The following is a 69298-nucleotide window of genomic DNA, read 5'->3' as shown; positions in this document are numbered from 1 at the left end:
AATAAAAAATAAAGCAATCATATTGATCCTAAAACATATGTTTTTAATGTTGAATAACTTCACAAATTAACAATAAAAACTAGGCATAGAAAGCTGTAGTTGTACCAAAACATAATCCAAATTTTAGGACATTATTACCCTTTTTCTTAAAACAATTTACCCAGAACATCCCAACCACCTTCTGACGACTGTCGACTACCTCCTTTGCCGTCATCGGAATGACGCATGACTAGCCAGATCTGGCCAGTCGTGCATCGATGTGACCGTTTTCGACCAAAATTTGGTCATCGTTAACAACTAAATAGATTTGGCCGTTTCCGACCAGATCGGCGCATGACCAGTTAAATTCAGTCAGTCGTATGCCATTCCAATGACTGTCGACCGATGGTGGTGGTCAACGGTCGGTTGTCCTCTTAGGCGGTTAGGGTGTTTTTGTTAATTTTCAAACTTTTGTTGTGAGGGTGTTTTAGCTAAATTCTCAAATATATAGAGTTAAAAAAATAATCTAAATAATAATAAGATTAAAAAAGAAGGGCAATTCAGTAAACTATATAACATACCCACCAATTTCTTCCTTCAAACCAAACATATCAATATTAGAGGTGAAAAATTAACCCACCTGGCCAGACCCGTGGTTGGTTAGGCCTGCCTCTTTGGCCAAAAGGGTTAGCCCAGACCGGCCTGCCAACCCTAATCCAACGGGTTTTTATGTGGGTCGGCTCGAAATTTTTTATATTTTTTTTTCTTTTGTGTAATTTTTTTAGCTAACTTTTCAAATATGAATTCAATTAAATTAATTTTTTTTTTAATTAACATTTCAAATATTAATTCAATTTTAATACAATTAAATTGTAATATAAGAAAAATTAGATTTATTCATTTATCAAAAACTAAAATAAGAAATAAGAAATTACAACAATTATTGCCTCGTTAAAAATCTTACCAAGAAAAACTCAATTGGGATAAAAACTTGGTGAGAAATAAAGAGTGCAATAATTGACAGTTAATTTACAAATTACAAAGTTACAATTTACAAAACAACTAATTTGAGGGTTGACTAGGACCTCCCTCATCTGTATCATCTAAATTACAAAATTGAAATGATTCTATTAAAGGTATCGTCGACAACCTCGTATTGATCCTGATGGCGCGATCGTTCCCAATCTCGAAGACATGTGAGGACTTCAATCAATTTTGGTGAAAGTTTAGTCCTCTTTTTCATTTAAAATTCTTTCACTTGCACTAAATGTTTGTTTGGATAAGACGGTTGAGACAAGAACAGAGAAAACATCTAAGACAAGTCTTGATCATACCGGAAAAATACATTTTCTGGTTTTCCAATATTCTAAGACATCAAAGCTAGCTTTTTGTTGTGGATCTACTGATAGCAAGTCAAGGGTTCCCAAATATTGGTGAAGCTCATTACTCTACAACTGCATGAAGGACATTATATTCGTTGTTGATGCTTCTAAAGAAGAGGTTGTGCTTCGGGTTCGAGTCTTCTTCCGCCTATTAAATGCATTCCAAGAGTCAAAGCCTTCATTTGTGTCTTCCGCTGCTACTTCCTCGGGTATTGCGCTTCTTTGCTGGTTCTCATACCTGCTTTCATATTGCAAATATACCTCTCCAAGACACTATTTTATCTCTCCTAATTGATTAGCATACGCTTCTTTTTGTAAATTTTCACTTAATGTGTCTAAGCCATTTTCTAAACCCGCTAATTTAATCCTAAGATAAAATATGACAACTAGACCAAAAAGAAAAGGAATGAATTTCCAATATTTTTTAAATTTTAATACTTCTATTGGTCTCGCTAAAATTTCATTGTTTCTGTTTCGAGTAAATAAATATGAAATTGTTATAATTGTATGTATTACCAATAGACTAATAAGATAATACACACCAGAAAGTTTTAAAGTGGCAAGATAAAAGGTTTTAAGAAAATAATGAAAATTTTGAGCTATATGTCAATCACTCTCTGTCAAATAATGAGGACCCCTGTGATTTACTACAAAATAACTAATTAAATTTGCATAAGGTAAACATGAATCAAGCATTAAATAATTACTATTCCACCTAACAGACATGTCTAATGCAAAAGTTCTAGGAGACAAATTTGATTTTTTACAAGCATCTTGAAACTCAACATTTTTTCTATTACTACTAGTAATCTAAGCTAAAGAGCCCCTAATTCCATCAATATTATTTCTAATTATTTTCATACCACTTTTTATAATTAAATTAATAATATGACATGCACAATGTTGGTGAAAAAACTTCAAATTGTTATAAAAAGGAAAATTTATTTTAAAAAAATATATAGCTTTACTGTTAGCACTTGCATTATCTAAAGTAAAACTTATCACTTTGTGAACAATATTATAATCTTCTAAAACTTCAACAATTTTATTATAAATTTGTTGACCACTATGATCCACATCCATTAATTTAAATCCCAATAAAAAAATTATTTAATTTACATTCGTTATTAAAATAATGACTAGTCATACAAATATAAACTTGTTTAGCTCTACTACTCCAAATATCGGCGGTTAGAGTCACACTAACCTGACAACTATGTATTTCATTTCTTAATTCTAATTTCATTTTCTTAAATAACTTTATTAAATCATTCCGAGTTGCAGTTTTAGAATAAGTTTTAAATTTTGGTAAAAATGAATTTTTAATAAATCTTTTAAAATATTTATCTTCAGCCATATTAATAGGTTGATCAGTTGCAGCAATATATAAAACTAATTGTTCTCCTATATACACAAGTATTACCTATACTAGTTACTTGACTTTGATTGATTTCTCTATTTCCATGATGATTTATATGTTTACTAGCATGCATTTTTAAAGTACTAATATCATTACTTGCATCAGCTTTATAAATATATCCATAATACTTGCATCTTACTTTCTTCACATGAACTCTAATTTTGATCTCGTAAAACTTTTCGAAATGCACCCAAATGTCTAATGTGTGCCTGTCGTCAGTTCCAATAGCTACAGTTGGACGAGGACAACGATTACAAGAACGACCTTTAGAACCATTGGGAGCTGTAATAACATGGGGAGAAGGGGAGTATATTATGAGGTGTATCGAATTCTGAGAATGGGAAAGCGGGACTGTTTAAATCTACTATGTTTATGTTAGTAAATTCAAAGGGATTAGGATAATTTTCTTCATCATTGAAATTGATGGTGGGATGGAAATATCTATCCATTCTAGTTTTTAAAAAAAAAATGGATATAAAAGAATTAAAGAAGGAGAATTGGAATTTGGGAATATGAGTTGAAAATTACAAAAACTAATAAAAATTAAAATGAGAGCAAATTGACAACAAAGAGATTTGAGAGATTTTTATAGAAAGAATTTGGGATGTAAGGAAATATAAGAAGTTTAGATCCTATTTATAGAGAAAAATAGGAAAAGAAAATTCCTAAAAAAACTCCTCCAACTGCTATAAAACGACTATATTTGAAGGGTAAAGTGGGTTTTTACACAAAAAAAAAAAAAAAATTAATTTTTTTTATGCCCAACGGCCAACCCATCAAGTTGACCTACGGTTGACTGTCCTTGCAGGTTGGACAGGTTATTCAAAAAAAAAAAAAAAACCCGGCTGGGTTTGTCCCGGATTAGCCATTAAGGCCCAGCCCTCCAACGGGGGATACTTGGGCCGGTCATGCCCGGGTTGATGCCTTCGGGTAGGTTAACCCGCCTAAGCTGAACCCATTTGTTCACCTCTAATCAATATACATGCCTACCAATTTATTTCAATCTCACCAACATATTTTATATAACATTCCCCGATAATTTTTAAAGTAATTTATCTTCCCATTAAGTTTAAACATTTCTCGTATATATATTCCGGAAACCAAATGTTCCCTAAAGAGCCGTTTGGACAGGGTATATACAACGGGTTCTCTTCGTTTATTTTACAAGAGTTCTTGTGTTTGGTTTGAAAATAATAAAAATTACGGTATTCTTTTATTGTAAATAGTGTTTACTGTTGGTAATTGGAGGATAATCTTTTACCTTGCTATAGGGGATATTATAAACTTACTGGGGTAATCTGATTTTTTCTACCCATTTTGCCCTTAATTAAAAAATATTGTTATACAATTTCCCTCAAATGTCTACCAATAATGAATTATCCAGCCCCATACTTTGAGAAATTAGCTAAAACACCTAGCCCAAAAGTTTAAACGTTACAAAATACCCAGCCACCCAAGACTATCGCCGATCGTGACTTAATCCACCCTGTCGTCCGGTGGCGTCATTCCGTATAGGTACATGATCGGTGGAATCTGGTCGTTGTTGCCAGTAAGGGCCTTTTCCCAGCCATAATCATAAATTCATGTGGAAATGACCAGATCTAGCGTTTCTAGTGGTCGTTTCATGGCAAAAAGCATGTGTCCGTGAATGGCCATTGATCTGGCCGTTTTTTCGCCATGGTTTTGTGAATCCAGGACCATTTTCGCGCATTGTCGATGCATGACTGCCATAGACGACCAGTCATGCGCCATTTTTTGACTGCGGCGACGGCCGCCCTGGTGGGTTGGCTGCGGGCATTGGCTTGGTGGTGAGGGTGATTTTGCTACAAATTAAAGTTTTTAGCCTGTGGTGTTTTAGCAAAATTTTAATGTAGGGGTTAAGAAATGTTCAAATAATAATATAATACTATTATATTAATATTTAAAAAGAAGGGCAATTTGATACCTATAGAACATACCCACTCATTTATCTTCCAACCAAATTATTATTCACCAATTATTTAACCCAATCAACTCATTTTTAAATATTCACAATATCTTTAAGGTAATCTTTCTTTTCGTTAATATAAAATACTCCTAATAAATATTTTAGTCCAAACGCCTCTAAGTTATATTTAATAACTACTAAGCATAACATTACTTAAAAGATAAAAAATAGAGAGTTTACTCTCCGATAAAGATTGGCTAGTGACTCAATCATGCGTACTTTGAATCTTTGATACTTTCTTGATATTACTTTTTTTTTTTTTTTTTTTAATGATATTAAATATACAAAATGCTATCAAATTCTTGTATTTAGAGTGTATGATAGAAAGTAAATATAGAAGTTAACTCAATAACTTTTAATAATGAGAAATACCCCTACATCCAATAATTTATACCATTAGGCATTATGTTAATAACCAATATATTACGTTAGATGGATAAAAAAAAAGATGGAAAAAAGAGAATTCACTTTTCATTCAACTTATGGCCAATGGATCTCAATGATGAGAATTCAAGTGTTGTGAGGGTAATTGGACACTTAAACCTCGATAAATAATATTAGAATATTATAACCTCGATTAATTATATTTTTGATTGATCTAACTTAGACTAATGTGATAAATTAATCATTCGCTAAATTTATAAGATAATTTTTAAAAAAAAACACATAGTAATACTGGATATATAAATAATAAGTCGTTTATCATCAAAATTATAAGTATACATGAAATTATATGAATAATATTACAGATACTCATTCTCATGCAACATTATGGCAAGATATGATTGGATAAAAGTTTATTTTTAACTTTAAATACCAATCTATCTTAACCACATAATGTTGTATGAGAAATTATATGAGAATTATGTATATGTATATTACTCAAATTATATATATACATGACGTATTAAGAGACCTTTGTAAAATTGACTTCAATGTTACTTGTTTTCTTCTAAATTGATGTCCTTCTTATCCTTAATCTCTAATTGAACTTGAACTTGAACTTGAAAAATTTTGATAGAAGATTTTGAAAGGGATTGTGACTTAGCTTGAGTGCCAGAAAAAAACACTCATATATTATAATATTAAAAAAATAAGAATATTTTACAAATAGAAAACAATTTTCTATAGATCAAGAATAAGAAGAGGATAGTTACAAGGAGAAAATACATTTTCTAATAACTAATTCTATGCCACTTAAGTTATTTCTATTTGCTATTGTTATACCATATTAATTTATAAATATTATTTGCATTAATTTAATTTTTTTAGAAAAAGAAAATAAAGAACATCCCGATAGATTATATAATATGCCGATTAATTAATAATAAGTTTTCATACCCAAGGTATTAATTTATTGAAGTTTACCTGGACATGTTTTGGAGTGGAGCGGATAGCGGATACGAATTAATATCATGGCACGACGTTACAGCTACTTACTGATTCCCTCCTCTCTCTCTCTTTAAACACTTCTCATCTTCATATTTTCCGGTTTTGCAAAAAGGTTAGTGGTCGTACCGGAGCTGACATTATTTCTTTTCTGTTACGCAAAGGTTGCATTTTGCTTAGTCTCACAAACATCCCCGTCTTCTCCTCTCGTCCTTTTGCCACGGGCCATTCTTTTCGTCTTTTCCACGGACTGCTACGCTGAAGACCAAAAACTACCATCAAATCACTTCCCACTACTCTTAAGGAAAAAAGCCTAGTTTTTTTTTTCCGGTCTCGCATAGCGAAGTAGGGACTTGTCTCTTGAATTTTAGTGCAAAAATCCAACCTGGTCAAGAGTGGTGGTGGGGAAGGAAGGAAACACAAAATATATGGTTCTCCTTATAATCTACTATGCTTATATCTCTATATTCATTATTCTTTAATCAATATATATGTAAGAGAACCTTTTTCTGTAAATCTTTTCCCTGCGGGTTATATCCCTCCATGAACTCAGAACACAACCAAGGGAATCGGAGATGACCGAAGATTGTAATCTCCGACTATATATTTTTCATATATGTTCAATCTTCCTCGATTCAAAAGACATGATAGAAATATTGAGCTATATGTAATAATGATGCATGGACCTTAAAAAATGCATGAGGACAAACAGAGTATTTGGATTATCTTGACAAATCCTGACTGTTCATAAACACTATTTTCTTTTTTCAGTTTATTTTGTGTTTTGAAGTGGAAGCTCTTTTTGTCCAATTAGGAGCTTAAGACTAGCAATGGTTATGATCTCCTCTATATCATACATATTAAGGCAAATATGTAGTGTTGAGCTATTTCAACGTTCAGCATATGAAATATACTCGCTCTTTATGATCTTTGCTTTGCCAGCTATAACAATATTCAATATCATTAGAGAAGGAGGAAAACTGTGGCTTCTGTGGGTACGGTGTTAACCGCGAGGATGCTTTGACTGCTATGGATAAGTGTGGTATGCCTACAGTACTACGGTTTCTGTGATCTTTTGAAAAGAAATATGTTTCTATAATATGTTTATTAATGTTTTTTTGGTCTAGTACATTTGAGAATAAACATTAAGCTAATTGAGAAGCAGGGTCTAAATCAGAATCTTATGCTTCTAGATTTTGGCTGCCTACCCAACTTTAACTGCATTTTCTAGATTCTTAATCTTACATATTTTACCCAATTATCAAAAAGAGGAGGATGTTAATGTGTTGCTGTTGCTCATATCAAGTGTCTAATCTTACTTATTTTAGGATGCTTCCACTCCCACTTATCTCGAAGCAATATGATCTCATTTTCACAAGGAAAAGATGTTGTAGTAAAAACACTATCTCAATACATATACCATTTTCTTTTCCACTTCAAAATTCCCTGCATGAGTTGATGATCACTATGTAAGAGAAGTACAAAAAAGTATGTTATATTTCCTGAGCAGATTAATAGATTTTCTGCTTTTACCCTTATGATATTTGGTAAATATACTGGTAACTTGCATATAAAACATGTATAAACAAAGAGATCGTATTAACCATTTACCCTTAAAAAAATCGCAGTCCAAATACCCAAATACTGAACTGACAGATTTCTATATGCTGCTGAACTGGAAAAGGAATTGGTGGCTGCACTGAGAATACCTGATGGGGATGAGAAGTCATACTCAACATGTAATGTTTAAAACGCTTTCCTCAGTTGTTTTGTGAAGCTACGATGTGCATGTTTATTGTTTATACATGAACTAATTTTTTTCTTTGACGGCATTCGGCAGCCAAGAACCTTGAATTTCTCAGTAACAAAGAGGAACTTTACAAAGTGAAAAACAGGAAGCAGAGATCTCTGGCGAAGTTCGAAGAAGCAAGAGTGTGAAACCGAGGGGAGGATATACTTCCTAACCCAAGGATAGGATTTTGTGATCCTGATGAATGTTGCCTATAGTTTAGAAAGCTTCCGGAGCAGCTATAAGACCTCCCATTTGTATTTGAAAACGTTGGCTCTTACTCCCCAGGGAGTTTGGAGTAAAATATCTCGATTTTTGTATTCCATTGACACCAGAATTTGTTGATTCTGTCTACTTTTGTGCTTGTCAAGAAAAAGAGGTTACATTCATAACCTCCCAATTCACACCCGCTTTCCTCTTACGCCAAGACCCCGCGCACTATACAGGAAGCTATAACCGGACAAAAAAATGGTGGCCTTCTTTGGGACGGAAGAACAACACTTAATTGCATTCATACCAAGAGTGGAGTGCCAAACTCGCAGAAAGGATAAGGCAAGGCGCTTGAGGATACGATGGTGAACCGGAACCTCCTCGCCATGTCAACGTATGTGCTGCAGATGCAAAAATGATTTGGTTTGGGTTGGAAGAAACAGTTGCACCTATTGAACCTAATGAAATGGAGATGTTATGGATTCCCAAGGAACCATACAAGGGGTGGTGGAATGTAATGGAGATCGATACACAGCTCTGGGAAACTCCTTTCGGTAATTGGAACTTTTTGCCTTTCATTTGGGATAATTAAGCAGTTATATATTGACTTCCTGATGTAAATCAAAATTGATTTCAGGTTGACACAGTTGCCCTACCACCTTTTCGCCTTGAAGGAAAGTTTCCAAATGGGATTAATGTCTTCTTTCTCTTTTCTTCTGGCATTGGTGGAGCGGAGGTTGCATTGCATCGCGTGGGATTCCTTGAAGAATGTGGTGTCGTAGAGATTTCTTAGGTGACAAAAATTGTACGGGCTGGTGGAAAGAGACAACCAGTGTGGAAATCTAATGGAAATTGCAGATGTCCAAGAAGTCACCTGGGACAAGTTGGAGCAGTATGTGAGCTTATTTGGAGGATTTGTTTTGATCTTCTATTGGTGGAAGTCCATCAATAACCTCAGTGGCCCGCAACAGAGTGAGCAGAGTTGGGCTGGAAGGTGAGATTCATCTCTATTCTACGAGTATTTCGCATCCTCGACCTTGTTAAATGTATAATGGGATAAGCTCAATGAACCTACATACTTGATTCTCTATTTTTGTGGAGTCTTATTTTTGGTAAGCTTCTGTGCAAATGTGCCATTGACCACTATATTCTGTATGTCGTTACATTATCTATAATTTTCATTGGTTTTATGTTATTTGATTTGAAGGAATATTCATATACTAGTCATTTATCGCAAACGTTGCGCGAAGAAGTGTAATGTCCGAAATTGATAAGATTCTTTATTGTCCCTTCATTATAATAGAATACACAGATATGAAATTGATGGAGATTACAAAGTGTGAAGTAAATACAAAATGTTAAACCCCCCGGGATTGGTTTGAAGGTCAAAGAGGTTGCTCTCTTCCTTAAGTTTCGGTTCAAACCTTGAACATCTATCACATAACATATGGCTTTATCTAATCTTTTGGTTTTAGAGTATTCAATGGACCCCGAATAATTGATATCCGCATAAACTGGCCCTGAAATCTCAGTTACCAAAAAAAAAAAATTACAGAATGTATACAAGGCTAAGTATAGTTAATTTGGCTTGTTGGTGTAGTAAACTGAAATTGTCCATTCTCTTCACTTTGTACCCCTTTTTTTAAGGATCTGGTCATGGTGGTGTACTTGTATTTTAGGTTTTGGAAGCTATGACTAGGGGTGTTTGTTTGAGTTTATGAAAATTAGCTTATAAGTAATAGTGCTTATAACTAATTTTACCTTATAATTTTGAAATTTTAACGCATTACGTGTTTGGTAAATGTGTCTTATAAGTCCATTTATTATTAAAATGCCTAAAAAGGGTACTACATAAACAAGAGTATACTATAGAATTTTAAAATTAATAAGGATATGTGAATAATATACTTAGTCAAACTGCTTTAAAGCAAGTTTTTATAAGCAAAAAAGAAAAAAAGGTATCTCCCTCCCAACCTCTTTTTTTTTTTTTTTTTTTTTTTTTTTTTTTTCCTATTAGCTCAAAAAATTATAAACAAACAGATCAGTTTAATTTTGAAGCTTATAAACTAGTTTGACCATTTTACAACACCTTTGTTTTGGGGCTCAATAGTGCATTTACTTTATCAGAAGGCATGTTTATAAGCAGTGCTTTTTATTTTGTTATTCCTATTTTCCCCATTCTTAGGGAAGTTGGTTTTAACTGAAATTCATATGGTTTTGGCTCTTTGACTTTTTTTCCTCGATCCCCCTTATTTTGATGGGCTGATACTATTGCTTTAATTTCTTGTTTTAACCTTAGAAAGAATAAATATTACGTACACTAACAAAAACCATACAATCTAGTATTACTTGTTGTAAATAAAACCCAATATACATTGAATCGTGCAATGTCCAGTTTAGGAATCAAATCTAACAATCATAAATAATAAGATAAAGCAGTAAAGAAAATAGACAATAAGACACCAATTTATAGTGGTTCGGTAATCTGAAAGATTACTACATCCACTCTTCAAAGGCAACCAGAAAAGGATTTTACTATGATTTTGAAAACCTTACAGAAGAATCGGCTCACCCCTTTTACACCAAGGCATCAACCCGCACAAACCCTCTGTTTACACACCCTATACCCAGATGCGCTCACCACTCATACATCACACACAACAGCAGAAAATCATACAGATTTATACAAACAGTAAGGCTATAACAGAACAGGAACAGCTCACACCTACCATCACCGTTGATCCCTGGACAGGATAGGATTTCCACACAGCCATCTCTAACCGTTTCTCTCTCTGTTAACCAAGAGAGTAAGGGAGAAAATGAGCTGCGCACACAAGACCTAATTCGATTTAGGTTTCGGGAATACAGGGAAAAGACAGAACTGCCCCTTTAGTCTTAACAATTTACTTTGACCAGCCAACTCCAGTTTTGACTCCTACGTGTCATATAAAAATGCCACATCACTACATAACTGATATAGCATATCTTTTTTATTGCCACGTCAGTTCTCTCCAAAAACTAAAAAAAAAAAAATTTCAAAATTTCAATTGTTAGTACTTGGATGAATACAATTTGGTTAGTGCACATAGCATTACTCCTTTAGAAAAATGCTACGGACATCGACACTTTACATCGAATTTTTACACCGAACGATGTGTCCACTGAATCAGACAAGCCACATATCACGTTAACAAATATTTCGTAAATGAACGGTCGTTCATTTGCGATGGACTCTCGTCCATATTATGTGGACGGTTGTCCACCTAGAATAGACGTCCGTTCATAGTTTATACTAAAAAAATTTAGCCTAAATTGTTTGAGGACGGGTGTCCTCTTATAATATTAACAAATTTTGAAATTTAAATTTATTTAATGCACTAATTGTGAATCCTAATTGAGTTGGTGTCATATTCATATGACACTTGTCCAATTACTTTGAATATAGACAAAAATTTAATGAAGATAACGACATTTACTTTTTGGATTGAGACTCAAATGTTGGTGTCAATTTTTTTAAATTAAATAATAGACAGACGTCCATTTAAAAGGGATACATGCCCATTGAATATGGACATTCGTCCATATAATATATGGATGGATGTCTATAGTTTTTATTTTAAATTTTTTTTGGATTGGCGTCCATCTTATATGGACACCCGTCTATAGTAAATAGACACTTGTCCATATAAGATGGACGGGCGTCGATTATTTTTCTTTTAAAATTTGGGCGTCCATCTTATATGGACGTCCATCCATAGTAAATAGACACCCGTCTATATAATATGAACAGGAGTCTATTAAATATGAGCGGATGTCCATAAATATTGGACGGTCATTCATTCACGAAAGATTTCAACATAGTCGCGTTTGACTAGTTGTCATGTCCTTTGATACAAAAATTCGATGTAAAATTTTCGTGTCCGTAGCATCACTCTTATCCTTATTTGGTCATATTACTGTGGACTACATGTCTTCATACTCGTATTTCTGATTTGGGAACCCCCAAGGTATTATTTTTGGTCCGAACAGCAAAATATATTTTAAAGACACTACTCATATAAGAAACGATCGTACAATTATAATGGCCTCTAAGTTACGAAAATTATGGGTTCTCTCCGATGTTTTTTTTTTTTTTTTTTTTATCAATTTAGTGTATTCATTTTAGTTTCTTATATAAAACGGGGCTCAAGTTTCTCTTTCCTAATCACCATTTGCTCTCTTTTCTGGCTTAAAATTCGGCAAAATTGGTAACTGAGGAAGATTTTTGCGAATTCCTACACAAGAAAATTGGTAACTGAGGAAGATTTTTGCGAATTCCTACACAAGAAAAATTGAAATGGAAATGCAAAAACCATAAACGAGCGTATTTAATATTTGATCTTGGGTGGTGAGAAGAAAAGGTCTACACAAAGTTGCACCGATAGCGATAATCTCCTGAAAGAGATGTGCAATGAAAAAACATAGCTTATGAAAATTTCTTCTGTATGTTTATCCTATTTATATTCAAAGTTTTTCTGAACACAAAGATAATTTGTATTTGATCTTCCAAGAGTACTGTACCCATGAGAAAATATTATTCCACTTGGCCTCTGACCCCAGCAAGATTTTACATAAACATAGAAAAATAAAAAAAAAATCTTGTACAAATGATAAGTTTAACATTTTTTATATTATATTTATCTATTTCTTACATGTGTCAGAAGAAGAGTAGTAGTATATGAATGTAATTGCCCACATCTTCTTAGTCACACTACAAATCATTACTAAAATGCGAACTAACTTTCAAATAATAGGACGACGTGTCATTTTCTTTATTGAAACAAGAACGACAACTCTGTCATCAATTCCAAGGAAAAGAAGAGAGGACAAACCGTTCTCCACTCCTGCGGTTTACTCTAAATTCCAAAACCGACATCGGCGCCAACATCACAGCTTAGTTAAATTAAAGTTCTGTTAAGTTATGACAAAACGACGCTTTCCCATCTTTCCTCAAGTNTTTTTTTTATGCCCAACGGCCAACCCATCAAGTTGACCTACGGTTGACTGTCCTTGCAGGTTGGACAGGTTATTCAAAAAAAAAAAAAAAAAGACCCGTCGGGTTGTCAGGTTAGCCTATTAAGGCCCAGCCCGTCCAACGGGGGATACTTGGGCCGGGTCAGGCCCGGGTTGATGCAGGTCGGGTTAGGGTTAACCCGCCTAAGCTGACCCATTTGTTCTACCTCTAATCAATATAACATGCCTACCAATTTATTTCAATCTAACCAAACATATTTTATATAACATTCCCATTAATTTTTAAAGTAATTTATCTTCCCATTAATTTAACATTTCTCGTAATATAATATTCTCGGAACCAAATGGTTCCCTAAAGAGCCGTTTGGATCAAGGGTATATAAGAAAACGGGGTTAATCTTCGTTTATTTTACAAGATTCTTGTGTTTGGTTTGCAAATAATAAAATATTACGGTAGTCTTTTATTGTAAATAGTGTTTACTGTTGGTAATGTGGAGGATAATCTTATTACCTTGCTAGGGGGTATTATTAAAACATTACTGGGGTAATCTGATTTTTCTACCCATTTTGCCCTTAATTAAAAAATATTTCGGATACAATTTCCCTCAAATGTCTACCAAATAATAATTATCCAGCCCCCTTACATTTGAGAAATTAGCTAAAACCACCTAGCCACAAAAAAGTTTAAAAGTTAACAAAATACCCCTAGCCACCCAAGACTATCGCCGATCGTGACTTATAGCCACCCGGTCGCCGGTGTCAGTCGCCGTAATGGTACATGATCGGTGGAATCTGGTCGGTTGTGTGCCAGTAAGGCCTTTTCCAGCCATAGATCATAAATTCATGGTTGGAAATGACCAGATCTAGCGTTTCTATGGTCGTTTCATGGCAAAAGATGTGGCCGTGAAATGGCCATTGATCTGGCCGTTTTTCGGCCATGGATTTGTGATCCATGACCATTTTCGGCTTTGTCGATGCATGACTGGCCATATACGACCAGTCATGCGCCATTTTGTTGACTGTCGGCGACGGCCGACGGTGGTGGTTGGCTGCGGGCAATGGCTTGGGGTGGGTGAGGGTGATTTTGCTACAAATTAAAGTTTTATATGACTGTGGTGTTTTAGCAAAATTTTAAATGTAGGGGGTTAAAAGAAATGATTCAAATAATAATAATAATACTATTATATTAATATTTAAAAAGAAGGGCAATTTAGTAACCTATAGAACATACCCACTCATTTATCCTTCCAACCAAATATATTATTCACCAATTTATTTAACCCAATCAAACTCATTTTTTAAATATTCACAATAATCTTTAAGGTAATCTTTCTTTTCGTTAATATAATATACTCCTATAATAAAATATTATATGATCCAAACGCCTCTAAGGTTATATTTAATAACTAATAAGCACATTACTTGAAAAGATAAAAAATAGAGAGTTTACTCTTCCGATAAAGATATTGGCTAGTGATCTCAATCATGCGGTACTTTGAATCTTTGATACTTTCTTGATATTACTTTTTTTTTTTTTTTTTTTTAATGATATTAAATATACAAAATGTCTATACAAATTCTTGTATTTAGAGTGTATGATAGAAAGTAAATATAAGAAGTTAAACTCAATAAACTTTTAATAAATGAGAAATAAACCTACATACCAATATATTTATACCATTTAGGCATTAGATTTAATAACCAATATATTACGTTAGATGGATAAAAAAAAAAGATGGAGAAAAAGAGAAATTCACTTTTCCAGTCAACTTATTGGCCAATGATCTCAATGATGAGAAGTCAAGTGTGTGAGGGTAATTGGACACTTAAACCTCGATAAATTAAATATTAGATAATTAATAACCTCGATTAAATTATATTTTTGATTGATCCTAACTTAGGACTAATGTGATAAATTAATAATTCGCTAAATTTATAAGATAATATTTTAAAAAAAAACACATAGGTATTACTTGATATATAAATTAATAATCGTTTTATACATCAAAATTATATATATACATGAAAATTATATGAATAATATTACAGATACATCATTCTCATGCAACATTATGTGGCAAGATATGATTGGATAAAAGTTTAATTTTAACTTTAAATTAACCAATCATATCTTACCACATAATGTTGTATGAGAAATATTATATGAGAATTATGTATATGTAGTATTACTCAAATTATATATATACATGACTTAATTAAGAGACCTTTGTAAAATATGACTTCAATGTTACTTGTTTTCTTCTAAAATTGATGTCTTCTTATACCTAATCTCTAATTGAACTTGAACTTGAACTTGAAAAATTTTGATAGAAGATTTTGAAAGGGATTGTGACTTGCTTGAGTGCCAAGAAAAAAACACTCATATATTTATATATATAAAGAATAAATAAGTATGATATTTACAAAGAGAAAACAATTTTCTATAGATAACAAGAATAAATAGAGTATGATATTTACAAGGAGAAAACAATTTTCTATAAACTAATTCTTATGCCACATTAATGTTATTTCTATTTGCTATTATTTATACCATATTAATTTTATAAAATATGTATTTGCATTAAATTTAATATTTTAGAAAAAGAAAATAAAGAACATCCCGATATGATTAATTAATATGCCGATTAATTAATTAATAAGTTTTCATAGTCCCAAGATATTAACTTATTGAAGCTTATCTGGACATGTTTTGGAGTGGAGGGGAGTAGAGTGGAGCGGATAGCCGGATACGAAATTAATAGTCATGGCACGACGTTACAGCTACTTACATGAATTCCCTCCTCTCTCTCTCTTATAACACTTTCCCATCTTCATATTTTCCGGTTGTTTTCGCAAAAACGGGTTAGTGGTCGTACCGGAGCTGACATTATTTCTTTTCTGTTACACAAAGGTTGCATTTTGCTTAGCTCACAACATTCGTCCTCTCCCTCTCGTTCCTTTTGCCACGGCCATTCTTTTTCGTCTTTTGCCCACGGACTGCTACGCTGAAGACCAAAAAACTACCTTCTAAATCACTTCCCACTACTCTTAAGGAAAAAAGCCTTGGTTCTTTTTTTTTTTTCCGGTCTCGCATAGCGAAGTAGGGACTTGTCTCATTGAATTTTAGGGCAAAAATCCAACCTGGTAAAGAGGATAGGTGGGTGGGGAAGGAAGGAAAACACAAGTATATATGGTTTCTCCTTATAATCTACTATGCTTATAGCTCTATTATTCATTATTCATTGTAATCAATATATATGTAAAGAGAACCTTTTTCTGTAAATCTATTTTCCCTGCGGTTAATTTACTCCAGCTATGAAGCTCAGAACAAACCAAGGGAATCGGAGTGACCGAAGATTAGTAATCTCCGACATATATATTTTCATAGATGTTCAATCTTGCTTCAGATTCTAAAAGACATGATAGAAATATATTTGAGCTATATGTAATATATGCATGAACCTTAAAAAATGCATGAGAATCGAAAAGAGTATTTGGATTATCTTGACAAATCCTGACTGTTCATAAAACTATATATATATATTTTTTTTTTTTTCAGTTTATTTGTGTGTTTGGAAGTGGAAGCTGCTTTTTGTCCAAAGCTAGGAGCTTAAGAGCTAGCAATGGTATGATCTCCTCTTATACCATAAATATATTATAGGCAAAATATGTAGGTTGAGCTATTTCAACGTTTCAGCATATGAAATATGACTCGCTCTTTATGATCTTTGCTTTGCCAGCCTGATAACAAATATTCAAATAAATCATTAGAGAAGGAGGAGAAACTGTGGCTTCTGGTGGGTACGGGTTATACCGCCGAGGAGGCTTTGACTGCTATGGATAAGTGTGGTATGCCTACAGTACTACGGTTTTCTGTGATCTTTTGAAAAAGAAAATATGTTTCTATATTATGTTTATTAATGTTTTTTGGTCTAGTACATTTTGAGAATAAACATTGAGAGCTAATGGAGAAGCAGGGTCTAAAATCATAATCTTATGCTTTAGATTTTAGGCTGCCTACCCAACTTTAACTGCATGGTTCTAGATTCTTAATCTTACATATTTTACTCAATTTATCAAAAAGAGGGAGGATGTTAATTGTTGCTGTTGCTCATATAAAGTGATCTAATCTTAATTTATTTAGTATGCTTCCACTCCCTCTTATGAATTTGAGTCAATATGATCTCATTTTCACAAGGAAAAGATTGTTGTGGTAAAAACACAATCTCCATACGTATACCATTTTCTTTTCCACTTCAATAATTCCCTGCATTAGTTGATGATCACTATGTAAGAGGAAAGTAGCAAAAGAAGTATGTTATTATTTCCTGAGCAGATTATAGTATTTCTGCTTTTACCCTGTATGATATTTGGTAAATATTACTGGTAACTTGCATATAAAACATGTATAAACAAAAGATCGTATTAACATTTAACCCTTAAAAAAATCGCAGGTCCAAATACCCAAATAGCTGAACTGACAGATTTCATATATGCTGCTGAACTGGAAAAGGAATTGGATGTCTGCACTAGAGAATTACCTGATGAGGAGGATGAGAAGTCATACTCACATGTAATGGTTTAACGCTTTCCTCAGTTTTTTGTGAAGCTAACGATGTGCATGTTTATTGTTTATACATGAACTAATTTTTTCTTTGACGGCATTCGGCAGCCAAGGAACCTTGAATTTCTCAGTAACAAGAAGAGGAAACTTTACAAAGATGAAAAACAGGGAAGCAGAGATCTCTGGCGAAGTTCGAAGAAGCAAGAGTGTGAAACCGAGGGGAGGATATACATTCCTAACCCAATGATAGGATTTTGTGATCCTGATGAATCATGGCCTATAGTTGAGAGAAAGCTTCCGGAGGCAGCTATAAGACCTCCCTATTTTTATTATGAAAACGTGGCTCTTACTCCCCAGGGAGTTTGGAGTAAAATATCTCGATTTTTGTATGACATTGAACCAGAATTTGTTGATTCTGTCTACTTTTGTGCTTGTGCAAGAAAAAGAGGTTACATTCATAACCTCCCAATTCACAACCGCTTTCCTCTTACGCCAAGACCCCCGCGCACTATACAGGAAGCTATACCGTGGACAAAAAAATGGTGGCCTTCTTGGGATGGAAGAACAACACTTAATTGCATTCATACCAAGAGTGGGAGCGCCAAACTCGCAGAAAGGATAAGGCAAGCGCTTGAGAAGTACGATGGTGAACCGGAACCTCCTCGCCATGTTCAAACGTATGTGCTTGCAGAATGCAGAAAATGGAATTTGGTTTGGGTTGGAAGAAACAAAGTTGCACCTATTGAACCTAATGAAATGGAGATGTTAATGGGATTCCCAAGGAACCATACAAGGGGTGGTGGAGTATGTAATGGAGATCGATACACAGCTCTGGGAAACTCCTTTCAGGTAATTGGAACTTTTTTAGCCTTTGCATTTGGGATAAATTAAGCAGTATATATTGAATTCCTGATGTAAATCAAAAATTGATTTCAGGTTGACACAGTTGCCTACCACCTTTCTGTCTTGAAGGAACAGTTTCCAAATGGGATTAATGTTCTTTCTCTTTTCTCTGGCATTGGTGGAGCGGAGGTTGCATTGCATCGACTTGGGATTCCTTTGAAGAATGTGGTGTCAGTAGAGATTTCTGAGGTGAACAGAAATATTGTACGGGGCTGGTGGAAAGAGACAAACCAGTGTGGAAATCTAATTGAAATTGCAGATGTCCAAGAAGTCACCTGGGACAAGTTGGAGCAGTATGTGAGCTTATTTGGAGGATTTGATCTTCTGATTGGTGGAAGTCCATGCAATAACCTCAGTGGCCGCAACAGAGTGAGCAGAGTTGGGCTTGAAGGTGAGCATTCATCTCTATTCTACGAGTATTTTCGCATCCTCGACCTTGTTAAATGTATAATGGGATAAGCTCAATGAACCTACATACTTGATTCTCTATTTTTGTGGAGTCTTATTTTTGGTAAAGCTTCTGTGCAAATGTGCACTTGACACACTATATTCTGTATTGCGTTACATTATCTATAATTTTCATTTGGTTTTATGTTATTTGATTTGAAAGGAAGATTCATATACTAGTCATTTATCGCAAACGTTTGCGCGAGAAGTGTAATGTCCGAAATTGATAAGATTCTTTATTGTCCCTTCAATTATAATAGATACAAAGATATGAAATTGATGGAGATTACAAAAGTGTGAAGTAAATACAAAATGGTAAACCCCACGGGATTGGTTTGAAGGTCAAAGAGGTTTGCTCTCTTTTTTGAGTTCTTGGGTTCAAACATTGAGACCCCTTACCATAATAACATTATGGTTTGTTTGGTTCTTTGGGTTTGTAAGATATTCAATGGACCTCGAGGATTAGTTGAGATACGCGTAAGCTGGTCCGAACACCTCAGTTACCAAAAAAAAAAAATTACAGAATGGTAGTACAAGGCTAAGTATAGTTAATTTGGCTTTGTTGGTGTAGTAGAACTGGAATTGTCCATTCTCTTCAACTTTGTACCCCTTTTTTAAGGAATCTGGATCATGGGTGGTTACTTGTATTTTAGGTTTTGGAAGCATGACTTAGGGGGTGTTTGTTTGAGTTTATGAAAATTAGCTTATAAGTAATAAGTGCTTATAAGCTAATTTTACCTTATAAGCATTTGAAATTTTAAGCAATTACGTGTTTGGTAAAATNTCGTCGTTCGGTGCTGTCTCTGACGATTCCATCTGTTTAAATCATTCCTCCGTAAGTTAATGAATCATCGAATTACGACGTAAATGAAGCATTTTTCTTTCGCGTTAATAACTACGTACCTTATTATCATCGTTGTCATGATCATCATGATGTTGTTTATTGGATGATTTTGAAGAGTTTGGTTTATAAGGAGGGGGTGGAGAGACGGTGCCGTAATCGTGAGGAGGCGCAGGAGCTTGTTCCCCTCTGGCCACCTTGTTCACATCTCTTGATCTCATCTTGTCGCGTGGATCTACTTGTGCAGCCGACATGACTGATACTTCGATTCTGCTCTCTTTCATACTACCTCAGATCAAATCAAATCAAATGTTGCGGTGTTTTTGTACAATGTTTGCCGAACAACAGTATCCTTCAGAATTTTGTACATTACATAGCTCAGTCTCTAGTCCTCCTCTTGACATAGAGCCACGTCGCAGTGCAGAAGACACCTGTACTTAGTTCCGTTGTCAGGATAGTGATGTGTCTGCAGTACACTACGCTGATCCAAACCAAAGGCATGCTAGAATATTATTAATTCAACAATGCTAGGGACATGGAATTGTTACATCGAATTACGTGTCCCGTGACTTAGACCGGTCATGTATCCCATGAAGAAAAATGTTACGGCCACCGACGCTTTGCACCGAACGATGAGTCACTGTATCAGACAAGCCACGTATCATGTTAACAAATATTCTGCGAATGAACGACCGCCCATCAAATATGGACGACCGTCCATTGTTATTGAGCAACCGTTCATTTGAAATGGACTCCTGTCTACATTATATGGACGGCTGTCCACCTAGAATGGATGTTTGTTCATAGTTTAAACTAAAAAAATTTGGCCTAAATTGTTTATGGACGTCCATCCTCTTATGAGGACGACTGTCCATCTTTTAATATTAACAAATTTTAAATTTTAAATTTATTTAATGCATTAATTGTGAATCCTAATTGAGTTAGTGCCTTATTCTTATGACACTTGTCCAATTACTTTGAATATAGACAAAAATTTAATGAAGATAACGACATTTATAGACTCAAAATATTGTAAAAAAATTTTAATCAAACAATGGACAGACGTCCATCTAAAAGGGACGTCTGTCCATTGAATACGGACGTCCATAATTTTTGTTTTAAATTTTTTTTATTTTAAACAATGGACGGGCGTCCATTTTAGGTGAATGCCCGTCCATAGTAAATAGACTTCCGCCCATATTATATGAACGGAAAGTTCATTGTTATTTTCTCATGGACAGGCGTCCATTATAGGTGAATGGCCATCCAATAATCACAGACGCTCGTCCAATAATCACGGACGCCCATTATTTTGCTTTTAAAATTTTTTGGACGCCCGTCCATAGTAAATAGACACCCGTTCATATAAGATAGATGAGTGTCTATTATTTTTCTTTTAAAATTTTTTGGACGGGCGTCCATCTTATATGGACGCTCATCCATAGTAAATGGACACCTATCCATATAATATGAACGGGAGTCCATTAAATATGGGCAGGCGTCCATAAATGTTGGACGGCCATTCATTCACGAAAGACTCAAGCGTGGTCGCATCTGACTAGTTGTCATGTCCTTCGGTACAAAAATTCGGTGTAAAATTTCGGTGTCCGTAGCATTATTCATCCCATGAACCAATATTTTGCGAGTGAACGGTCGTTCATCACCTATGGACGGTCGTTCACTATTATTAGATAGAAGTCCATTATATGTGGACGCTCATCCATGCGAAATGAACGATGGACTCTCGTCCATACTTAAAGAAGCTTCCCTCAGCTTCTTTGACTTGGTATGCACCCCTTTGCCTTTTGCCTCTCAAGTAAACTGTATGCTTCATTAAACATTCCAGCTAAGCCATAACCCATGATCATGGTGTTATAAGCATATACACATGGAACTTTCCTATTGTGGTCCATTTGCTCAAACAACTCCACAGCTTCCTCTAGTCTATTAGCTTTGCAGAGAACCCCTATCATACTGGTATAAGTTACATCGTCAGGTGCTAGTCCATTTGCTTTCATCTCGTGAAAGAATTTCCAAGCAATATCCACCTTACCTGCCTTACCAAAAAAATCTATACATACATTATAAAGAACAACGTCAACATGAAAAGAGTTTCTCTTCATCTCATCCAACAGGGAGAGAGCAGCATCAACACGACCCTCCTTGGCAAAAACACGGATAAGAGTTGTAAACAGATGAACATCAACCTCATAACCTAGCTCCTGCATTTGATGAAAGAGAGCAAACATGAGATCAGATTCATGAACCGCAGAAAGAGCACCAATCAAAGTTGTGTAAGCTGAAAAAGCAGGCCTGAATTTGAACTTCCTCATGGTCTGAATAATATCAAAAGCTTCCCTCAGCTTCTTTGACTTGCCACAGCTTAAAATTAACTCAATACACGTGTTATTAGTTGGGCCAAATCCAGCAAGACACATTTCTCCCAGAATCGCTTCTAGAAAATCAAACTTCTTGGTATGGACGGGCGTTTCTAGTTTATGGACGATCATCCCTGAAAAGTGGACAGGTGTCCACATATAATGGACGTTTGTCCATACTTTAAAAAAAAAATACTATTTAATTTATAATATTGGGACGCCCGTTCATCATTTATGGACGACCATCCCTAAGTTTTGGACAGGCGTCCACTCTGTAAATTAAAAAAAAATACAATTGTATGCAAAATTCAGGGATGGTTGTTCATCAGTTATGGACGGGCGTACTATAACAGTGAACAACCGTTCATAGGTGATGAACGGTCGTTCACTCGCAAAATATTGGTTCAAGGGATACGTGGTTGGTCTGAGTCACGGGATACGTAATTCGGTGTACAATATCAGTGTCCGTAGCATTGTTGTTATTAATTACCCCAACAATATATTAGATGTCGTTTTATGCCTTTAAAAGCGCTGCCTTAAATTTTCTTGCGTTTTGCCTTCGGACTCCCAACCTCATCTGGTCTTTTAACAAATCACAAGGTTCTATGCAAATTAAATTTATTAGTGAGCCTGGGTTATGTTTAGAAGCCAACAAGTTTAATTAATTGAATGATATATGTAGAGGCCAACAAGTTTATAATTGATGTTTGTACTTTGTAGAGTCTACTGCCAAATCCAATACGCTTCAATCATATTCTTTTGCAATTTATAATTACAATTAGTGATGATCTCAATAGACTTAACCATAACTAATGGAAACAAAACTTTATTTCTTCACTTTTAATCTTCGTATAAGCAATTACATTTCCGCAACAATCCCTTTAATATTAAGTGATAAAGGATTAAATTACATATTTCTGTAATTTAATCCTATGCTGATGACTACAAGTGACCTTCTAGGAAGCTTCCTTGAGCTAGCTACAAACCAAATCTACAATATCTGAATTTAGTTTCAATTTTTTCTCTTTTATTTCTTAAATGAGCACAAAATATTAAATTATGCTACGAAGCTTCCTTCAAATGACAAATTCTTACTACCAAAGCTATACATAACACGCATAGTATTCCTACACAAACAACACACCAACCTTGCAAAATGTGGCATTTATCTTTCTTCTTCCTCTTCTTCTTCATTCTAACTTCTCCAAATTACAAAACCTTTACTTCAACTGCTACATCACTCGATATACTTGACCAAACTTGTAGAACATGTGCTGATAGATCCATCGTCTTTAGCTACAATGTATGTTTAAATTCTCTCCAAACAATCCCAGTTTGTCATGCCACTAATCTTCAGGGACTAGCATTGATTGCCATGGAACTAGCTCTAGAGAATGCAACTACTTCAATTTCAACCATAAATAAGCTGTTGACAAGCGGAACTTTGGACCCTTTTGCGCTAGCTTGCTTAGAGGATTGCTTGAAACTGTATTCAAGTGCGGTTGTCACACTGATAGATGCTACTGGAGCTTTTTTGACCGGGGAATATGGTATAGCCAATGTGTGGCTGACTGCAGTTATGGAAGCGTCAACGACATGCGAAGAAGGATTCTCAGAAAGGGAAGAGATGGAGTGTCCTCTGAAAAAAGAGAATTATAATCTCTTTCAGTTATGTGATATTGCATTATGCATCATCAACTTGCTTTCTCTACATGTAAATTCTTAACTAAGTGGTATTTGCACTTATTTGTGTATTGTGTAAGGTAATGCAGCCATGATAGTCCAGGAAACAAAGGAGGACTTATTATTAGAGAACATAAGCTTTCAAACCCAACCAAATAAAGCAATGTCAGTTACATCCTATCAGTATTTTGTTTATGGTTATTCACTGCTATTTGTAACTTTGACCAAATTATTTCTTAGTCCAATTCCCAGCTCCGTTATATATTAGCAACTGCTTTTGTTTTAACATTGATAGACAACTGAAGTCACTGTAGACAACAAAAAATTAATAATACTGTAGTTTCATTCTGGGGAATACAAAGCATCAGGACGATTTTATCTTCCGATGCTATAACCTTTGCAATTATTGAGACAGCAGAGGAGCAAATTCAATTACAAATCATCGAATTTTACACATTTAAATTTGGAATTGAAAGATTGAATCTCTGCAAAACATGAGGAAGCAGGAAAACTAAGGCTGAAATTTGAAGTTTAAAGACAAACATGTTTTCAATTATATTAGGCATCAACAACTCTTTAATTCCGCAGACTTTGTATTTTCACGCTGGTAAAAATTGAGCAGAGTCGAACTTCCCCAAAAATGTATCGGTTCAGATTCACTAATCTGAATATACAATCTAAATGGGCGGGAGCCTAATAATTTTCATCTCACCATCCCAAAAAGCTTAGCAAGGCTTTGTATCAAAAGGACGAAAGAAGTTCACAAAATTGCAGGTTGAAACTATTCATCCCCCAAAACTTTTCTTGTGAAATATGAGTTAAATAACTGGGAACTGCAGCATTTCAATTGAATCTTTTTAAACGTGAGGAATATATACTCTTTTTACAAATATTATACAAACAGATTCTGTGGCTCCTTTTAACCTTCTCTTCTTATCGATTAGAAAACTTCCTCTAAGGAAGTAAGTGTTTCATTAATTTTGTAAAGAATACATTTGATTCACCGTTGCTTCCCCTAACCAATACAATCCCAAGACCAGCAAAATTTCACTCTTCAAGCAGAGTTAAAAGCAGTAATCTTACATTCCAGCAGCATGAAGTCCTTCACTTTCTTCCACTTCTTTTGTCTTGTTATCAGAGCTGTCATGATTCAAGGCCAATAACAATTTCTGATCTTTGTCCACATTGCTGATACTACTCTTTACCAGGGAAAGCTGATCCATCGCAATAGCATTTCTTTTGTAGTTCCAAACAAGCATTGAAATGTAATCCTGGGGCGAAACAAGACCTTGTTCTCTAATGCAACTTCGTTGCTCTTCCACAGTTTTTGGATCATCAAGCTTTGTATACTCAAGCAATGCTTTCTCATGGCCAGGTCTCCAGTTGCTTGGGAAGGGTGAATAGTCGGCCTCAGGTACAAGGGACATTCTAGTATACAAAAGTCCATCAATTGATTCGACAAGACCCATTCTCAGCAAATTCTGATAATCAGGTGACTGTCCTTTCTTCTCTTTCAGAGGACGACTCAGATTCCGAGAACCAATTGTATAAACCTTTGCCCGTGAACGCAGCTTGTATTTTGCGGCATAAAGCTTTGCAAGTGAACCCCTTATGATGTAGGAACAAAAACTCACAATTTTCTTCCGATTGTCTGCATATCTATACCATTCAGCCATCGTTGCCAAGAATTTGTTCATTTGTGCATTTGTGTGAGCTTGAGTGGCATGAAACATTCTGAAACATGGCTGTGGATCTGGATCCCGATCACCCTTAAGAAAGTTTAACTTCCTAAATTGTTTGATGCACTGTTTCAAACTAGCAGTGACAGACAAAAGAGTGCCCACACCTTTCTCGCTAATAATCCTCCCTCCAGTTGCTGTGTAGCGAAGGGTAGGATAAACAACTCTCCGACACAGCACATGGTCAAGAAACATTATACCCTTTGTTATGTGCTCAATAGGGAGGCTTTCATTGTCAAGCTTGAGCATGTATCTCTGATCAACAAACTCAATTAACTGCTTTCTCAATGTTGCTGCATCGGCCCTTGGCCCACGGACACCAATCAAAATATGACCTCCATATCGTACATAATCCATCTTCCTGGTCTTATCTGGCCCACTAGTTGGCACAAACTCTGGCCAAGATGTGTTTCCCTGTTCAGCTTCCCCTTCCGGGGTATTCCATATCACATCAGTCTTCGAAGGTCGATAAAACTCCTTAATCTTTCCCTCCATCCAACGGTCCAATTCATCAAGACATATATTAGCCAAAAGGGGGCTAAGAATTCCACAGTGCCCCCATGAAGGAAGCTTCTCTGCCTCTTCAGGAGCAAACCCAAAAAAGGCCTCTAACCAATAAGGGTCTGGCTTTGGCTCATCCTCTGCCAACACTTTCTTCTTCTGATTCTTTCTCTTCTTCTTTTTCTTCTTCTCTCCCTCATCAACCTGGCTCGTGATAACTGGTGTAACCAAAGCCAATTTCACCAAATCAATCACCTTCTTATCTCTCACATCCCTCATTAAAGCACTTATCACCAATCCCACCTTCATTCCATCCAAAACCGTACTCAAATCTCCTTTAATATACCACAAATACCCTGCAAAATTCCTCCTAATCACTCTCAACACTGTGTGCGCATTTCTCCCAGGCCTAAAAGCAAATGACTTTTGTGAAAATCTAGCCTCATATATCGGCTCTAAAATCATAAGCAAGACCTCCTGAACTATCTTATCTTGAAATGGGGCGGGTTGTGTTGTCGTCAATATTGCCTTAATCTTCCTCTTGGATAAAGATTCATATTCAGTCTTATCTTTAGGCGATTTAATGAAAAACTGTAACCTAGCACCCCATTTAAACCTATTATCAAGAACAGCATTCCTCAACCCCAACAAATCCTCTAATGCTGATTTCTGTACAGCACTACGAGGCATATACGCCCCCATCTCATCAGCACATACTTTTTGATAAGCTAATACCCACAACTCGAATCTACGGAGATAGGAGGTTAAATTGGTAACTATCCTATCAGGTTCCCGGAAATTCTCAATCCACATCTGCGAACAAACTGAGACGCCGTCTTCTTTCATCAGGTTTAAAGGGTCATCGGGATCCGATGTACGCCGTTGCACAGGAGAAAATGAAAGAAGGCGAAAAAATGAGAAACCATTTGGCCTAGGGTTTAGTGCGTTTGGTTGGTGACAGACAATAGAAATAGTATTGGAATTTGTGAGAATGTGATGAGTAAAAATGGTGAGGCGACGATACATGAGGAAATTTGGTGAAACTAATCAATCAATTTTTTTCTGGGTTTTCAATTAGATGAGATTCTATAATTACACACTGTATACCGTGTTGCATATTCAAGAACAAAGAGCACTTACTTGATATGAAATCGTTAGGTGAGATTTTAATCTTCCCTTTTGCGCTCTGAGCTCAGCTTGATGACTGGTTTTCAGAAAACCCTTGCTAAAACCCTGGTCTTCTGATTATAATTATTAATATTTATTTTCCAAGAAAAACCCTGGGAAATAGCCCAAACCCTTTGTTCTTCTGATTCTCGGATATTGTCTTGTGCCCTTCATCTTTGTTGTAATTATGTCTGTGTCCCATGACTTCATTGTTTTTGTTTTTCTTTTACTCCAAAAAAATTAAATAAGCATGATGTTAACCAGAGAGCCTACCAATCCACCCTCCATTCCTCTCCTTTGTTTCAGTCTCCACCCTCATTTTCCCTCTTAACCCAATCCAAACGTCTTTCAGCACTCACTCCTTCTCTCACAAACACAAACACAGAGAGAGCTTCAAACTCTCCATCAATGGCGTCTCTCCAGCAAACCCCAACGGCTCTCTCCCTCCAATCCAATCTCCTCTCCCCCTCCCTCCGCCTCCCCAAAAACCCATTCATTCTCAACCTCTCCGCCCCGCGCCGTAATTTCACCGGCGTCAAAATGTCCGCCACCGTTGCCGGAAGCTACGCCGCCGCCCTCGCCGACGTGGCCAAATCCAACAACACTCTCGACTCCACCAGCGCCGACATTGAAAAGATCGAGAAATTTTTCGCCGACAAATCGGTCTACGACTTCTTCGCCAACCCCACCATCGACCCGGAAAAGAAACGACAAGTCATCGACGAAATCTCCAAGTCCTCCGCGCTGCAGCCGCACACGGCGAACTTCTTGAACATTTTGATTGACTCCAAGAGAGTCGACGCGATCAAGGACATAGTGAAGGAGTTCGAGAAGGTATACAACAGCCTAACGGATACCGAATCGGCAGTGGTGAGCTCGGTGGTGCAGTTGGAGTCGGAGCACTTGGCGCAGATCGCGAAGCAGGTGCAGAAGCTGACCGGGGCAAAGAATGTGAGGATAAAGACGGTGATTGAGCCGAGTTTGGTGGCTGGTTTCACAATAAGGTACGGGAACGCTGGGTCGAAGCTGATTGATATGAGTGTGAAGAAGCAGCTGGAGGAGATCGCGGCGGAGCTCGATTTAGGAGATATTCAACTTGCTGTATGAGAAATTTGATGAAATTTATGAAGCTAAATTTGTATCACTTTTTTTTAAGATTTAATGTGAATTTTTTTTTTTTTTTTTTTTTATGTGGAAGTTGGATTTAAATTATGAGAATTATATTGTAATTCATGGAGAGAGCTTGGGATAAAATCTCTTGTTCTTGCATTACTTTGTAATTTAATGTAAAAGATTTTGGGGAGAATTTTTAAATGAATCGAAAATTGTGATTGCCCTTTCACTACCTAGCAAAATGAAATATCTCTGGAGATTGAAGAATATGTGGAGATAAGCAGAGCAATTGATATAAAATCTCCCTACTTTATGATAATCTTTTAAAATGGTTTTACACTTTTACCCAAATTGCTACCAATATTATTTTATATCAACCTTAACTTGCACAGATTATTTCAAATTCCTTATTTTATGATTCAACTTATATTATACAAACTTTTGCATTCAATTATCATACTTATTATTTTAGAATTTTCAAATTTTATTGCATTATATAATACAAACTTTTACATTCAGTTACACCTACAAATTTTTATGACAATTTTTTACACATATATTATTTCAAGATTCTTAATTTACATTGGTCATTATTTTTATTTAACCTGAATTTTATAATTTTATTTCCAATTATAATATTCTAAAGGATCAAAATACCTTTTTAATATTATAATTTGAATGAGACTAGACATGGCAAACGGGCGGGCTAGGTAGCCACGGGTCACGGGTGAAACGGGTACGGGTCCACGGGCCGATTTTTTCTACAAGTCACCCACATATAATGGCATTTTCTGTAATTTTTTTTCAAGTTTTTGTTATTTTTTCATTGTTTTTGTTATTCAAATTGCATACTTGAATATGTAAATTGTATTGATATAAAATTCTTTTATTAAGCTTGAATAACTTGGTTAATTATATTAAATAAATGGATGGTTAAATTAAATTTGATTAGATTTCACCAAACATCATTAATTCATTATTAATATTTTTCATATTTATATCAAACTTCACCATATAGAATTAGTAAACACTAAACACTAAACATACATAGTAATTACTAATTGGTAAACACTACAAACATAGAATTAGTAAACACTAAACACTAAACATACATAGTAATTACTAATTAGTAAACACTAAACATATAGAATTAGTAAACACTAAACACTAAACATACATAGTAATTACTAATTAGTAAACACTAAACATATAAAATTGTTCAACATTCAACATACATACATAGTAAACACTAAACAATTAAACATATAGAATTGTTCAACCAAACACACTAAACAAACAAAGTCTATTACACATTGACGGCGTTAGAAGCCACCCTTAATTCTGTAATCTCCTTCTCCGCTAGCGGCTTAATCGCAGAACAAAGCTAAGCATCATCAATTTCATCTTCTACAATTAATAAAATATAAGTTAACTATCGTAATATATTAACAAACTAAAATATTAAAACATGTAAAATATAAGTTAAAATGTTACCTTTAACTTCATATTTAGAAATCCATGTCTTGATGCATATCAAGGACTCTGCATTCTCTGGAAAAAGTGAACTTTGATATTTATTGAGCACTTTGCTACCAACATTGAAACTGGACTCCGAAGCAACAGTTGTTATTGGTATACTCATCACATCACGGCCATCATGGAAATTATTAGGTATCGATCACTATTTTACTTCCAATGGTCCAGGATATCCAGATTACAAAATTTGATGCGATCAAACCTTGCCTCTCTCAAATAAGTATCCAATTCAGACTTCTTAGTAGCACTAAAGTCACTCTCGTAGTAGTCAAATTTCTGCAACATTTAAATATTTAAATTTAATAAAGCAAAATTACAAAATAAGCAAAACCTTATTAATCACAAGAATATAAAAATATTTAGGGAGTAGTGACTTACACAGATATCATCTCCAAGGATATTAGGACTACTAATCTGTACCCAAGGATCGTTGGGAACCTCATTGCAACTTAGACCCTCATAAGCAGCAAAAAGCTTATACAACTCCTGCTTGACCAACTCCAACTTTCTTGATACAATTATTGAGCCATCAACTTTTTTGTAACAAAACTCAACAAACTTAAACTTGAAACGTGGGTCTAGAATTGCTGCAATTGCTAACACAACGCTATAAGAATCCCAATATTTGTCAAACGTTACTTTCATTTGACTTGTCATGATACTAACAACTTCATCCTCATTTTCCATCTCTTCGTATAAATGCACTTGAACTCTTCACACATTTCTGAGGTACAAGTTTGTTGTGGGGTATTAGGAACCCGAAAAAAGAGTAGTGATGTCATAAAATGGTTGCAAGAACTTGCAAATCCTCACCCCCCCCCCCCCCCCCTTCTCCCATTCTTCATCTGAAGAGACAACTTTTATAATTGGGATCTATCAGTGCAAATAACAAACACACGACAGTATATTAAACGCACTTTCAAGCTTAAATAGTGGAATTCCATCTTGTGGGAACATCCTTCGATCCTTTTGAACTTATCACACCAATTTATTTAACAAGTTCTTCAACTTGATTCTTTAGCCTCACTTCCTTTACATATTTCACACCTTTCATGAATCTATTGTAAAGCCACGCTACTACCTTAACACCCTTCTTGGACTATAGATTCAGATATGTACACATCGCACATGAAAAAGAACCATCACATAATAAAACATTTTGCACACAAAGTTGACTCCTTAAAATGTCTTCCATTTTATCATTGTTACTTGCATTGTCTAATGTAAGAGAGAAGACTTTCTTTTCAATCCCCCAATCTTTTAAGAAATCATACACTATGTTTGACAAAAGAGCCCCCGAGTGTGGAGGAGGAACATGGCAAAAATTCAGAATTATACTTTGTAACTCTCAGTTCTCATCAACATAGTGAGCCGTTAAAGAAATATACCCATCAGTAGTACAAGAACTCCAAATATCAGAAGCCAAGCATATTCTACCCGAAACCCTCTCTAAAGCAAGCTTAATCCTTTCCTTCTCCCTGTAATATATCTTTAAGCAATCCGCCTTAGCGGTGTTCCTGGTATAATGCTTAACTTCATGATTCAAATACATGTGGACATCCTTAATTCCTTCATGCTCAACTATTGAATATGGGTAATTATGTTTTATGATTCCTATTGCCATTTTCTCACGATAAATTTCTTGAGAAATCTTCAAACGTCTCAATTTAGTATCACAATCCATCATCATTTGATCTACACTACTAGTAATGGTACGTTTAGGATAACCTTCCATATGGCGCCTCATATTCTTAGTCACATGACTGGAACTACCATGTGCATAAGACTTACCACAAATTATACACTTTGCCCTTACCTCTCCATTATCTTATATATATATTGTAAATTGACCCCAAACATCTGAAACTTTACGTCTTTTTGGACAAATAGTACTACCACTAGAAGAAGGTTGACCTACGACTACATTACGAGCCATTTCTATTGTCTCATTAAACAAATATGTAGACTCCTCCATGCCAAGCCAATCTAAAGGACACAACAGAATATTTATATTTAAATTAATTAATCAATCATAACAATTCATCCAAAATAAAAACAAAACACTCTCATATATTTTACAAGCAAACCAACCTTACCAAATGGTTGGATTTTTCCAACTCAACACTCAACACTCCTCAACTCCAATAATTCAATGCTCACAAATCACAATGCAAATAATGATTCTAACATTAATAGAAATTTGAAATCATACAAAAACTCAATGTTCACAACTTACCAGTCACAATGCAAATAATGAATCAAAACTCAATTCTCACGGTGCAAATAATGGTAGTTAAATGTATTGTCTTGTTTGCCCAAAGCATTTGCCAACTTGGTGAAAACGTTTACCTTTGAGAGTGACAATTGTTGTTGAGAGTTAGGCGACGTCGAAGTGAGAGAGAGTGAGAGTGAGAGGAGAGCAAAAGCTGTCATTCATCGGCGTGACAGGGTGAGAGAGTTCAGACTAAGCTGAGAGTTGCGTCGAAGCAAAATAAGAGTGAGAGGAGACCTATAGTTGCTGTTGTTTAGTCGGCGATGGCCTGGGTTTGGGAGCTGCCGTTCGTTGGCGTGAGTGAGCGCGAGAAAGTTGAGACTGAGCTGAGAGTTGTCGGAGCAGAATGACAGTGAGATGAGAGCTACAGTTGATGTTGTTTCGTCGACGACGGCCTAGGTTTGGGAGCTGCTATTCGTCGGCAACAGTGAGCTCTGACCATTGCTGCGTGAATGAGCTGTGAGTGAGTGTGCTGATGTTGCGTGAGAGAAGAGAGTTGAGTGTGTACTCCTAGGTTTGAGAGCTACCGTTCGTCGGTGATAGCGAGCTTTGACAGTGGCTGCGTCCTGCGTGAGTNACTGTCCAACACTTAACCACTTGGACTTCTATTTGAAAACTAAAGTAATGCATTAAATTGAAGAAAACCCACTGTTATTGTCGTGGGGTGCATGTGCTAATTACAATATTGATTTACAACAAACCAATATGTGTAACTCATAACTGTCAAGAGGTAATTTAAAAACCAGCAAAATATTGGATAATACACTTGATGTGAGCGGCAAAGTTAACCTTGTGAGGATGCTAATTTGAGCATACTACCCTCTTCCAATCAGTTTATCACTGTTATAACTAGTAGGCCTAACCACTGTACCAAACCTCTGACAGTAAAATTCATTAAAATGGTTTAATTCTAGTACTAATGAATTTTCAAAAGATACCCTTGTTACAGAATGGTAGGTCCATCTCATTGGAATTGCTGGACAGATTCATGCTAATTTTTGAGTGGGTTGTTGCCCTTGTGTGCGTCTCTATCCACCAAAGATGGGGAAACTTTAGAATATAACCTTAAATCCCCAAGAGAAATTCTGAAAGCCTAATTTGACTAAATTAGTACCAGAAGTCTTATTCTCTAACTTGTATTCGCCAGTAAATTCTGGAGTCATTTCTTTGTCATGATCACATCAATAGGTTTAGATACTAAAATTCTGGAGTTGTTTCTTTGTCATGATCACATCAATTGGTTTCAGATAATGATTTAATGTGTAGTTTGACTTGTAGATAGCTTGAAATTCTTAATAGGATCTAAACATGGAATTATAGGTTTTGTAAGTTAAATGTTTTTGAAGAATTAAACTGTTCAGTTCTATCTTTTTTGATTGTGTGTGATACTGGGCTTGTCAGGAGATTAAATTATGGTTGATTTTGATTCAAATACGTAAATCTGAGCACTGTGATTTAATAAGCATAGTCTTGATAAAATTTGACTTAAATATGCATATTTACGTGCCTAGCTTATTTTATTTAATCAATTCAGAAATTGGACAAGTTGTGGCAGACTTGAAATCTATAATTTGAACTACCAAATTATCAGATTAGAATTAATTTTTTGAATTCATTGGAAATTTATCTTTGTACATTGAAGAAATCTGATTTCATTTAGAAGTGAATTGCTCACTATCTTAGGATTTCTATGATTACATCACTACTCACCAAACACATTTGCTTAATTCTGGCCTCAGGGACAATATAAATCAACACTGGTTTGTCCTGTTTGCAAGAAGGTTTCTACTACCTTTGATCCATTCATGTACCTGTCGCTACCTCTACCATCAACAACAATGCGGGCAATGACTTTAACAGTACTGAGTACTGATGGAAATGCTAAGCCGTCTCCATATACCATTACTGTCCCTAAGTATGGAAAGTTTGAAGATCTTATTAGGGCTCTAAGTGTTGCATGTTCCTTAGGGGTTGATGAGACATTACTAGTTGCTGAGGTATATATATCTCAATGTGTTAGATAACCTCCTAGTAGATATGTTGAGAATGTTCGTATTTTCAAATTTGATCTCTAAAAATATATAGTTTTATACAGATTTACAACAACCGCATTATACGTTATCTAGAGGAGCCTGCTGATTCTTTATCCTTAATCAGAGATGATGACCAACTGGTTGCTTATAGGTTGAGGAAAGATAGTAACAAAGATCTTTTGGTTGTTTTTATGCACCAGCAGATTGAGGAGTAAGTTTGTTTATATACTTCGTCACATATTCAGTATGCTGGGTTTCTTCTTACAAATTTTATGTACAAAAATATAGCAGTATGTATGCAAGTGCATGTATGAGGTGATCATTGTTGTCCATGAAGTTGCTACATTTATGTTTATTAAGTTACTTTGTTCTTAAGAATATCTATAAATATTATTCTGTAACACCAATACCCTGCTCTCTAATTTATTTTGTGATGTCTATCAGGCAGTGCATCCCTGAGAAACTGACTTCAGGCTTGAAGGCTTTAGGAATACCTCTTGTAGCTAAAATTTGCAATTCAGTTAATGGATTTGATATCCACAATCTGTATCTAAAGTTGCTTAATTCATTCCGTATACCTGCTGGAGATTGTAATGATAATGATGCCTCTGGGAACACTGCAGCTGAAGAACTTAGACAGATGGAGAATACAAGAAGTGAGGATGCAATAACTTCTCTCACAGATGGGGAAGCAACTACTCCACCAGACATGAAAGTGGTTGATTCAACTTCAGATGCTGAACTACAGTTTTACTTGTCAGATGAGAAGGGAATGATCAAGCACCTAAAAATAGTAATGAATGAGCCAGTGGAAGTGACAGGTGAACCTGGGCGGTTGTATGTGCTTGTAAGTTGGCCAGAAAAAGTTATTGAACAATATGATACAAGACTCCTCAGTACTTTGCCTGAAATTTTCAAGTCTGGTTTTCTTGCAAAGAGACCTCAGGAGTCTGTTTCTCTGTACAAGTGTCTTGAAGCTTTCTTGATGGAGGAACCTCTTGGACCGGAAGACATGTGGTCAGTGTCTAGATCATTACCTTTAATTCTAGCCTAAGAAATATTTTTTGCATTGTATGTAGACCTACAAAGTTTCACATGAAATATAGGAGTTCAGATATTCTGAACAATAAGTGGTTAATTCTGGTTCTCTGTTAAGTTCTATTCTTAATACTTTCCTTGTATTCTGCTTAATGTCGTGAAACAGAACTTTGCGTTGAGTTAAAGTTTGCATGAAGATTTTGTTTGTTATTTGTTTACTGTTAGTATATATGGGAAGTGCTAAATTTATATATATAAGTTCACTTTAAAGGTTTACTTGTGAGCATGGCTTATCATCCTTAAATAAGGTACCTTTGCTAGTGGTTAATCTTGTGTGCCTAAACTATTGGTCTATCAAACTTGTCTTTTCATAGATTAATTTAAAATTTGTGGGACTGCAATGGATTGAATTGATAAGTTCTTGTGGTATAAGATCTGTGATTTTCTCCTTGATGATATATCTAAAGTTTTGTATACTTTCTAGCTTCTTTGCCTGTCATTTGTCTTTCTAATGTTTGGTACTTTTGTGTTATCTTTAGGTATTGTCCTGGCTGCAAAAATCACCGGCAAGCCAGTAAAAAGTTAGATCTTTGGAGACTACCAGAGATTCTGGTTATTCATTTAAAAAGATTCTCATACAGCCGGTTCTTGAAGAACAAACTAGAGACATATGTTGACTTCCCGATCGATAATCTTGATTTGTCAACATACGTTGCTCACAAGAATGGCAAGCTATCTAATCAGTATATGCTTTATGCTGTTAGTAATCACTACGGAAGCATGGGAGGTGGTCATTACACTGCTTTTGTTCATGTAAGTTGGGTTATCTTCTTGGTTTTTTTTTTTTTTTTTTTTTAGCTGAATCTCGCTCTTTTAAGGACGCTTCTTTTGAGTAGCAAAGGGATAATAACAATAACCCCTTGAGGCTTGCTCTACTAACAATTATTTCCCCGTGGGTTCAAGAATATCATAAACTACTGTCTTGTTAGCTATGGTTTAGACAGACTTCAAAATGTCGTATATACCCTTGTCTCTCTCGGAGAGACCAAGGAAAAGTAAAATATTTATTAATTTTTCATGTCATAAAGATTTTATAGTAGAAAATTAAGACTGTGTTTGTTTTATTATTTGGATTAGTATTTTTTGAAAAAGTTAAGTTGGTTGTTATTACGAGGTAGGATTTGAAAATTGATAAAAACACCCCCAACATTAAAAAGTTTATAAATTGACAAAAACACCCCCACCCACCTACATTTGCCAGATTCCGGCAACCACCGTCGAAAGGTGGTTGGAATCTGACGTAATGGTACATGATCGGCTGGATCTGGCCAGTCGTGCGCTGATATAGCATTTTTCTGCCAAATCCACCATGGATATGGCCGAAAAAGGCCAAATCTATGGCTAGATTTGGCCATGGCTGTTGTTGACAACCAGATGTGGCCAAAGATCTACCTTTTTCTGGCCAAATTCGCAGTGGGTTTGGCCAGAAAAGGTCAGATCGGCGCACTATCGGTTAGATCCAGTTGGTAGTGTGCTATTACGTTAGATTCCAACCACTTTCCGACAGTGATGGCTGGAATCTGGCAAATGTGGGTGGGTGGGGGTGTTTTTGTCAATTTATAAACTTTTTTTGTTGGGGGTGTTTAGTTAAATTAACAAACCTACGGGGGTTTAAATAGTTGAATATAATAGGATTGAATTTTGAGAATAGAGAAACAAATATGCATTTTGGGTAGGATAGGGTAAAAAAAGTAAAACAAACAGGCCCTAATACTCTTAACAGGATTTTTTTGGAGTTTCATCAAACACCTTACAAAGACTATTAGACATTTAAGATTTAAAGTATCATCTATATATTTAGTGTTTTATTATAAGTTCTGATGTCATATTAAAGATAAAATCCCATGAAAGGAATAGCATGTATTAATACTCAACCTGCTGCTAAATAAGGAAAAAACAGTAGACTTAAAAATGGTAAACAAGCAGAGCAGATATTGTGATTAACCTCATGATGATATTTCTTTATCATCTCAAGTATGCCACATCTCATTAGCTCATTTTCTTCGAGCTCAGTAGCATGCAACAGTTTCTACTCTGTTTCTTTGAGGCATGCAGCTACGTTGCCGGCTCTTATGCCTTTGCAGCTCTTCTTCCTTCCTCACCTCTCACTCCTTTTATTTAACTTCTGTCATGCTCTTTCAGGTCATATTGCCTCAAATTTTCTGTTCATTTTATTCTCCTTTGCCATCTATAATTGATGGATTGATCAATTGATTGTGCATTTTTGTACAATTTAGACAAGATGTGAGGATTAGAGAGTATTTGCTGGTTTTGAGCTTTGTTAAGGTAGGCAAAAGAAATCCAGGGGGTGAGATATTATTTTCAAACTAACACCGTAAAAATAAAATAAAAAGTTAAAAAAAAAGAAAGAAAATAAATCGTTTTTACTTCATTTTCAAATTTGCTAAATTGAAGGATCTTGATTGCATGCACCATGTTTGTATTATTGTGGTATCGTTTTGTGAGATTTGCTGTGTGTTTTTTCCATTCATGCATCAGCAGGGAGATCTTTATTCTCTACTCTCTTAGTTATGCATTATTTAATGTGGTCGTTTTATATGATGGTCTCATTGATACAGATTATGGGGATAGTATTAGTCTATGCTTTCCAATGTTCCCTAAGATCTGATTTATCTTCTTATCAATGTCTAAGTGCCATGCTATCCTTCTGCTGTTTAATTTAATATAATCTTACTGATGTAAATGGTGGTTAGTGTTAATTTTGAAACTACAAGGATTTATTGGTGGTTGGAGCAAACTTCAGGACTGTGATTTGACCTTTTTTTTTTTAAAGTTTATTTTAAAATATGTTAGTCTATACTTCATCATTTTAAATTGGTGGCAACTTTACTGGTCTATGTGGTTGTATGCATCAATTCGACCTCCATGGGTTAATGTGCTGCATGACTATTTGGGCTGTTTTTAGGTGCTATTTCCGAAGTGTTATCACAAAGCCAGTCATATATGATAGTACTTGCACAAATATGAATGAGTAGACTCTTCTATTGTTTTTCATGATATGTTGCAACCTGGCTTTAATGAACTGTATGAACTATGGATTAACAGTTATGCTGTTGATAGAAATTGATAGTACTGATCAACTTACTTTCACCTGGTTTTAATATTTATTCAAGTATTTTGTGCGTGGAAATGCAAGAAACAATTCTTAGAGGCCTCGAGCCAGAAAATCTATTACTTGATCCAATAGTTGCTAAAGAGGACTTGTCTGCCTTGTCACTTCACACTTTGACTGCGTAAACAGTTTTTATCCCTGTAGGAATTTTGCTCATTTAGCTTTACTTAAGTGCATTTCTATTTCTGGCGTGTTGGACATTTAAATATGATCTTCCATTATAGCTAGCAGCAGAAGTTGTGAAGACATCAACTACGAATTTGATTTGTGGTCAGTGTCAGTGCAATACAAATATGTTGGCAGAGAGTGTGAGAAGGCGTGTGTGTATATGTATAATCATACTTTGATGAAGTAGGAGGGATTTTTCCTCATATGATATACGGTTAAGTGGCACAGTTGGGTTATTAATTGTAATTTTTTTTCCTGATGTAGCATGGGGGTGATCGATGGTACGACTTTGATGATAGCCATGTATCTCCAATCAGTCAGGACAAGATAAAGACTTCAGCTGCTTACGTTCTTTTCTACAGAAGAGTTGTGGAAGAATAGAGTTGTTAATTTGTGAAAATCCATATTGAAGCTTGAAGAAATTAGCATTTTTGTTGTGTTAAGTATTACAAATATCATATCATAATTTTTCCGTCTGGTCACAATTTTTTGTTTACATCTACAGTATCGAGGATGGATGATGGTGGGGAGAATCGAAAAGGTCAGAATAGGTATAGGTGTGGAACATAACTGTATCATAGTGACAACTGAAGAGGACGTGTAACCATATGAAAAAGAAAAGTTTAGATAGTTGGGTTGCTTTCAACCCCCATTACATTATATTCTTTATTAATTCCGTTACGACGCTTGAGTGAAGAAATTGAATTTCACTGACTAGATGCTGTTGATACATTAACTAACATTTATCATTATTATTTTTCATATTACCATTTTATATATATATATATGAAGATAGATGTGACACTGCCCCATTTAATTTCACTTCTCCAGAGCAGTAGGGACCAAGGTGAAGCTGAATTCATAGCTTGGACCAAATGTCGATACGGGTAGAAATCCTTTGACTCCAAATCTTCATTTATGGGCTTTAGATAATCCAGTAAGTAAAAGGATTTTCTACATTTTAACATGAAAGTAAGTTTAGCATGATAAGATTGAAGAAATCTTTAAGTTGATGATGTTGGTAAATATTAGGGGTGGTGGACCACTTAATTTGCATTTCCTTTTTAGTGTAAGATGTGACTTGACCATGTTGATTGTTGTTGTAGTACCATAGTACATGAGCCCCAGTTGATGAGTGGACCACTATTTACTTGGTTCACATTCTGCTCAAATTTCTGTGGCTCCCTTCTCTTTCTCTCCTCCACATTAATTACTTACATCTTAACCTTACAAAATGAGATGCCCACCAAGTAATATATTGTTTTACACAAAACCCCTCTTATCATTAATTAAGTTGTTATATTTGATTTTTCCATCTCTTTATCATGTTTGATGTGGGGGCCCTGGTTTTTTGAACTTTCTCAGCGCATGTTAGAGACAGGAAGTCATCGATCTATACAAATATATGTGAATGTAATCCTTTTCCAAGACAATAAGAAAAAGAAGAAACCTTTTTTTTTTCTTATTGTCTATACAAATATATGTGAATGTAATCCTTTTTTTAACTACTATTATTTTATCATACCCAAGAGGGATTAATGTCTACAAATTGGTAAATTGACTAACTAAAAAAATTACAACCCCAAAGAAAATGTATGTAGATATACTATTGGAAATCTGAAAGCATTAAGGTAGTTATAGGTTGGGTGAAATAATCAGAAGAAAATCTTGTGGGTACAAAAGAAGATTAGTGCAATTAATGTATTTAATTAAATATATCATTTATTGGAATAGGAAGAGATCAGGTGGTTTTTCTTAGAGATGGGGTTTTCCTTGTTCTAGAAAAAAGTTGATTCCTTTAGTTATACACCATTTAACGCCCAAACGTTTTGCAGGATCTAACAAAGGAGGTGAAATTGTTGTTAAGAAGTCATAATCTAAAAGGTAACTAGCATGCATCATAGTTACTTGTGGTAACATTAATATTTAAAATGTGACATTTTATCATGTTACAACTCTATTAATTACTAGTACTAGTCTATGGTTGGCAAACTAGATGATGTCTATTGCATTCTTTTTTTAGTTTAACATCACTTCTTACAATACAAATATAATTTTGATCTTATTCGGATGTTTTGAGTTTTTAAAGATTTGATGATATGTGTATTCGTTTTTCTCATGGAAAAGCACAATCTTTCACTATTTATATACATAACATGTTTAATATTTATAGTGAATTGATAAAAAAAAAATTATTAAAATTGAAAAAATTACATTGGATAGTTGACAAGTGGCATGAAAAGCAAGTATTAGTTGAAAAGAGAGACAATGTTAAATGCATTTCTCATATTGATAACAATTAATGTGTTATTTCATAATGTGTTTCTCGTGTGATAATGAGTTCTCAATCTCTAAATTCACTAGTAAGCATGCTATTAAAGCAATATTCTACTCTCCAAATATTTTTCTCTATTTGTTCATCATTATTATATATATATATATCCGAGAATGTCCGGGTCAACTTGCGTGAATCTCAACTATTCCCTTGAGACCTTGAAGTTAACGGTCAGACAAGTTTTCAGTGCCTACCTTTTATTAGCAGTCGTGGAAATTCATCATTATTAAATTTTGCGATATGTTCTAACTTATTCTTGCTGTAATTAGTTCTATTTCCTTTCAAAAAAATGACACCCGTTTGACTTAAATTTCTCTTCTCCGAATTTTATTCACAACTTACAACACTGCATTGAGTTATTAATTCAATATGCAGTGAAAATTTAATTACATCTATAGCATCATAACTTAATTTTGTTACATATATGTATGACTTTAATAAGGTTTTTGCAAATATTTTATTTCAATTCTGTGATATTTTCAGAAATAATTTGTCCATATATTTTTATTTGTCTTGCATGCAAAAAATTAAAATGGGTTTTCTTTATCTTTAATCATATGGTAATTATAATCCCTTCTTATCTTATTATTAAATCATAACGGAGTATTAGGTACCTACTCTTTTTATTTTATTTTCTATAAATCAGAAATTTAATATTTAATAGGACCGACATCCCATGTGTAGCAGGGAGAGAAATAAATCCAGTAGTTGATTTAAATATCATTTGAAAAAGAATGACATGAATTTGGAACGACATGAAGAAGAAGTAGATTTACCAAAAAAGAAAATCTAGAAATTGGATTCATTGCATTTAAATCTACCAATATCATATCATAATAATGCATGTGAACCTCTTGTTGTGTCATTTCATTATGCATTTTAGTTTCCTACTAACCAACTATTTTAATTTTGTTTATCTTCATGTAAATTCTTTGCCCTTTGAATTTCTCATTTAACTTTATCATGAATTTATTTCTGTTTATGACTTTACATATAGAATTTATTCCTGTATAAAAACTATCATATCTTAGCACAATTTAAAATAATAATAATAAAATATACATCAATTCCTTCTCAATTATAGGGTGAGAAGATTTGTGTTGGGGGCCAGCAAATTTGAATAATGAAATGGGGGTACATGATTTGATCGATGAAGAATGTATATCTGATTTTGCACAAAACCTAAAAGTAATTGGAATCCAAAATTGATTCATAATAAAAAATTATATAAATCTTCTCCATGTCTTTGTTTGACTAGCGATATACAGTCAAGTCAAAGCAACGATAGGATGTAACTCCACTTGAGCTCCCAGTTAATAGATGAGTGGGCACGTCATATCAATTCATATATATATATATATAGCTTTTCTTTCTCTTTCCCTAATCGTATGATCCTTTTGAAATGAACTCATTTTCACCCATCACTTCCACCAATAAACTCTATAGTTTCTTCCCCCCCCCCCCCACCCCACATTAATTAAAGTATTAAGACAATAGAAGAGTCCCTCACGATTACAAAGATAATAAAGAAACAATAGTTAATTATAGGCATATGAATATAAAGGAATGTTTTTATTGAAGAAGTTTTGCATGTAATTTATGTGTAATGTGGACAAAGATTATTAAATTTACTGTCTTTATGCAATCATAGAAATATGTACTTGGAAGTTATAAAAAAATGAAATGAAATGAAAAAGGGTTGATCAAAATCAAATAATAAATACATAAGCTTGAATATTATATGAAGGATGAAAAGATGGTTCATGAGTCAAGTGTCCCATCATAAAGAATCTAATAAATTAGGTAGCTTAATTGTTACCTATCAATTACGCAACACATGAATGAATACAAGATAAAGACACTAGTAGAAGACAAACTCATTAGGTTTCAATTAAAAACTTGAAAGAAAAAAAAAAAAGTGGGGTACAGAAGTGGGGAAGTAATAATAATAATGGATTATGAAAGTATTGAAATTGGAAAGGAGAAAAGGTAATGTCACTAGCAATGTCTGAGACTGAGACTGAGACTGTGAAGGAGCAGAGAGGGAGAGGGAGAGGGGGTTATTATAAGTAGTGACATGACAGCCCAATCTATAAAGTAAATAAATCAACCACTCTGACTCACTCACTTCCAAATTTCCAACTGCATGATTTGACATTACAGATTCTCTTCTCTCATCCCCCATCCCACCAGACAAAACTATTTTTATATATCTTCTTTTTCTTTACTTTACTTTATTATAAACCCCATTCTATTCACATATACATAATACAATACAAAACTAGGGATTTTATTGGAGGAGAGTAGATTGTACGAAGCATATATGCCAATTGCGGTTATATCATGAATGAACTGGAGGACCCATATAAATATCCAACTCTATATCTCTGAAAGTTAATATCAACGGTAGATATTAAAATGATCAAAGAGGATGCCCCTAACCCTAATTTAGATGAAAGGGTAACTAGGGTTTGATTACAATGTCAGCATGACAGTTGATGTCAGTACAAAAGGTAATTAATATGCATTGAGAGTTGACAGACCTGCGTAAAATGCAACTCATTAAGCAAACCCATTAACCAAACTTATAACTTTCGTTAAAATTTCTTCGCAAAATAGTTAGAATGTGACTTAATGTCTTATCTTCACCCACCGTAAGAGCTACAAGTTGTGGCATGGCCTCAGAGAATTTGTCTTGTATCTTTCTTTTTATGACTTTTCCTTACAACTAGAAGTTATATGGTCATAATCACTTGAAATTTTATGATTACAGCTGTGAGTAATCTTTGTATAATTGGCACACAAAGATGAAGAATAAAATTATATATATGTGGATCATAAAAGAAAAAGGAAGTGAACGTATGTATTGTATAGTCAATGCATGAGCTGTGAAGAATATTTGTAGCAGGCCAACCTAAGCATTATAAAAAGTTAAATTTGTTTATCCCAAGGTTTCTTTTTACTGTCCTCTCATCAATGATTTTTCTCGTTTCCTGTTTTTAATTAATATTAATAAAACCGATAGCAGCAATGGGGTTCAGTCCTGACCTTGGTAAGTGAACACATCAAACTAGAATATTAATTGCTTTTATATATATATATTTCTCAAATGGTTGGATAAACAAAAAAACCCTGATAATAATGAAGGGTTCCTATAATATCATCAGAATTTTGAAAAGCTGAATTTGCATAAATTGAAAGAAAGAAATTAGAAGATATATATATATAGATGGGGTGAATAATCCATTGAGTGGAGCACCGAATCATGGAATGTGATATTGGTAAAGTGGTCCTCTTTAATTACACAGTAGACAAGGTGGCTGTCCATTTTGTCCTCTGTGGAATTGGAAGATGAAGAGAGAGAGATAGAGATTACCAAAATTGAGATGAAAACAGATGCACATCATTCTATAGAATGTATTCACTTAAAATAACACCAACTTATAACATTTATATTAAATCCAATCATCACTGGAATAGAAATCACTTATTTAAGTGTTAGAGGAATTGAACTTACAACACACATAACAAATTCACGAAGGTTTTCAACATGCATGTCATCCTATTTGGTTATATTAGGAGACTTCTTCATCAACCTCATCATTCTTCTTCAACTCTTCAGTAATTCTAAATACAAATAACTTCATTGCTACTACTCACACTCACAGGACACATTTACTTTTTAGTAGAATCCATTAGACTTTTGAGTGCCCTCTGCTAATGCCTGGTCCAATTTTCCTTGTTTGTTGCCATCCAGCTTTAGTCCAAAGTGAATATGAGGAAAATGTGCCCACTGCACAACATAAAATCATTTTTTGTAAGCCTTTAATTTTCTTTTGGTCAATCAACACTTGATTTGAGTATTGAAGATATTACACTGAACAGGGAGCTAATACAAACCAACAAACAAAGAAACAAAAAAAAGTTCCTCTTCAGCACACATGAAAAATAATAAGGGTTAATTATTAACAAACACTATAGCTTTAGTCTTTTAACACAAAAATGAATGTCCAAATTGGAATCATGAACATTTTGAAAATAATTTTTTACAACACATGATTATACCGTAATAATAGATATATATATTTCAGTGCGACATATTCCATTAGACACAGAATTTAACAGTTTCTTGGTCATTGTGTCATATATATATATATATATATATGAGAGATAATTTATATACACATTGCTTAATATTCAGTAGGGGATAATAACCTGCCTTCTCTAATCCAAATAGGACAAATCAATACGTATTATCAGATTATTGTGTCTGCACATCAATTAGATTCCGAACCTTTTGTGTTGTAGTCTACTTCTCCCTGAACTTTTATTCAATGAATCACCTTCCAAGTTTGGTAGAGGGAATTGCATCATATTATAATTAATTATTATTTAAAAAAAAAAAAATAGAGGTAAAGAAAGTGTTGAAGAGTGTTTAAACCCAACAATTAAAGTGGGAGTTATATGCTCCAGCGTATATCTCCAAGGTGCAAAGAAAATTAATTTATGACTTTGTGAACATTAATTTTCATCACATATGCATTCATGTAGACCAAAGACATATGCTTTATTTGTTAAGTTATAAGTTAGAAGCAACATAGACAAAATATATTGTTTAAACTTTGTAAATCGATCTAGTGGAATACATTTCTTAGAACAAACAGGATCCTAAAATATTATGATGATGATTAAGTTTAAGTTGCATTCAAGTTAAAGTAGTTTAAATTAGAAGAAGGGTAAAACCTCTTGTTTTTAATTAATGAGAAAACCCCTACACTAGTACCTTACTTTCCTAATTAAGATAACATTAAATTCCATTTAAAATAAATTAGCTTCACAGCCTCATCTTGGTAGATTTTATATAGGACTATTTAAGGAAAAACAAGGGATCAACCACTTCAACTAATTTTTCGTCCGACCAATGATTAGATTTACAAGGTCATTAACTCTCCTTTCATAATTGTTTTAGCATCCTAATAAACCACATAACTCTCCAATGACAAAATGTATTTTTCAAAAGTTCAATTTACAACAAGACAAAAACAATTAATAAAAAGTTAACAAAAATGCATAAACTATTATGAGAATGGATATGTATAATGTTAGCATCGCTTACATTTTTGGCCGCTGTGCTGAAAGCTTCCCTATGGCTGATGTCTGGATTACTAGCCTTAATCCTTTGGATTTCCTCCCTGCAAAATAAGAAATCAACAATGATATATATAAAGAACACTTTATATATATATAGAAGAAAGACTGAAACATCAGATTTTAAACTAATAAAAGCAAAAAAGGATTTTTCTTACTTGATAAACCTGTTGTATGCAGAAGGAACTCGTTGTCTCTTCTCTGGGGCTGCATTATTCATGACTAGTCAGAATCAAGTAAACTTAATTATCTCTAAAAATATAAGAAATATGCTATTAATGTAATTGAACCTAGAGGTGTTAGACTGTGTTGGATGAATGAACATTATTGAATGACTGTAAAGTTGACAGGTTACAAATCAAGTAGAGGGCTTATTACTAATTTTGCAGTGTAGAGGGCTCAGGATAATGACCATGTACTATTTCCAATACGTCATATAAATAACTAAGAGTCTGTAACATTCCGTCCGCAAAAATTTCTGGCTTTACTGCTCTTAGAGCTTTAGGCAATTCAGACCCCAGTTACTCTATAAGGTACATTGTTATGTTATTTCAATGATGATGCAAATGAAACCTATAGCTAAAACCCACACAATCGAAATGGAAGCCTAGTTTTCTGTATTAGCAACCAGATTTAGGCTCTGTGCATTACTGCAATCTTCAATATAGGCCATAGAAACTGATTCAATTTTCATGGCAAAAATATTATTAACATGCATGGTGTAAATAAATGAGTGAAAATATGTGACAAGGTATTGTATGGTAATTAATATTTGTTGGTATGATGTTTGATTGCACTGTCAATAAATAATTAATAATGAGTGAAATTTATTATGTAAAGTCACCATCTTGGATGGGCCCTATATGAGTGTGAGAAAAAACTGGGATGCTCATCTAGCTAATGAAGATTGAATTGCTGATGAAGTGATTCTATCTTCTTGCTTATTTACTGTTGCCAGTTGTGTAGAGACACTTTTTTCAGAGTTTCCATATGTCTATCATAAATTAAGTATATTTAGTTGGTTATGCATTTAACCTTTGGTTCCGGGTAATAAAATGTGCTACAAACAACTATAACATATACATTCATACAAACAAAAAGTTGTGATTTTTATAAAGAGATGTGAACCAGAAAAATGGCATATACATGTATTTCACGGTAAGAGAGAGAGAGAGAGAGAGACTGACGGCGAATGGGTGGCATTCGAGGTGTTTCACGCTCAGCAGACTCAAATGTAGATAACTTATTGCATTTCGATGACGACCCACATTCCTTATTTGAATGATCTTCACCGTATATTTGTTGTTTCTGCAACTTCTCTCGAACCAAAAAACAAGTAAAACGTCAATCAATTCCTTGATTTTTTGCCCAGGATCTAAGCTTTTAAATCAGAACAAGTCATAATATTGATTTAGCTATAAGAACTTGAGGCTAAGAAGAATCTCAATTACCTGAGGATCTTGAATAGGCAGTGTTTGAAGTGAAGATCCCGTGTTTACAGATAGCAAATTGGCACAGTGTCCGCATCTCACCGTTACAATGTTAAACAAACTTGTGCAAGGAACACTTACCTGCAACCAAAATGCATTTTTATGGAATATAAATTAATCAATACTAATCAACTTCAAATAAAAATGCTGCAATCTATCATATTTTGATTTGATACTTAATTACAGTCAAAATTGAACCCAAAATGTTTCAATCAGAAGTTTTTTAGTCACACCATCTTCAAACCCTACCACAGGAATTTAATGAACTTTACATGAACAGTACCACTGGGAAGGATCATTAACTTAAGCCTCAGATCTGGCTTTTCTTATTACAAAAATAAAAACAGATTAAATAAAACTATAACCCAGACGTACTTACAGAAACTCAATGGCTCCATCAAACTAACTAAACACCATTTTTTTTTTTCTTTGATAAGAAAACCTTATTGTTAGTTATATAGAGCCGAACATGAGAACCCAAAAGAAGGAAAAGAACAAGGATGAATATATGTGTATTGTGTTGATATATAATGTATTTTGTGGGAGTTGTTTGGATTATTGTTTGTAGTGTCTTCTAAGTAAAAAAAATGGAAGTCAACTAATAGAGTAGAAGAGCAAAGAGCTCACATGCGTAATAATTATAAGGATTTTCTTAATTAAAATTCCTTTATTATTTGCTCTCAATATAGTTTCTCTCCTTTCGGTGCGCCTGACTTTTGTGGCTGACACAGAAGAAAGATGATAAAAGAAAGAAAAATAAGCCGAGAGAGAGAAGAAAAGGACGTGACTGGAACGGAAACCATAATAGCCATCACCAGTAACCACAGAAATCTAGATCGCCATGAATAAAGAAAGGATAGGCATCATAAATCATCACTGATTTACTGATCTTTGTGCAGCATTACTACACTGTTTAGGATCTCCATTACTTTTCCTTTTTATTTTCAGAAGAACCCATCTCATCATAAAAAGGAACCACTATCATTCGCTATATGGCTTGGCTTGGTCTTGATTTCTCGTTTACTTAGCTCTCTTTTCTAAAGAAAGAAAAATATTTTACTTGCAGAAAAAAACCAAACCTCGAACTGTTGAAGAAAGAAAAAACATGGTGATATTTGTAATCACATGAAAGAGTTGTATCACATGAAATTTTTGGTGAGAAGTTGCGATCGGAAATACGGACAAGTAGATGATTTAATTACGAATTAAAAGGGAAAAGAATTTTTTTTTTTTTTAAAAAAAAAAGCACAGTGATGGGCTTGTTTATGGAGAATATTAGCTTGTAGCAAGAGACATGAAACACTGTAAAAGTTCTGCAAACCTAAGAAGAAAAGCTTTATGAGCTTGACTGGTATCATAAATGAGAAGAACCCTAATATTGCCCTTGTCATCAACGGGATTGTTATATTGATATCTTGAACTGTTTAAACCAAAACTTCTTTTGCTTTGTTAGAGGAATCAATCATCAAAGACTTGAAAACTAATGGACTGCAATCAAACTCATAAACTCCCAATTCTCATCCATGTCTGAAGCTACATAAGCTTCTCCAACTAAATAGGATTTTGATCCATGTTGGAACTCTTTGGAACAAAAACCAGGTATAATTTCTCATAAAATATTGGCATAAGAGAGGAATTTTTGTTAACTATTTATAAGTAAAATCAAGAAATCTGCGATCCATGATGTTTCAAGGGGAATTTTGCCAGAAAAAAAGTACATTTTACAAATTGGTTTACAGTTTGTTTCCACAAACGAAACTTTTTTTTGGTATATTTGTGCACGTTCTTTGAGTTGAATTCCACTTTATTCTCCCACAAACCAAATCACAGTTCTCCCAAAAAAGGCTTACTGTCACTGCTGAACAAAATTGTGATGGTGAATTTGAGGTGTAGAATTAAAAAGCAAAGATGGCTTTCATGGAAAGAGGAAAAGAAGATGCATGTATGTAAAGATAAAAACTAAAAAAAAAAAAAAAGGAATTAAGTAGAGTACCGCTAAGATGGTGTTGCAGAAGTTGCAGTGAACATAACAAACGCGTTCAGACGAAGTCAAGTCCATTGACATAATTGAGAGGTAACGAAAAGAAAAGAAAAAAAAATGTCTCCAGATCAAGAAGGTGAAGAAAAAAGAAAGAGTAGTAATGGTATATAGATAAATGGAATTCGATTAGAGAAGTGTACAAAAATCTGAAAGGACGAGCGTGGTCGGGTGAGAGAAGTGAAGTGGGAAATTAAAGTGGGGAAGGGGGGGTAGTGGGTGTTTTTGTTGTAATGTGGGAGAGAGAGAAATGGGTTAATAATAATGTTTTATGATTGAGAGAATGAGTGGGTGGGAGTCATCCATCTCTAACCATTCTAGCTTTCTGTAGCGGACGAGGGGGGCGAGATATTAATGCTTTCGAATGTTTAGGGATGTGAGATGAGACACCCAATTTTATTACCAATTTCAATAATACAAATGTTTACTTTTTCCAAAGAGATCATTACTGTTAATGACTCAAACTAATTATCCTCCAATAGAGTAATGTTTTATATATATATATATATGTATGAACTAATTATACCAAGTATTCCTTATAAGAGAAATACTTATTGGGTCGACAATCTCATCATCTTATTTGATTAATGTGGTGAGATCTTTTAATGTTATAATGACATGTGTTACTACATATTTCTCAAATTTTCTCATTCATCCACTTATTCATTATCCTTTGTGAATAACCATCACCATAAGAGGCGGTTGTCAAAATTAGCAATACGTGCTTTTGTTTTATTGAATGGTCTCTCTATGAAGTGGTGAGATGATCCAATTTAAGTTTTTCTATTCCTCACAAATGAACTTGTGTATATCTAATATTATTCTTTGTAAGTTTATACCTATATATTGATTTCCCCACTAATATTTATTTATTTTCAATTAACAGCTGGGATGTATAGTCAATTTTCTTTTTTAACTCTTTAACTTTTGTTTTTTCTTTATTCAATTCCAATTACATGCATTGATTGATTAAAACATCTTAACACACTAAGCCCTATTGACAGTTGAAGGTACAAGTTCTCCGGGTCTTTTGTTCATTACTTCATTAGTTATGTGGTTAGTGAGTAACAATCAAAATTAATTATAAAGTTAGCAGTGGTTGTTTTGTTACGCCGTTAAAATTATTTTTCAAGTTGTTTAATTTCATTACCTTGTAGGTACATAGACCTTATTAGCGTGTAAATAAATTTTTTTCTCATTAAAAACAAAGTATTCTTAGTTAATATTTCAAAATTTAACATTTTTTATGGTTATTTTATTGTATTTTACCCCAATAACAAGGTAAAAAATATGTTTTCTTAAACCAGGTGTATATGGAAAGAAATAAGAAAAAAAAAAACTTTAAAGTCCGTTTATTTGAATTAAAGGCAAAGGTCTATAACTTGTGTATTGCACTCAAATATCAAAAGGAATTAAATTATAAAGAAAAGTATATCATCCATAAACACTACTAGATAGGAAAAAGAGACTTCATATAATTCAATTTGACGAAGATTTACCATATATTTATTGTCGTAGTGGTTTACATATTGCTTTAGGTCTAGCTTACGACATATGTTGATTATGCCAATTTTTTGGCAAGAAAATTGGTTTGGGATATTTAACTAAATAATTTAGCTTAAATTGGTAATTTAAATTTTCACTCATTCATTTATCTTTACTAGAAACAAAATTCAAAATGTCGTATTTAATGTTGAAGACCAAACAACTCTCTACAGGACTACTTGTAAGTTTGGATTATGATATATTAAAATACTAAAAATTCTAATATAATAAAATTTAGTCCTAAAAAGTTGTTGGGATCATTTAACTTAAAATTTTAAGTTAAATTCGAAGCTTTAATTTTTGCCCATTCATATCTTCATTTAGTGGTTAAAAGAAAAAACAATGCTGTTTATATTAAGAAGTATCTCAATTTTTTCATTTCAAATGTTTTTTTTTTTTTTTTTTTTTAAACAAGGCATCCGAGTCTGTTTGCGCCCACCTCAACTATAAATATGTTAGGACCACATTATTCATCATATTAACATATTTTCATTTACAACCTAATTGTGTAGCTTATTATATTTAGAATTCAAATTTTGAAAGTCATTTAATTTTGTCAACTCACCACTCATGACTCATCACCCTAAATTAGATAGTGTAAGTAATAACAGATTATGAGTGATTTTCACTATCTATTTTTAAGACATTAATTAACACTATCCAAATTTAAGGTCATTAAAAAATATAATATTTACACATTTTTTTTAACAAAAATATAAATTAATATACTTTTAATACATTAATATTATCAAATTTTAATTTTGTAATCAACCACCATAAATTATTATTAGGAAAGTGACCTTTAACCTCCACCAGTGTTGTCTTCAACCCCATCTTCAAGCGTAATGGCGGATATATATAATTGTAAAAATAAAAAATAAAAAAATCATTCATCTTCTTCTTTCATATTTTTACTTTAAAGCTTTGTATATGTAGTTATAAAAAAAATTAAAACTAAATTTAAACCAATCATAATTAACAATTAAGCATGAGACTTGTTGATGTATGCATCCAAACACATGGCAAGTTCCCAGAAGTATTATTCGCTTTGGGTCTTGGAGTCTACACAGTTTTGTCCTAAAAAAGGCTCCTCTAGGTGATAAAGGTATCCTTGTGCTATATAAATGACCACGACCCTCGTCTCCTAACTGATGTGGGACTTTGGCACCAACACAGCCCCCTAGGAGGCGAGAAGCTTAGGAGTGGCTTAGGTCCTCCTTCTAGCGCCAACTATTGATGTATGTCGGATCTAGACATATAGTAGGTGAGTTTCCAGAGGTATTGTCCGCTTTGAACTTTGGGGCCCACACAGTTTTGTCTTGAAAAAAGCACCTCTAGTTGGTGAGAGTGCCCTTATGCTATAAGCGACCAAGACCCTCGTCTCCTAACCCATGTGGGACTTTGGCACCAACAAGACCAAATCAATCAATATCGTTATCATACAATTATGAAGTAATTTGTTTACGGAATTGAAACCTTAAAGCTCTGACAATCAACAAATCCTCATTCAAGAAATTTGTGATACCTTGCCCTCAAAACTCTTACAATTAAGTAGTCAATTATAAATCTCGTCTTGGCAAAAGAAAAATCTGGTTTCATTCCCATTTAAAAAAACACCCAACATCACAAATTCTCATTAGGAAATTTGTGATACCTAGTTTGACTGATTTTGTTTCATGTTTTATTGTTAATTCTTATTTATTTAAATTTGCTTTTAATTTTGATAATTGCAAATATAAAGCTTTGAAGTATAAGTATGGAAGAAGAAGAACAATTCTTTTTCATTACAATTATATCCCCACTTAACTTGAAGATAGGGGCTAAAGACAAATATAGTGGGGGCTAAAAATCACTTCCCTTCTTATTAATATGAAGATTAAAGGTTGTGCCCAATGTTTTGAAAACCGGACCGGACAATGACCCGTTCAAGTGTCCGGTTTTCGGTTTGACCGGTTGGATCGGTCAGTTGGACCGTAATTTGTAAAATTACTTTTAGTCCCTAAAGGTTTAAAATTCATCAAAAACACCCCTAAAATACTCCCTTAAGGTTTGAAATCTATCTAAAACACCTCTATCATGCGAAGATTCTGATGAGTGGTGACGGCAGCGACGATCGACGGCCAATCGAAGCTGGAATCTTGGGGCTTTTGATGTGTAGGTGCCGGCGACTCTGATGATGGTGCCAAGGAGTTCCATCGACGCCGGAAATCGCCGGAATCAACAAAAGAACTCTGACGGTCGCGTGAAGTTTAGGTGGACGGCGAGCGACGATGGCTGGACGACGGCCACTGAAAATGGCAGGGTTTTGTAGTGGAGATGCCGTCAAGTCTAATGGCGGTGATTTCTCCCTCGATCGGTGCTGGAATCCGGCGGGATTCAACCGCGATTGGACCGCGATTCGGCACTATTCTGGCGGTCCAACCGCGGTCCAATCCGGTTTAAATGCAAATAGCGGTTTTTTACTTATTCCGGACCGGAAATGCCGCCGGTCACCGGTCGAACCGGTCCGACCGGACGGTCCAGTCCGGTTTTCAGAACCTTGGTTGTGCCTACATGTATGGAATACACGAATATTTTTCATGAAGCATGTTATACAATTATACCATAAAAGAGAGGCTAATAATTTCTCTCAATTCTAGAAAGGATAAATATTTATAGCTCCTAAATTTAAAAAAGAATATCAAAGGTCTATCATTTTCTAGAAAATTATTCAAAAAGTTTCATCAATGCTTATAGCTAGTAGCGGATTTAGAATTTTTTTTTAAGATAAGTCAAAATAAAAACTAATTGTATATAACATTCATATTTTGTTTTTCTAATTGAAATTGTCACAAAAAGAAATAAAATTACATATTAATATTTTTTTTTTTAAATTTAAGAGTGGGCCATGGCCAACCCTCTACTTACTCTACATTTGCCGCCCCTACTTCTAGTGCTCAAATTTCCCTAGGGCCAAACTTAAAAATATCTCCACAAATCTTACTTGCACCCTATTTAAACAATTTATAAGATATATTTATTTAGAAATAGAATCATAGTTCAAATATTAATCAAAGGAGGAATTAAGTATAAGTGAAATAAGAATTGAATGTATATGAGATCCGTTCCAAAATGGAATTAGATTCACAATTCTTCTAAACTATTCATTCTTCTCGTCCTACCTAAATTCCTAATCATCGAAGGGAAGTGTTCTCCTAAAACTCTTCTACTTCACTATATAAAAAAGGCTAAAGACATGCGATGATTACGCCATTCATTATTGGAAAGCCTATAACTTGAGGATTCCGAATTGAGCCTAACTATTGCCCTTTTAGCCTCCTAAACTGTTTGTTACCCTGCTAAGCCATAGGAATTCTTTAGTTTTGTTTTTAGCCTCCCAAACTGTTTCTAACCCTGCTAAGCCATAGGAATTCTTTAGTTTTGTAAAGAGTAGTTCCGCTAATCAGGACAATATAAGTTTCACCCCAAGATTGGGGCGAGGAGTCAACGTGGTCCAAGTTCGCCTGAACTGGCAGCCTTTTAATGCTTGGATTACAACCTTCAACTGTTGGCACTGCAAACTCTCTTAATGTTCTCTAATCCGCTATATCTACACTTGGTCTCACTTTTGCTTTCTTCTTCTCTTTGTTGATTCATATCACAGTCATTTCGATTTTACGGTCTATAAGAGCCAAAGTAAGACTTCTCGATCTTGGCATACACTGCAAAGAAAAAAAATTCAAGCTTAAGACTATACAAAATTTATGCTTATTAACAAAATAAAAATAAAAACTCTAAAATTTATCGCTACACTAGATACTATCAATATTAATAATAATAATCTCTGATAGCAATGCCAAAAACTTGATGCATTGTATGCTTAGCAAGTGCACTAGTCACAAAAAATAATAAAATGATGAATAGAGTATTGTTCCCACAAGGAAAGTGTACTAATTACTCAATGATCTAGTTTAATACACTATTGAAGAATCAACAAATGGAATGATGGAATTTTAACAACCTAATTAAAAATTCACAATTAAAGACAACAATGAAATCAAAGCAAAACCCAAAATCTCAATGAATCAAATTAATAATGATAAAAAATGCTAAGGTGTTTGATTTCACCTGTTATGCTAACCCAATTTATAGATTTCTATTACCCAAGCTTTAATTTCTTGATTAAAAATCGAATTCTCTAAGTTGTTTGGTACTCCTTCTCAGGTTATAACAAATCACCCATTCCTCTTAACCCTCCGAACCAAAAATTGAAGTTTAATAGTTCCGGGTCTTTTAAGAATTGTGAAATTCTATCTAGATTTCATAGATAACGTTTATCCATCTTTAGTTTTCACTCAATCTATGATGTTTATCCCAAGAGACACATATCACAAATCACATCTCGATCTCATTGTGAACAACACATCATTTAATGGTGATCAAGCATCCCAAAGCATTAAACATAGAAATAAACACTCAAATCATGAAATTAGAACTAAAAGTAACTCGAATAATATAAATTGCATAATTGTAACTGTTCGTAGAAAATGAATCCCTTTTACTATTCATTTCATTCATTGAAAAAAAAAAAAAAAGCAATATATAGCCCTAATATATTTACTCTATCACAATTTCATAATTGCCCTTAACCTATATTTACACTATTTTTAACACTCTCCCTCAAGCTGGAGCATATATATCTATCATGTCCAGCTTGTTACAAATGTAAGTTACCCTTTTTCCAACTAGAGATTTAGTGAAGATATTAGCTAGTTGTTCCCCTGTTCTAACATGATTAGTAGCAATCAAATTTTGTTCAAGCTTTTCCATACAAAATGACAATCCACCTCTATATGCTTTGTCTGCTCATGAAAAATTGGATTATTTGCTATATGTATTTTTGCTTGGTTGTCACACCACAAATCCATAGTCGCTAGATCACCAACTCCCATTTCTTCAAGAAGATGTCTTATCTATATAAGCTCACACGTCACTTGTACCATAGCTCAATACTCAAATTTTGCACTTGACCTAGCTACAACAGGTTGTTTCTTACTTTTCCACGAAACAATATTTCCTCCAACAAAGACACAAAATCCAGTCAAAACGTCTGTCTATAGATGATCCTGTCCGATCTGCATATGAAAATCTTTTTACTTTACTGTAACCATGATTAATGTAAAGGATTCCATGTCCAGGAGCTCTCTTGAGATATTTCACGATACGAACTACATCCCGATAAGGTGTCATGGGGGATGACATAAATTGACTCACCACACTTATTGAGAACACAATATCTGGACGGGTTACTATAAGATAATTCAATTTTCCTACAATCCGTCTATATCGCTCTGCAACACCAAATACCTCTCGATCCTTAACATTCAACCTCACATTAGGAACCATAGGTGTATCACAAGGTTTAGCTCTAGTTGGTCCTGTTTCAGTCAACAAATCTAACACATACTTTTGCTGAGACAAAACAATTTCTCTTCTACTCCTAGAAACGTCAACTCCTAGAATGTATTTTAAAGAGCACAAATCTTTCGTGTTAAATTTAGAAGCCATAAATTCTTTCAAACTATGAATGTCACCACTATCACTACCCATGATCACAATATCATCAACATAAACAACAACAAGAAAAATCTCAGAACTAGATTGCTTATAAAAAGACAGAATGGTCATAAGCACTTTTATGTAAACCAAACTCAAACACCACACTACTAAACCTCCCAAACCAGGCACGTAGAGATTGTTTCAAGCCATATAAAGATTTTTTGAGTTTACATACATTTCTAGACTCCCCTTAAGCAACAAACCCTAGAGTTTGCTCCATGTAAACCTTTTCAAGAAGATCACTGTGCAGAAATGCATTCTTGATGTCAAGTTGGTGAAGTGGCCAACCATGGGAAGCTACAAGAGAAATCAATAACTAGACAAAAGTCGTTTTAGCAATTGGAGAAAATGTCTTAGGGTAATCAATACCATATGTCTGAGCAGAACCCTTAACAACCAGCCGAGCTTTCAACCGTGCCACATATTCATCCAGATTAACCTTAATTGTAAACACCCACTTACACCCAACGGCCTTTTTTTTTTTCAGTTGGTAAGTTTACTAGGTCCCATGTATTATTATGCTCAAGAGCCAACATTTCTTCTTTCACAGCCCTCTGCTACCCAGCATGAGCAACTATTTAAGACACAGAACTGGGAATAGACATGGAATCTAAAGATGCAACAAAAGACTTAGAGGATGGAGACAAGGACGTATAAGAAACAAAGGATGAAATAGGATAAGTACAAGACCGCTTACCTTTATAAAGAGCAATGGGAAGATCAAGGTCAGAAGGATCTGGATCCTAAAATGAAGCTGACGGTAGGGGAAATGAGTTAGATGCCGATATGGGTGCCATATGTTGTTGCTGAGTATCCCGACAAATGTAAACTTGAGTAATAGGAGGACGAGGAGGGGGTGAGGAATGATGTTGAGTAATGGTATAAATAAGAAGATCATCGAGGATAATATGGGTTGATGAATCTAAAGAGTTGACATAAATAGTACTTTCAAAAATGAAACATCAACTGAGACAATATAATTACCCAATGTAGGAGAAAAGCAATGATAACCCTTCTAGTAACGAGTACAACCCAAGAATATACACTTAAGAGACCTAGGATCTAATTTGGAAAGGTGAGGTCGAACATCCTGAACAAAACAAGTACACCCAAAGACTTTGGAAGGGAGAGGAAATAAAGACTGAGAAGGAAAAAAATTAAATAAAGGATCTGCCACCCAAAACAGAGGAGGGCATTCTATTAATCAAATAACAAACAGTGGATATCACATCTGCCCAGAATTCTTTGGAAACTTTCATATGAAAAACAAGTGTACAAGCGACCTCCAACAGATGACAATTTTTTCTTTCAACAACCCCATTTTGTTAAAGTGTATACACATAAGAGGACTGATGAATAATACCCATGGTGGACAAAAAAGAAGAAAAAGATGTAGAAAAATATTCTTTGGCATTATCACTCTGCAAATTTTAATAGAGGAGGCAAATTAATTTTGTATCTCAGCATAAAAGTCACAAAAAATGGAAAATAACTCATAACGATTTTTCATAAAATATAGCCAAGTTACACGTGAAAAATCATCAACAAAAGTGACAAAGTACATATACCTAGATTTAGACAAAACAAGGCAAGGACCCTAAATATCCGAACGTATAATATCAAAAAGAACCGCAACTCGTTTATTTATTCTAAAACTATACGACAATCGATGGTGTTTACCAAACTAACATGACTTTCTCAAAATGTGACACTGACTCTAAACTGGGACACAATTTCTTCAAGATTTAGAGAGGAAGATGTTCAAACTGACCATGGAAGATGGACAGGGATGAATCACTAGTATAAGTAACAGGTCGTGGCATTGGAGTAGAAATGTCATCAAGCACGTACAAGCCACCCGAAACACGACCCCTACCAATAATCCGCTTCGTCCCAAGATCCCGAAAGACACAATGAGTAGGGAAAAAATAAACACCACAGTTGAATATATTAGTGATTTGACTCACAGATAATAAATTAAAAGGAAAGCAAGGAAGACACAAAACATATGAGAGAGAGATAGATTTGGTGGGACGAGCAATACCACACCCTATAATAGACACAATAGACCTATTAGCTAAAGTAACCAAAGACAAATTAGAAGATGATATGCATGATGATTGGATACATGTATCACCTGTCATATGGTGAGTAGCACCATAATCAATGACCTAATTGCAACTAGAAGTAGACCCACAAGTTGTAGGATTACCTAACTGTGTCAATATAGTGATAGTCGATGGAATGGATGATGGAGGACTAGCAACTAGTGTGAAGTGAGCATACTCATCTATAGGAACAGTAACCATGGAAGGAGTAGGTAAGAGACCATCTTGAGTGGCAATATGGGCATATTTCTTAGACCCTTGCCCATTCAGAGGCTTCCCATGAAGTTTCCAACAATTCCTTTTTACATGTCCCTCAACACCACAATGGAAACAAATGCGAGTGCCATGACCACGACTACTCCCCATATCTTGACTGACCCCTTTGTTTCCTTTATCACTGTTAGTCTTCACGCTAACTAAAACAACATGATCTATAGCAGAATCTTGTGTCATGCCTTTATTTTCCCCTTTATTAACCCTAAGAAGACGAGTATAGACATCAGTAAAAGAAGGAATTTTGTCACCGGTTAGGAGTTGTGTCCGAACTACATCATATTCTGCCCTCAGCCTAGCTAGATTCATCTTCACAACATTTGCAATCACGGGAAATATAGCCCACTTTTCTTGAAAAGTTTGCTTCACTTCTGTATAGTACTCAAGCAATGTCTTCTCTTGCATATTAGCCTGATAAATCCTCAACAACAAATCATGAACATGGGACAAGGTTTGTTCACTAGCGTATAAAAACTCAAGATACTCCCATAATTCTTTAATTGTATCACAATGATTAGTAATATCATTTACCGTGGGATCTAGAGTATTCTTAATCTGATTGAACAATTTATCATCCTCCCTTAACCATTTCTTCCTAGTTTCCTTATCAGTCTCTATTTCTAGAGGTGGATTTTCAGTTGAATGATCCCCCATATCAATGCTAGAAACATACCGTAATTTTGTATCAGTAATCTTGGTAGAAGAGGTGATGGAAATTTCAGTCACCCCCTATTTACGTATGTCTGCCATAGTGTAATCAAACAATTAAAAAAAAAAGAAAAAATACCAAGCTCAGAGACAAAACCCCTAATCACCAATAACTAATATTTAGCAATAAAAAATCAGTCACTACCAATCACCGTTTCCCAACTAGGTCAACACTCAAACTTAGACCAATAGAATAAATAATAAAAATGTATCCCAAACTACAGTGAATCACTGCCAAATCAAACATCACATCCAGAACAGTCACAAAGCAAACACTAGGCCCTGTTCAATAAACCCAAATCACCAAATCCACAACAAATCAAATACCAAAATAATAACACAATCAGACCAAGCATCAAAACACCAATAAATCAACACCAGAAAATAAACTCATAAAATTCGCCTGAAAAATCAAGAGATTAGGAGTCACCGGCATTGCAGAATAAAGTCCCCAGTAGTTGATATCGTAACTAGAAATCAGACCAAAAAATAGACCAAATTAGAACATAGAGAACCAAATCAGAGAAAGAGAGAACAAATAGAGATGAATAGAGAACAAATCGGGATGAATAGAGAACAAATTGGTGATTATCGGTTGTCAGAACACCGAAAACTGACACGAATGATAAGTGCTTAAAAATACACTTATACTTAGTGGTTTATAGGTATCGTTTGTGGGGAATTAGGATTAATTTGCATGAATTAACATAATTGTTTCATAAATGCACTTTTCAAGATCACGGGTATTTTTGTTGTGTTTTCAAGGCATTATTGTTTAAATATAATATTCAGATGAGAGATGATGTTGATGAGAGAGTTTTTTATGACTGAAAACAAACGGATTGAGAATCGGACTTGAATTGAAGAAGTTATGGTGATTTGAATTTGAAGTGAAAATCTTGGAAAACGATCCAATTTTGAACATGCCTTGGTGTTTTGACAATAACTTGAGCTGTAGACATTGTATTGAGATTATTCTTAAACCGTCAGAAAGTTTATTAAAGGGCTAAATTTCATATGTTTAACACTTTTCCAGATTTCATCGTTATAGTATGCAAAAATCACCGTCTCTAGAGTGTTAAAGAATGATGCAAGGTCAGGAGAGGAATTAGACCCTATGCCATAGCATTGTGCTGCAGCACAACAAGACCAGAACCAGTACTGTGCCACAACACACTTAGTCCAGAATCAACCATGCTGCAACACAGTGTCGAGGCATAGTCAGGATAGCTGGGTTTTTAAATCCGTGTTTGACTAGGAAATGTGGGTTTTAGGAGTCCTAAACTAAATAGAATTAAAGAAAACAAAACCCTAACCCTTGTGGGATATAAATAGAAGTATTTTAGCATCATTTTGGGGGATTCTTGAGAGGAGAATAGAGAGAACAAAAATACTCAATAATGTAGAGATTAAGAGAGATTGAAAGAGGCTTGGAGGGAAGAATTGGGGAAGATCATCATCAACTCCATTGTTCTACCCAAGATTTCCTAAGTTTTTCTTATCTATTGTTGCTATTTTGTTATTCATTAATATGATTATGTTTTTATTCTTCTTCATGAGTAACTAATTCTTTTGTGATTGAGGGTGATTTCAAAGCCCTAGATATGTCTTGAAATTAATAAAATATGCATCTATTTATCTTTTGATCCCTCTTGATTATGTGATTATTTCTCTGTAATTAGGGTTTAGATAGATTATCTTAATTGTTTAAGTGCGCAATTGAATTGTTAGGATTAATCTATTAATTCCAATTTAGGTTTTTTAGTATGGAATCACTTTATTAACCTAAATAACTAGTGGTAAAGTGCATGCCTACATACATAGGGGATAATCACTCAAGATAACTAAACCGAACATATGAGTTTAGCCTTGATTTAGTAGGTCTCTCACAACTTAATGCTTTTATTACTTTGAATCTAGAGATCGTATCCTAGGTTATTTAATAAATAGGGAATTGGGTTATGACTGTGTCTAATCCAACAACTCACTAAGAAGAGATGGACTTATCAACGTTTGGTATTTTCTGAGCTGATGTGATCAAGAGGATAGAAAGTTAAAGAATGTTTTTATTATATGTAATCCATGTCTAGTGGTGGCGAATAAACCTTCAATCTAGTTTCTCTTATTTATCTCTTTATGATTGTTTGCTTATTTTACTTTGTTTAATTTTAGTTTGCTAGTTTTTGTTAAGTTTTTATAATTCGTGACAAACCCCGTTAGTAGTAGATAATTAATTAAGTCACAAATCCTCTGCGGGAAAGACCCTTACTTGCTCTTTGCTACTACACGACTTTGCATTAGAATTTAGTGAGGTAAAATTAGGTGTTGCATTTGCACGCATCAACAAACCAAGATTGTTGGCCGTCAGAAAAATCAAACTAATCAGAACACTATCGGCTCTGATACCATGTTTGTAAAAAGGAATCCCTTTTACTATTAATTTCTTTCATTAAAAACATGCAACATACAACCCTAATATATTTACTCTATCACAATTACATAATTACCCTTAACCTATATTTACTGTATTTCTAACAGTAACAAAGGTTACATCAAAACTCCTGTTAAATAGTTTAGTTCATGCTAGAAAATGAATCAAAACAATAAAAACGATAAGAATCTAAGTTCATCATTGAAAACAAGCACAAAGATAGAAAGAGCTATAATTTTAGCTCAAATCTTCGCTTGTCTTCCTCTCTAAAGGTGCTTCCTTATTTTTCAGGAATATTTCTTCATCAAGAATCTTTGATATAAATCTCTTCATTGTTATCAATTTATTTGTTTATATATACGTGTGTATATATAGTCAGGACCATCCTGGTATAGTTATATAAGGACCGTGTTTGAATACCATTGAATCCACTCATTGGATTGAAATGATATTTTACATATAAAAATTTAATGATGAATATGTATGGTCTTGATATTATTATATCAGGACGGTCTTAACTAGAGAACCACTATATATATGTATATATATGAATCTAGACACCTTTCAATCTCTATTAGTTTTCATATTATTATTTTAAAAATTTGTCTTTCATATAAATCTCCTTACTTATTTATCTGTTTTGTTTTTATTTATCTTTTTTTTTCTCTTATCTACAAGAGTCCTACATAAAGGCTGGAGTATTGATCCATCAACCATGATTCACATACCATTCACTCACCCATTATCGAAGAGCAAGGAAAAAAAAACTGAGAGCTTATTTTTCTTCAGCAAGCCATAAACACAAATACCTATCGTCGACCATCTTCCTTTCATTCACCAAACCATTGAACACCATTATTCCATCTCTCATATTGTCTCTTAAATACCAAACACACCACTATGAAAATCCAACAAAGCACATCCATAAAAATCCACAAAGAGAAACCAATTGAATTGTGATAATAGCTACTATTATGGTATTTCAAAATACCAAGTGTTAATTGTTTTTTGCACTGTTATGCAATTAAAACAATAACAGTTTCAATTTTTTAATTTAAAAAATGACTATTATACAATTAACTCAATGACAGTTTTTTGGAGCTTTGAATAGTTGGTGATAGTTTCAATTTTTGATTTAAATAAAATGGCTGTTACATGTGGAAAATTAAGAGGGGGGAAACAAAAATTGTCAAGTATAAAAAGGGGGTATTGGTTCTCTTTTCAACACACAATCTTCTCACTTGACAAAATTTGTATGTTGCTTCTGCATTTCTCTTCACTCTCTTATTCTTTCCAACTCTTCTTCACCACTACTACTTTGTCTTATATTGTTCTAAACTTTTATTAGAATGTGCACTCTAAAAGGAAGTTCGTCATTGTATCCGGGAGGTTAGTCCGTTGTTGAGCATTTTTACACCACGGAGATTCTTCCAGTAGAAGTGGACTTCTAATCTTACGGACAATGCTTTTGCACACCTTGACGCTACTGTATTGTTACTGTTTGCTGCTATCTCACTGTTGTTTTTCCTACTGTTCTCGTTGCTGTTTTACTGTTGTTCTTCTGCTGTTTTGTTTCTGTTCTTCTACTATTTTTTTGCTGCTATTTTGTTGCTTATTTGTGTTAAAATTCAACAATAATTACCCAAAATAGTAGCATTATTTTTCATGAACGACATCCTAATTTCAGCAATCTTTAAATCCCCAGTTGTGATCTTTCTTCATTGTTCTTTTCCTAATTTCGTGCATCAGCCTTGAGGAGAGATTAAAGACATTTTTCATAATGAAAAACACAAACAACAAGCTAATTCACTCAAAATAAAACCGGATATTGGCCATCTTTTACGTTTAAATACTTTGGTGTTTTATCTTTCTTTTGGAAGATCTTTTGTTATTTTTTCTTGGGTGTCGTTTCAGGTCAGAATACAATTTACACGAACAAAATTGAAGCCAAATAGCTAAAACCCGTAACTCCAAAATTCTACAAACTTCTTCTTATAAATGCGCCTGATACAACATACATCAAGCCCCTACAGTACTACTTCTAGTTTTTTTATTTGCATTATTATTGATATTTTTGTCAAACTTATGTTACGGTGACACGTTTTGCCAAGTGGCGTTTTCTCTTTGTTGCCTTGCCCATCAAGTTTATTTTGATTCATGATATTCTTGTGTGACCTAACTTTGCATGTGTCACAATGTCCTTATGTGGTCCTAAAAGGTTGTAAGACTTTGCCTATGGTCCTACAAGAAAGAGAAAAGTTATGTTTGTGGTAAAAAAAAAGTTGGAATTCTTTTTGTCCTCCACATGTTCAATTGTCAAGCTTATGCCTTTTGTTTTTTCATTTCATGTGTGTGCACAATGGATGTGTGCTTGCATACCTATGTTAGACTTATGCCTTTTTGCTTTTTCATTTCGTGTGTGCACATTTTTATGTTGTGTTAACATTACACGTCTGACTCACTTTGCACAAGTTGCGTTTTTATCTTTATCAGCTGAGATATTTTTTCCCATTTGTTGTGCTATCATGAGGACCACCTACAGGTGTCCTAATATCCTCTTGTGGTTCAGGGAAATAAGCTTTTTCCCTTTTTCGTTGTGGTCCCAAAAGATAGATGGAATATTTTCCATTTTTGGACCAATATATGTCAGCCCTTGTTTGCTGACTTGGCAAGAATTGGGGAGCACAAAATTGGTCTATATCTTCTTCATTCTTGTTCACTTGTGAGCTAACATTTATGTTTGTTTTTGCCTTGTGTTCTGAAACTTTCAGAGAGTTTTTTCCTTAAAGGTTCTCATCCTTCATCTTTGTTGAGCTAAAAGGAAGTTCATCTTCTTCCTTATTTGTTTTTCTTTTTGAACCTGAATATCTATTTCGTTGGTGCTCTGAACTTTTCAGAGAGTTGTTCTTGGTTAGGTTCTTTTATATGGGTTTGTGCTAGAAACTTTCTTGTTTATCTTCATTGTTGAATGGTGGCTAGAACATGGTTCCTTCGCTGATGCTGGAGTGTGTCTTCAGCGACTGAAGCTTGGGTGGAGCTCAAGCATTTTCTTGGAGTGAACCTAGTGTGAAGAGATATGTGGTGCAATAAGAAATTAGAGATTCAGAGTGTGGTGCTAAGTGTAAAGTTGAACAAGGAGTTCTTTTTACTGTATCTTAGATCAACTTTGAACTATATCTTGTAATGTTTGTTGATTAATGGATTTGCTTAGATTTGGACGAGGTTCCATGGATGTAGGCTAAAAGTGGATTTAGCCGAACCATGTATATGCTGGTGTGCTTTACATTTACAGCTTAATTATTATTGATTTATTGTAAACCTGATTGTGTTAACACAGCTTGGTAAATCATTTGGCTGCGTCTTTAAAAATGGGTACCTAAACGTTAAATAGAGTTCACCAACTCTAACAATTGTAATGGAGTTTTCACTTTTGTGCTATTTTTTTGTCTTCTTTGCTTTACATTAATCACTTGAAATATTTTTCAAACACATCTACTTTCACTAACTCTTTGGATGTTTGGCTTCCATACCATTTCTTTCATATTACTTGCCTTGGTCTTCTTTGATTAATATTAGTTGTCCAAGGATGGCAATGGGATGCTCCTTGGAGTGAGTTCTTTTGTAGGTGGTCATCAATTGACTCACCAACAACTCAAAACTCATTGTTGAAGTAAGGGTAAGGAAAGCAACAATTTGTCGCTAATAAATGCTTGGAAATGCACTTTGTGATTTATTTGTATCTTTTGTGAGAAATTAGGTTTAATTTGTAAAAGCTTATTTTTTTTATGGCAAGCCACACTAAAAGGAATGGCGGGGAATATAGATATTGTTCCATAAGAGAGTGCTCCACGGGGTCTTTTATTTTTCTAAGCAAATATCTTTGAAAACTTGCTTCGTAGAAAATCTTACCCTTTTACCATCCCTGTCCCTTTAAACAATTGTGTCCTTTTTGCTAGTAAAAAAAAGAGGAAGATTATGGTTGACAATTACATAGCGTTTGGTTTAGGGAACTATAGATTACCTTGAAGATTAATGGGGGAATATTATATTAATATGTTTGGTTATATTGGTGAGTATAAATAATTAATATGTTTGGTTGAGAGGAATAAAATATTATCAGAGGGATTTTACTGAACTGCCCTTCCTTTCTAATATTATTATTATTATTTAGAGCATTATTTTTAACCCTCTACATTTGAGTATTTAGCTAAAACACTTAACAACAGAAGTTTAAAATTTAACAAAATACTCCCAGCCACCCAAGACAACTCCCGATCGCTAGCCACCCCCACCGGCTACCGCTGACAATCATCGAAATGCCGATCTGGCCGTTTTTTACTAGATCGAAGGCCACAAACGGCTAGATGGTCGTGGATCTGGCCATCCGGTCATATCCATTTTGGCTATTAACAACCAGATCTGTGGCCGTTAACGGTCGTGGATCTGGTCAAAAATGGCCAAATCTATTCTAGCCATTTACAGCCATGGATTTGGCTGGAAATGGCCATAATGGATTTGATAGTTTTTTGCCACAAGGCCAATCCACGTCCATTTGGCCATTTTCGGCCTTCGATTTGGTCGAAAATGACCATATCGGTGCACGGTCGGCTAGATCCAGCTGGTCGTGTGCTGTTCCAACAATTGCTGACAACGGTTGACGGTGGTGGCCGATGGCTGGCAGTCATCTTGGGTGGCTAGGGCTATTTTGGGTATTATTCATATAAATAGTAAGGGTATTTTTGTCAAAAAAAAATAATATATGAGGTAACAAAAGTCATTTTGCACATTTGGGCTAATTGTTATTTAGTAGACATATGAGAACATTTGTGTCCAAAATGTTTATTAATTGAGGGTAAAATTTGTATGAATAGTGGATTACCGCGGTAATAAAAAAATAACACCCCTTCAGACAATAATCAAATTACCCCTATATTACCTACAGTAATCACTATTAATATTGGTCGATTACCGGAATCTTTCATTACTTGACACCCAAACGTGGTAATTTTTTAATTAAAAGATAGATTACCGGTGTTATCTTTTATGACCCAAACCAAATGCTCACTAAGGGAAAATCTTCTCTGAATCTATCCAGCCACTTCCATCGATGATTACAAATAATGTCGCTAACCCATGCATTGTATCACAACCCCGAAGTAAAGAAAACTATAGAGGGAACACACATGTTCAAGGGCCCATCGGATGCCAGTTATCAAACCATAATGAGGTGTTTCTATCATCCCCCAAATCAGATCCAATGTGGAGTCTAACCATGTCTCTCATTTTTAACAGCTTCCTCCAACACCAAAGGCATCCCAGGGTACTTTAATATGCCAGAAATTTCTTCCCCAAAGCTTATAACAATTGATTCGTTTGACCCAAAGAGAATGTCGATCCGAAACTATGCTCCACAAGTGAAAGGCAATTAGTAGGGGTGAGCGGATCCCGGTACCCTGCCCAATTCCAAGGAACCAGAACCGATCAGTTTCAACTCCTAGGTACTCAGAACTTGAACCTGTAATACAGGTTCCGATTCTAGTTTTAGGTACCCTATAAATTTTGTATACCTGCTGATAGTCTAAAAATGACAAATATACACCCCCAACAATTTATAACAATAACAAGTACACCATGGGTACCCAAACCTCAGTTCTAGCTTTGGTTCTCGATCCTGGGTCTGGTTATTGAAGTGGTGGAACCGGACCCTGACCCGTACAAGGGTAGTTCCACCAAATTTGGAATCGAAACTGAACATATGTAGATTGGTTTTGGTTCCGGTTCTACCCTTTACCCATGCTTAGCCCTAGTCATTAGAGCATAATTCTTCCACTTAAGAGGTTTTATCCCCAGACCTCCCTCCCATTTAGGAATGCAGACACCTGTCCAAGCCACACTTACCTTTCCTCAACTCAAATCATGCCTAGACCATAAAAAGGATCTCATCAGTTTTTCAATGGTTTGAGTGATAGAGCTAGGAAGAAAGAGCATTGAAGACCAAAAAACATGTAAAGAAGACAAGACCGAAATAACCAGCTGCGAGCGCCCAACATAAGACATATTTTTATTTTTCTAGGAATTAAGTCTTTGCTGGACTTTATCAATTAACGATATACAATCGCGGTGAAGAAGCTTCGTGGTAATGAGGGGCACTCCAAGGTATCTGACAGGAAGGGTGCCTTCATTGAACCACATTATACTATTTATAATAATTTTCTTTTTTAATTAACATTACACATAAATAAGGAGCTTTTAAAAGGGTTAGGCCTCAAACCAGATAGATCTGAAAACTGTGTGAGCGTCCGTCAGCACTTGAACAAAAGCATAATCACTATAGTAAAATAAAAATAAGTCATATGCAAAGCAAAGATGACTAATTTGTTGTCTATCACATCTATAATTAAACCTGAACTCCTCACTAGTTCAAATTCGTCTTCTGATAATAACCGAAAGGACTTGAATTACTAACTTGAACAGGTAAGGGGAAAGAGGATCCCCATGTCTTAACTCTCTTTACCCTTGAAAGAAGCTATGGTGCTCTCCATTAATAGCAATAGAAAAAGGAGTAGTAACACACTCTTTGATTCAGTCAATCATGATATCAGAAAAGCCAAAGTACTTGAGAGTGTTCAAAAGAAAGCCCCAATCCACTGTATCGTAAGCTTTTTGGATATCAATTTTAAAAGCACATCTTGCTAAGCTGGTATTATAGTGATTGAAAGATTACATGCTATTTGGGGTAAAATTGATGGAAACATGGTAATTAACATGGCAGATATGGCAAATGGTCCATATGACATGTTATTCAAACTAACTGGGTAGAAATTGTACCTTTTAAGCTTCTATAATCTTTGAAGCTTGCAAAGGAGTTCCAAGATCTTC

At 34.5% G+C, this 69298-nt stretch overlaps 6 protein-coding genes across 7 annotated transcripts; 4 read left to right on the top strand and 2 right to left on the bottom strand.

Annotated features, from left to right (window-relative positions):
• Positions 1-8571: 8571 nt before the first annotated feature.
• LOC116122466 (DNA (cytosine-5)-methyltransferase DRM2-like) lies at positions 8572-19095 on the top strand. Its single transcript, XM_031408309.1, has 6 exons — positions 8572-8670; positions 8794-8934; positions 16910-17018; positions 17624-17742; positions 17842-18582; positions 18670-19095. Exons 1-6 carry the CDS (start codon positions 8572-8574, stop codon positions 19093-19095), a joined length of 1635 nt encoding a protein of 544 aa, XP_031264169.1.
• Positions 19096-23434: 4339 nt separating this feature from the next.
• On the top strand, positions 23435-24316 carry LOC116122528 (putative invertase inhibitor). Its single transcript, XM_031408371.1, has one exon. The coding sequence runs from the start codon at positions 23459-23461 to the stop codon at positions 24026-24028; it is 570 nt and encodes a 189-aa protein (XP_031264231.1). The 5' UTR covers positions 23435-23458; the 3' UTR covers positions 24029-24316.
• A 617-nt stretch (positions 24317-24933) lies between these two features.
• Positions 24934-27445, bottom strand: LOC116122388 (nuclear intron maturase 2, mitochondrial-like). The gene has a single exon (XM_031408244.1). The coding sequence runs from the start codon at positions 27249-27251 to the stop codon at positions 25065-25067; it is 2187 nt and encodes a 728-aa protein (XP_031264104.1). The 5' UTR covers positions 27252-27445; the 3' UTR covers positions 24934-25064.
• A 266-nt stretch (positions 27446-27711) lies between these two features.
• LOC116122507 (ATP synthase delta chain, chloroplastic-like) lies at positions 27712-28710 on the top strand. Its single transcript, XM_031408354.1, has one exon. The coding sequence runs from the start codon at positions 27801-27803 to the stop codon at positions 28497-28499; it is 699 nt and encodes a 232-aa protein (XP_031264214.1). The 5' UTR covers positions 27712-27800; the 3' UTR covers positions 28500-28710.
• A 5345-nt stretch (positions 28711-34055) lies between these two features.
• On the top strand, positions 34056-39462 carry LOC116122474 (ubiquitin carboxyl-terminal hydrolase 8-like). The gene is made up of 5 exons (XM_031408316.1): positions 34056-34310; positions 34409-34557; positions 34791-35363; positions 35924-36197; positions 39010-39462. Exons 1-5 carry the CDS (start codon positions 34119-34121, stop codon positions 39124-39126), a joined length of 1305 nt encoding a protein of 434 aa, XP_031264176.1. The 5' UTR covers positions 34056-34118; the 3' UTR covers positions 39127-39462.
• A 5023-nt stretch (positions 39463-44485) lies between these two features.
• Positions 44486-50059, bottom strand: LOC116122494 (putative axial regulator YABBY 2). Of its 2 annotated transcripts, none has more exons than XM_031408343.1 (6): positions 49712-50059; positions 47680-47799; positions 47416-47536; positions 46387-46435; positions 46197-46272; positions 44486-44873 (listed from the first exon to the last, which is right to left on the bottom strand). In XM_031408343.1, the coding sequence occupies exons 1-6, from the start codon at positions 49781-49783 to the stop codon at positions 44763-44765; spliced, it is 549 nt and encodes a 182-aa protein (XP_031264203.1). In that variant the 5' UTR covers positions 49784-50059; the 3' UTR covers positions 44486-44762. The 2 variants fall into 2 exon arrangements, with proteins under 2 accessions (XP_031264203.1, XP_031264194.1); XM_031408334.1 differs by having other exon boundaries at positions 47416-47542; positions 49712-50058.
• Between the last annotated feature and the right edge of the window lie 19239 nt (positions 50060-69298).

The sequence above is a fragment of the Pistacia vera genome, unplaced genomic scaffold, assembly GCF_008641045.1.
Source record: "Pistacia vera cultivar Batoury unplaced genomic scaffold, PisVer_v2 Contig1022, whole genome shotgun sequence".
Classification (NCBI taxonomy): domain Eukaryota; kingdom Viridiplantae; phylum Streptophyta; class Magnoliopsida; order Sapindales; family Anacardiaceae; genus Pistacia; species Pistacia vera.
This window is presented reverse-complemented; position numbering and strand designations above follow the sequence as displayed.

Excerpts from the sequence above, each read along its gene's own strand:
- LOC116122466 (XM_031408309.1), top strand. The coding sequence starts at position 8,572 with ATGATTTGGTTTGGGTTGGAAGAAACAGTTGCACCTATTGAACCTAAT. Across the intron at positions 8,935-16,909 it reads TCCTTGAAGAATGTGGTGTC|CCTGATAACAAATATTCAAA; the intron begins GTAGAGATTTCT and ends TTGCTTTGCCAG. Across the intron at positions 17,743-17,841 it reads ATGAGAAGTCATACTCACAT|CCAAGGAACCTTGAATTTCT; the intron begins GTAATGGTTTAA and ends GGCATTCGGCAG.
- LOC116122528 (XM_031408371.1), top strand. The coding sequence starts at position 23,459 with ATGTGGCATTTATCTTTCTTCTTCCTCTTCTTCTTCATTCTAACTTCT.
- LOC116122388 (XM_031408244.1), bottom strand. The coding sequence starts at position 27,251 with ATGTATCGTCGCCTCACCATTTTTACTCATCACATTCTCACAAATTCC.
- LOC116122507 (XM_031408354.1), top strand. The coding sequence starts at position 27,801 with ATGGCGTCTCTCCAGCAAACCCCAACGGCTCTCTCCCTCCAATCCAAT.
- LOC116122474 (XM_031408316.1), top strand. The coding sequence starts at position 34,119 with ATGTACCTGTCGCTACCTCTACCATCAACAACAATGCGGGCAATGACT. Across the intron at positions 34,311-34,408 it reads AGACATTACTAGTTGCTGAG|ATTTACAACAACCGCATTAT; the intron begins GTATATATATCT and ends AGTTTTATACAG. Across the intron at positions 34,558-34,790 it reads ATGCACCAGCAGATTGAGGA|GCAGTGCATCCCTGAGAAAC; the intron begins GTAAGTTTGTTT and ends GATGTCTATCAG.
- LOC116122494 (XM_031408334.1), bottom strand. The coding sequence starts at position 49,783 with ATGTCAATGGACTTGACTTCGTCTGAACGCGTTTGTTATGTTCACTGC. Across the intron at positions 47,543-47,679 it reads TGCCTATTCAAGATCCTCAG|TTGCAGAAACAACAAATATA; the intron begins GTAATTGAGATT and ends GTTCGAGAGAAG. Across the intron at positions 46,273-46,386 it reads GCATACAACAGGTTTATCAA|GGAGGAAATCCAAAGGATTA; the intron begins GTAAGAAAAATC and ends CTTATTTTGCAG.